The sequence below is a fragment of the Felis catus genome, chromosome A3 (genome assembly GCF_018350175.1).
Source record: "Felis catus isolate Fca126 chromosome A3, F.catus_Fca126_mat1.0, whole genome shotgun sequence".
NCBI lineage: Eukaryota > Metazoa > Chordata > Mammalia > Carnivora > Felidae > Felis > Felis catus.
Genome location: NC_058370.1, coordinates 115,815,010 through 115,887,098, shown reverse-complemented (window position 1 = coordinate 115,887,098; position 72,089 = coordinate 115,815,010). Strand labels below are relative to the sequence as shown.

Below are 72,089 nucleotides of genomic sequence, written 5' to 3'. Positions count from 1 at the left end.
GAATTTCAATAGTTTTTTTTATGTATTCTGGATAGAAGTCTACTGTCTGGTGTGTGATTTGAAAATATTTTCACCCAATCTGTGGGTTTTTTTCCCCATTCTCTTTAAAATGTCTTTCACAAGTGTAAAAGTATTTCATTTTGATCAACTCTAATTGACTTTTTTTGTCTCTATGGATCATACATTAGTTGTTGTATCTAAGAACTCTCTGCCTAGCCCAAGATCACAAAGATTTTCTCCCATGTTTTTGCCTAAGACTTCTATAGTTATACATTTTTACATTTAGGTCTGTGATCTATTTTTTAGTTCATTTTGGTATAAGGTATGAGGTGTAGGTCAGGATTTATTGTTTTTGTGTGCGTTGTCTAATTGTTCGGGCACTGTTTGTTCAAAGGACTCTCCTTTCTCCATTGAATTGTTTTCCATCTTTCTCGGAAATCAAGTGCCTATACCTGTTCTGGCGTATTTCTGGGTTCTTTATCCTGTGCATCCTCTTACCAAAACCACACTGTCTTTGATTACTGTTGCTTTACAATATGTCTTAATGCCAGGTGATGTGAGTCTCCAACTTTGTTCTTTTTCAAAATTGCTTTGGCTCACCTTTCCATGTAAATTTTAGAATCCACTTGCTCATACCTCCAAAGACTCGTGCTGTGGTTTTGATTGGGAAGGTATTAAGTCTATAAGTCAATGTGTAGGGAATTGACATACTGACTATGGTGAGTATTCCAATCCATAGACACGCTCCAGTGAGAAGACTGGAGGATGCTAAGGCCCCTGACCCAAGTCTGCCCATAACAGCTGGGTGATCTTGGGAAAGTCACTGCCCCTCACTGGCCCTAAATCTCCTCAACCATAAAAGGGAAAGGTTGGATTACATAAACTGAAAGTCCCCTTTTCAGCTCAGACATTCTGTGATTCCCAGTGTAACCTTGAACTGACCTGCCAGGAACATAAGCATTGTGTTAAGGAGTCTCCCCCCAGGGCTTTGTCTGATGAGACCATACAACAGCCACTGTGCCCAAAAGGGCACCTCCAAAGCCAAGAGTTCAATGTGGGAGACCTGCTGATTCAAGAGCCCAGAGCTGAGTACCCCATCTCATTCCTAGAACATCATAGGCCAGGTAAGAAGTCCCCCAATAACAGCCTGAAACCCTGGACTGTGTGAGACAGAGCAGCAGACATAAGGTGAAGAGTAGGCCTTTCCAGAAATGCACAAGAGAAGAGGTTCCCACCCCCATGCTACCCCCTCCTCACGTCCAGGCAATGGGGAGAAAAGCCAGGTGACTTACAGCACTATTTATAGTGTTCAGACATTGGAGGCAACCCAATTGCCCAGCCATCAGGGAATGCTTAAAGTATGGGACGTCAGGACCCTGGAATCCAGTGTAGCCATTAACAATGACAAGTATGTGGATTATGCACATTGAAGTGCACAATAGATAAAATAATGTCAAATGAAAAATGTTGAGAATCAAATAGCACTTGCATACCACTACAATAATGCTAACATGTTTAGAAATTACGTTGACAAGATTTGGAAAGAAATTATTGCTAATGCAAACAGTCTGTGATTGATACCATGAGTATAACTGAGCAGCTGTTCAGCTGAGGCACCGTGGTAAGTGTTTTGGGAGATTCAGAGAGTCCAGAGGCTCGAGGAGGCTTGCCCCAGGAGGACCTCACGGCATAGTTGGGAATTCATCACCAAACACAAGAGTATGTGAGTGAATTCTGACTGGAGGCGGCTTTCACAGTCACTCCACCTCGAGATTCCTTGATATAGGAGGGTTTTTTACCAAACAGCTCTCCCAGGCATCCAGTGAACTCTGGAGGCACATGGTGAAACAAAGCTGCGGGTTAGCTGGAACCCCACTGGGCTCAGGCCCCTGCCTAGGGTCAATGGCCTTGAACCTCTGAGGCTCCTGGGGCCACACCATAGGCCTCAAGACCAGGGAGGGACCCCTGGCTGAACCCCCTTCAGGGGTGCCTTCTGGAGTTCCTCCAGACTCCTGTGGGGGCTCTTGGACCTCTGGAGCTCTGGGCCCACCACCTTTGGAAGCCGGGGTAGACGGAGTGGAGACTCACACCCCTCAGGTGGGTCAGCTGCCCTGAGAGTTCCAGCAAGCCAGATGTTCCCTCCTCAGCGAGCTGCTGTGGGCAAGGCTGGCTGGCCACAGGACCCTGGATTCTGACCCAGGTGCCACTTGCCTCCTACTGGTCCCACACAAAAGACTTAATGCCCCGGGGCCTCAGTTTGCTCATCTGTACGAAGAGGGGTTGCATAGTGCACGTTTATATTCACTAAAATAAAAGCTTCTATTATGTCTGTTTACTCATGAGGGACAGAAGCTCAGGGAGCCTGGGGACAAACCCTGGGCCACAGTAATGGGCACTTCCTCAGAGCACACCGTGGTTGGTAACTAAGCGGTTTCTCCAGAGTCCAGTGTTCACTATCAGCCCCAGCCTGGCCTCTGGAACCGAGGAAGGGAGTAGCCTTGAACTCTGGGTGACCAGTGCTGGGGCCCGAGGACACGCTGTTTAACTCAGGCTTCCCCCTCATGATTCTCAAGGGCACAGGGGGTTCTCTGGGTGAGAAGTCGAGGAGCTCAGCTTTCTGTGTCATAACTGCATCACGCCTTGTTGATAGTTAATTAGTTAATTGCTATGCAGAGGCAGAGCCAGAGCAGAAATGCCAACTCTAGGTCGGAAACAGCACTTAAACCGTGAGTAACTCTCATTAAGTGATAACAAGCCTACTCAGCTGGGAACAGTGCAGGAAGGAGCTGGGCTTCTAGGAGGCCTTTCGTCAGGGCAACGGAGCACTGACAAGTTACCAGGGTGAGGGGGCAGGAGAACAAGCCTCAGTGTCCCCCTAGAGCCAGCCCCCACCTCCCAAGAGCTGGGAACCGGAGTTTGGGTGTGCCTAACTAGGTTAGGTGGTTTCAGACACCTATCCTTCCCCAACCTGAGCTGAAGAAAGACCCTGCCTGCTTCCCACTTTTGTCTCGAAGGAAGTGGTGCTCTGTTCTCCTTTCCTGGCACCGGGTGCCTTCTTACTGACCCACGAGAGGCCAGCTAGTCCATCCTCAAACTTCTTTGGGTGACCAATAGAACTGCTGGTGGCCACAAATGGTCTGTAAGATTGAGTGAGAACTCAATCATTTCTTTTGGTATTTGAGAAATAATTACCTTAAAGATGGAAATGTTCCCATTAGTGTTTTGAGTCACGTCAGTCTGTGTCCACATTCCCCCAGTTGATGGAAAGAAGCTGAATGTCTTTTCTCCCCACACCTTCCCAGTCACTGCCCTAAGGATAGGTCATTTATCATCCAACCCAGGCAGCTTTGAAGAGGGAAAGGAAATGGTGCCATTCATTACTCCCCTGAGGCAACAGGCAGGAGCCATGATTGCTCCTGGCGAAGCTGGTCAGTTTCCTAAGGACGGAGTCCAAAGTGCTCTCCACGGTACATGGGATCCTTCATGACAGGCCCCTGCCGGCACTGCAGCCTCACCTCTGGACACATCACCCCTGCCCTCTACCCTCCTGGCCCCACATTTCTTTTCTGCCCCCTCTCTCCCCTCTACAGTTTCATATACACTGTTCCCTCTGCCAGGAACCTCTCCAGCCCACCCCTTCACAGCTTATTCCGACTCATTCCCCAGCTGCCAGCTTTAACAGTACATCTCCCCCAAAGTGTCTCACAGCCACCACCCCCACCCCAAGTCTGGTTGAGAGGCACCTGCTCGGCGCATCCACGTTCCCCTGTCCACCTCTGTCACTGTGCTTCCTTCATTCCTAGTTCCACATCTCAGGTCTCCACTGGACAGTGCTCAGGGCACATGCATGTCTTGACCACCATTGACCTTTCAGATAAAGTATCTTCCCAACACAGAGCAGATGCTTGTTGAATGAATCACCTTATTAGAACTTGTGCCCAAGATTATAAACGCATTCTCACTGAGGTAGACAATTTTCATTCAACACATGGCGAAACCCCATCTAACTTAAGCTAAAGTAATAACACTCTGACTATAGATTTCAAATGGCAGTAGCCAGCTGGGAAATCAACCCCATGTGAGTGGTGGCAATTCTCACTTAAACGTGACCCTGCTTTGGTTCAGGTCATGATCTTGAGGTTCGTGAGTTCGAGGCCCACAGCAGGCTCTGTGCTGATGGCTCAGAACCTGGAACCTGCTTCAGATTCTGCATCTTGCTCTCTCTCTGCCCCTCCCCTCTCGCGCTCTGTCTCTGTCTCTCTCTCTCTCAAACATAAACATAAGAAAAATTTTAAAGTGACCCTGGTCTTGTTGAAGGTTCTGGCTAGAAAATCACCCCAATATTTTTGACATGGATGTGCTTGAGTGCACTTGTTACTATATGAAAACTCTAGGGGCACCTGGGTGGCTCAGTCAGTTAAGTGTCTGACTTCAGCTCAGGTCATGATTTCACGGTGCGTGGGTTTGAGCCCCACATCAGGCTCTGTGCTGATAGCTCAGAGCTGAAGCCTACTTTGGATTCTATGTCTCCTCTCTCTCTCTGCCCCTCTCCCACTCACACTCTGTCTCTCTCTCTCTCTCAAAAATAAACATTAAAAAAAATAGAGAAAGAAAAGAAGACTCTAGTCCTTGGGAATCCTAAGGGAACTAATATCACATTTGGAACATTTACTTTTTAAAATATTGACCTTTTATCTCAAAAATAATAACCATAAGAGACTCTTAAATACAGAGAACAAACTGACAGTTGCTTAAGGGAATTAGGTGGGGGGATGAGTTAAATGGGTGATGGGCATTAAGGAGGGCACTTTTAGGATGAGCATCATATGTAAAGGTTGTCATATGTAAAGGTTGAATCACTGGGTTCTACTCCTGAAGCCAAGACTACACTGTATGTTAACTAACTTGAATTAAAAAAAAAAAGTGGAGAGAAGGATGGCTTGAGGTGATGAAGTAAAGATAGCAGTGAAATAGAAATGTTAGAATCTAGCTGGTGAGTATATGGGTAGTTCAACTTTTCTGTAGGTTTGAAAATTTTTTTAAGTAAAATGTTGGGAAAGAAAAAAATAACAATATTTTGGTGCTATTTATAGTTTGCAAAATCTTTCATGTATAGTAACTTAGCAACTTAGCTATCTCAAAACAACTGGCAAGAAAGCAAGGCAAAAGCCCTTTTGTAGATGAAGAGCCCAAGACCCGGAAAGGTTAAGGCACGGGCCTGAGGCTTCGAAATCAGCACATGGCAGAGTCTGGAACTCATCTGGGTGGGCTGAGTCCAAACCCAGAGCCCTCTCCACCACACATGCTTGTCAGCACAGATGATGGACACAGAAGCCACTTTCTTCCCAACAGCAAAGGGTGGGCTGGCTGGATATTGACAATGGCTTTTAAAAAAATATTGCTGACTGATTACCATGTTTTATTTTCTGTACTTGATTATAACTCCTTAAGGATAGGGTACTCATTCTTTTCATGTTTCCATATTTCATATCCTGATAGTTTCACATGCTGCTAGAATGTAAGCCAGAAGAGGTCAAGGACTTGCCTCTTGTGCACAGCCACATTCTCTGCACATGGTAAGTGTATTATAAATATTTATTGAAGTAAACTATTTTTATGCTGCAAAGGGCCTGCTACAGAGCTTTGGGCATAGCAGGTGCTCAGTAAATGCTTAAGAATCATACAGAGGTAAACAGTGGCTCCTTCTTTAGAAGGGTGATTCAGTGAGGCAGATGTCCTGGGAAGAAGGTTGGCTACTGAGACCAATTAAGGAGCCTAGATATTTGGGAGACAGCTGTGTCCTTATCTATATGTCCTTTCTATTGCGAGTGAAGGTATTTATAACAGCAAATGGCAGGAACATGAAGGAAGCAAAGCTTAGGGCTCAGGCTCAGAAGCATTTAAGAAGTCATCTTCCAGAGCAGAACAATTCATTTCACACCAAAATCCCAGCTCAAAATCCTCCTGTTATGAAAGTCTGCTATGGAAGGGATGGAAGGTCTTTTTGTATTTGGAGTTGAGTATGAGAGAGCAAATCAAGACAGTGAATCAGAGATAAAAGGCATGTGTGTTGACTTGAGAGTCTGAAGGCAGGGGTGTGTGATCCGGGGCAGGCCCACTGCTAGCTAAATTATCTGAGATATGATACTTCCCCTCTGTAAGTCTCGGTATTCTACGGTTATGTCATCTTGGCTCCATCAGGAGAAGGTCCTGAGCTAGCGGATTAGTGTGGACACTAGTTTCCTACCCATGTCTGGCTTGGAGAAGGAGGGATGAAAAGAACAACCTGAGGTACAAACACACCTGAAATATTTTTCTATGGAGGAAGTGTTCACACACTATTCCTGGGGTGCTACTCTTAAATAACAGACTCTGGGCCTAGGACAGAGAGAAAGCATGTGTATGGTGGCAGCCAGCAAGCCTCCCTCCTGTGACCTGTGATCATCTATTGACAAGGAAGGAAGTCTTGGCCCTCATGACAGGGAAGCAGCCAGCTCACTCAAGTGGATCTGAGCCTGGGCCAGGCACTGGGAATCCTGGATTTCCTCTGCTTCCACAGGTGACTCATGGCTGGATCTGTCATCTGGGCCCCAGACGTGGGTGAATTAGACCTTGAAAGCCATTCAGGGTGAGAAGTCAGTGGATTATGACCCAGGGTGGAGCCAGGGGCCTGAGCACACCTAGTGAGGGGGGAGCCTGATGGAAAAGAGTGGCATGCCAGTGGAGTAAGGTGGGTCTATCAGGTGTGAGGCCTAAGAGCGAGGAAAAAAGAGAAGGTGAGCTTACTGGAAAGTTCAGGGCAATGCTGCCATTCACCCCTTCCCCTTTTATCCTGACACCATGCTGGGAAGTTGGGCTCAGTTAATACAGTACCTAAAGTTAAACGGACCTCTCAGAGGATCTAACCCTACCCTTTCTTCTACAGAAGATGGAAAATGAGGTCCCCCAGCATTAAGTGACTTGTCCAAGGACTTGCTTCCAGGCACTTGCAGAGAACTGGCTCCCCAGACTGGCCTCAGCCTCCTTCCTTTACCCACTCAGACCTGACAGGATGTTGGGTAGCCAGTGCTGAATGGAGCTGGAGGCCAGCCAAGTCTAGAAGGACAAGAAAGAGCATGTCAGAGGGTATCAGATGAAATCACAAACACAGACGTCAGCATCTTGGAGGATAACAAAAGATATGGAAAGAGACAGGGATTAGGCAAGGAAGGACAAACTCTCAGGAGTTTGTTACGTACCAGGGGCAAGATGAATAACTTGCTCAGGCTCTCATTGTAGTGCTCACAGAGATATAGTATGAATATTTGCTTATGCAGCTGTTTCACTAGCCGGTGAGGTCCTTGGGGACAAGAGTTATGTATTATTTATCTTTAGATGTCTGGTACAATCCCTGACTCCATAAATGTCTGGTAAAGGAATGAATGAATGAATGAATGAATGAATGAATGAATGAATGAATGTCAGCTGGGCATACTTTAGAGTTCCATGCTCAGCTCTGCCACTTACCAGCTATAAACCTCAAGCAAGGAACTAAAAAACAGGAGTACCGACAGTACTCATTTCATAGGATTGTGTGAGGATTAAATGAGACCAGGCATCTGAAGTGCTCAATAAATATTAGCTATTTTTATGATGACTATTTTCAGGAAGCAGAACCAAGGGGGGAGTTAAATTCAATAAGCCTGGAGAATGGCACACGGCTCAGTGAGAAGTTTAGGCTTCGACACATTGTGTGTCTCCCTTTCTCTCATCGTCCCCACTTTCCTCTCCCCTCACCGCTGTCATTTCTGGAATCCACCTGCTCTTTACTTGAGAATTTCTTGATTTGAGTTCATCTGATTATATTTAGAAAGATCTTTGTTTGAGGCTCAGGGCAACTTGGCCTCTCTCTAGCCTACGCAGTCATACAAATCCTTGCTTTAGAGGGCAACACAGACAAGACGCACCTCTGCTTTTATGATGGAGCAAATGGTGGTATTCCAGACTCCATGGCACCTGGAGGGAGAGGTCATTTGGAACCTTGGCCTTGTTGAATCAAATCACACAATGGTTGTGGGCAGCCATGCCACCTACCTGTTCCTAAGGCCATCTTGAACAGGGTAACAGGATAGGCCAGTGAAGGTCCCCCTCCTGACCACCTCTCCTCCCAAGCTCTGGAAAACCCCAGCTAATTCATAGGGAAAACACATATCCCCTTTTGGCCAGGCTGAGTGATATGAAAGCAAATCACCAGGCAGAAAAGAAGAAAGATACATTAGAGCTAAATCCTGGAGGGCCTTATATGCCAGGCTATAGGCTTTTAGGCTTTCACCAGCATCTGATGGGAAGTTATTAAACATTTCAGAGAAGGGATATAACCTGGTCAAAACTCTGCTTCTGAGAGGTAATCTGGCAGATGTGCTTGTCTGTAGGGATAGCAGCCTGTAGTGATAGCAGTGGGAGGGAGTTAAGAGCAGCAAGAAGAGCCACTGGTATCAGAGGACAACTGAGAAGAGGGAGGAAAATCATTCCAGAAAATATCCCTTGGTATCTTATTGGCCAAACCCAGGCCACATGACCATGCCTGGCTGCAAAGGAGGCTGAAAAAAGTAAGCAGCTAGATTTTCTGTCTCTATCATGGTAAGTGGGGTCTGCTGGCAGGGAGGGGGCACTGGGAAAGGGCCATAGACAAGGCAACCAGCAGTGAGTACTGCTTGGTTACAAAGAGGCCAAGTACAGGCCTCCAACGATGAAGGCCAGGGCTATAGAGGGGAGGAGGGAAAAGAGGAAGTGAATGAAAGAGGCGCTGTGGAGGTAGAATGGCAGGACTTGGTAACTAATGAGATATAAGGGCTTCAGGGGAAAGGGGAGGGGTCGCAGACCATCCTGGGGTTTGGAGCCAGGGCCACTAGGAGAGTGCGATGTGTGAGCAGAAACCGGGAAGTCAAGGGAGAAAGGGGTCATGGGACACAGAGGTGATGAACTCTGGGGTCATTGTGGAGTTTGAGGTGCCTGTTTCAGATGGAGACTTCCAGGTTGGAAACATGGAGCTTAGAGGGGCTCAGGAAAAAGTCCCTGTGTCACAATCCACATGCTTAAGTGCTAAGGGCTCCACAGACTGGGCAGGCCGTATGAAGGGGCTTCCTGAAAGGGGTGAGCTGGAAAGAGAGCTTTTAAAAAGGAAATGCCATGGAGAGAAACAAGGAAGGTCACGTGGAAGGGAAAAGTGCAAATCCCAGAAAGGGACAGAGGACAGACTTGTGGCTGCCTGGGAGAACTAACCTGTTACGGAGATGCAGACAAACACTGATGAGGCTTGCCCAAGGTCAGGGCAGAAATGATGCCGGTAAAGGGCTTTAGACATGGACTGAGGAGCTCGGATTGCATAACATAAGAAAGAGAGGACCAGTGACTTTTCTTGACCTGGAGAAGATGGCAAAGTGGTAGCTGAGAAAAACGAATCTCGTGAGTGCTTCCAGAGCCCATGGCCTAATATAAGAAGTTCCTCACTTTGGAGAAATAGAATCTTCTTACGTCATGTTAATCTTCAGAGTTAAAAATAAGTAAATAAATAAAACTTTCGCATCTCTGCTATGATCATCCTTATGAGGAAGGTGAGGAAGATTCCTCCCCATTGCAGACAAGGAAACTGAGATCCAAAGAGGTTAACAATAACCTCCTTGATGTATGAACAGCCAAATAAGCACAGGAAAGGACGCTGGACATCATTAGTCATTATGGAAATGCAACAGATGACCACAGTGAGCTACCAGGACATCCCACTAAAACAGCTAAAATTCCAAAAACTGACAACCCCAAGTACTGGTGAGGATGTCCAGCAATGGGAACACTCATAACGGTGAAGCGTTTCTTCTCGAATCACTTTCGAGAAGTTGGGCAGGCTTTTGTTGCTCGGGTTTTTTTGGTTTTTTTTTTTTTTTTTTTTTTTTTTTTTAGTAAAAAGTTAAACAGACTCTTACCGAGTGAGTCAGGAATGCTACTCCTAGATATTTACCTAGGAGAAATGAAAACACATGTCTATACAAAAACATACACACATATTCATCACAGCTGTATTTACAACAGCCTGAAAGTAGGAAAAGAAATATCCATCAAGGGACGAGTAGATAAAAATTCTGTGGCACATCCATACAATGAGACACTACTCAGCAGTGAAAAGGATTGAACTACTGATATATGCAATGATATAGATAAATCTCAAAAACATGCAGAGAGAAAGAAGCCAGACATTAAAAAGAACATGCTGTTTGGGGCGCCTGGGTGGTTCAGTCGGTTAAGCGTCTGACTTCGGCTCAGGTCATGATCTCACAGTTCGTGAGTTCGAGCCCTGTGTCAGGCTCTGTGCAGACAGCTCAAAGCCTGGAGCCTGCTTTGGATTCTCTGTCTCCCTCTCTCTCTGCCCCTCCCGCACTCATGCTCTGTCTCTGTCTCTCTCAAAAATAAGTAAACATTATAAAAAATTTTTTAAAAAAGAACTTGCTGTTTGACTCCTTTTATATGCAATTCTAAAACAGATAAATTAATTTATTGTGAGAGAAAGCAGATCAGCGGTTTCCTGGGAGTTGGTGGGGGAAGGGACTCAGCAGATAGAAATGCTCTGTTGAGGAGGTGGTATCCACATGGGTGCGTACATATTTGTGAAAACTCATTGAACTGAACATTTAAAATGGCTACATTTTTGGGGTATATAAATTCTATCACAATGAAATTGATTTAAAAAGAGAAGGAAATGTCTGGCCCCTGGCTGGTTCAGTCAGTTAAGCATCCGACTCTTGATTTTGACTCAGGTCATGATCTCACGGTTTGTGAGTTTGAGCCTGGCGTGGGGCTCTGTGCTGACAGTGCAGAGCCTGCTTGGGATTCTCTCTCCTTCTCTACCTCTGCCCCTCCCCTGTTCTCTCTGTCTCTCCACATAAATAAATAAGCATCTAAAATAAAAATAAAAAAACAAAATAAAAAGGGAAGGAAATGTGACTTGCTTGCAGTCACGAGTAGAGTGTGAGTAACGAATAGAGTCCCATCAGCACTGCTCTGGGCGGGCAGGGTGGGCTTTGAAGAGGGGCCTGTGAGGTGCATCAGTGCAGGTGGGCCGACTCAGGTGAGTAAGGGAAAAGATGAGTGAGCCCTAAGCAGGGATCTCAGGGGCCTATTCTCCACAGGAGAGCAGAAATAGGACTTGAGTGGAGAGTAACAACAGCCCAAACAAGTGGCTGCAAAAAAGGAGCATGGGAGAGAAGGAGGTGGAAGGTTGTGGGGCAAGTGGGTGGTGAGTGAGGCCTCTGCCAAAGAGCACCACAGAGGGTCAGCCTCGGTGGGGGGGCACTCCAACTGAGGCAGTGGCTTGTCTTTCCAGGGGCTGGATCCAAAATGCTGCCCAGTGTCTTCGGAGAGGGAAGACCAAGGTCCTTGTGCACTGAACTCTCCCTCAGCCCCTCGTGCTGATTTGCAGCATGATTTTCACCCTGGGGGGTGGGGTAAGCCTGAGGTATCCCCTTTCTGGTGCCCCATGCAGGCTTGCTTGGTGTCTTTGGATCCTGGAAGGGCAGCTGGTATTGTCTTCATACATCCCCCTTCCCTCCACCCCCCAAAAAAAGGGACCTATACTGGAGGGCATCATCCTAAAAGCTAAACCGATTCAGTTTTGTAAAAAAGTAAAACTAGGCAGCTTTACACTCCTTTGTGTTTCTCTGCGTCATAATCGTTACAGAGGAATCAATGTGCCTTTCCTTAGTTAAAACACGGACCTTCTTGCCACTGAAATGGACTTTAATAATCCCGACTTTGTTAACTTCTCTGCACGACTAGACATGGATTCTAGGACTGGAAGAATGCCAGACACCCTTGCGCCCCTGTATTTTTCACACTGCCAGGAGTTAGACAACTGTCCAAAGCAAATTGGTGCCTTTGATTTTTTTCACTGAGTTTTTTCACTGTGATTTTTCACAGAGAAGGAGAGAGAATCCCAAGCAGGTCTGTGTTCTTTGGAGAAGAATGCTAACAATCTAGAGCCACAGACTTTATGTTGTTGGAGCCATAACTGAGAGAAAAAACATATTTTGAATCATTTAACACAATCTCTCACCACATAGCCAAACTTCATAAAAAGCTCCTTTAAATGTGTCTGTTCTTTCCCCCACAGTCCTTGGCTTATTCTCATTATTGTCCCCAGAGATTCAGCTCTGGCCCTCAGCTGACAAACCCAGCTCAGCCATGGAGTTAGCCAGCCCTGCACCTCTTTGCAAGCAGGTGAGTGATGAGACACCATAGTCAGCGTGCCCTTGAAGTTTCACACCTACACACACCCACAAAGTATTCACCCCACAAAGCACGTTTCTTTCTAGGCAGGATGTGGCAAACGTTGTTGGTGCCTATTTGGCCATCATTCCCCAGACTTCCTGGCCAAAAGAAATATCCCCAGGGTCTGGCGATGAATTACAATTGGTCCAGGTCAGTGGTTCTTTTTTTTTTTTTAAACTATATTTTTAGAGCAGTTTAGATTCAAAGAAACGTGGAGGTGAAGATACAGAGATTTCCCCTATTCCCCCTGCCCCCACACATGTATGATTCCCCCCTCCCATATTCTCCACATCCCCCATCGGAATGGTAATGATTCTGCATTGTCACATCATTATCACCCATAGTGATAGTCTACATCAGGGTTCATTCTTGGTGTTTTACCTTCTCCTGGTTTGGATGAATGTGTAATGGCATGTTTCTGGCATTATAGTATCTTATATATCATATAATATCATATATAACTTCACTGCTCTAAAAATCTCTGTGCTCTATTCATCCCTCCCTCCTCCCTAACTGCTGGCAACCACTGATCTTTTTACTGTCTTATTATATAGTTTTACCTTTCCCAGAATGTCATACATTTGGAATCATATAGTGCGCAGCCTTTTCACATCGGCCTTCTTTCACTTCATAATATGCATTTAAGTTCCTCTAGGTCTTTTCATGGCTTTGGTAGCTCATTGCTTTTTAACGCCGAATAATATCCCATTGTCTGAATGCACCACGGTTTGTCTGTCCATTCACCTGCTAAAGGACATCACTACTGCTTCCAAGTTTTGGCAATTATGAATAAAAGTGCCATAAATATCCCTGTGTGGGCATTTGGGCTGATCAACCTTTTTTAAAATTATTATTTTTATCACCCTAAGGAAGCTTTTTAGACTTTTTCCCCCTAATTGCCTCCTGTGAAATTTTAACACCATAGATATATTGCATATGTTTATATACTGTATGTATATCTGTGCTTTATACATAAAAAGAATAAGATTTTTTTTTTGCCCTCAAAAATCAATTTTCACTCCTTTGAGGGTGATATCACTGCCTTTGAAAATGCATGGTCTTAGTCAATGAAGAATTACTTTTGCCAATGACTGGTCTGGGGTGGGCATGTGATCCAGTTCTGGCCAGTGAAACATGAAGGAATCCTGCTTGGGAAAGACTTTCCTCCTTGATTAAAGAGACACGTAAAGAGAAATGGCCTTCAGCCACCAATTATGGTCTCTCCTATGAGGATTTACCACTTGGAACTATGGCTGCCATCTTGTAACCATGGGAGTGGTAGAGAGAAAGGACAGAAAATGCCTAAGCCCTGCTGAAATCATTGGGCCATTAAACAGTCATAACCTCCGCCTGCTTCCAGACATGTCATTAAATGCAATAGTAAATGTTTGTAGGCTTTAAGCCACTATCAGCAGGATATTCTGGGGCTTGCAGCCTAAAACTTCCTAACTGATAAATAGGTTTTGTTGCTAAGAAAGAAGCTACCTCTCCCACTGGCACATTTTACGGATGCAGGCTTGAGCAAGAAGAGCAGAGGGAGGTTATTTGGTGAGGTTGTGAGCATTTGGACATGAATAAGGGATGTGGTCCTGGCATCTGAGGAGAAGGACGCCAGAGGAAGGTGTGCTGAAAAGTCAGCCGCTATAGCTACACGCGAGGTCTCCTTGAGGCCAATGGTCCACAGTAAAGTGCTAGAATTTGTCTGAACCCTTGTTTCATATAAAACAAATGAGGGACGATGAGGACTGTTTTCAATTTCAGAGTGTTCTTCTGAGAGTACTTTCCCCCAAATCAAAGTGCTTCCCTTCTCATTCTCTGCGTATCTTACTTACACAGTGAATCAAGCCCTGAGGCTGTGCGCTCCTGGGGCAGAAATCCCTTGGTGAGGGTCTCCTGCTCCTGCTTCTCCCTGGCCCATCAGCTGTCCCCTGTGGGGAGGGGGCCACACTTCCCAGGAATGAGGGTGAGGTGTGGTCACAGGCCATGATGTGTGTCTCTTACCAAGAGTCTGGTACAGCCCCAAACTTACGTAGCAGGTATTTCAAGACCCGTAGAACAGGAAGACAAAGCCAACCTAGAGAATGAACCCCAAGTCCCACCATATTTATAGAATGAGGACACTGGAGTCTGGAGGGGTAAACACAGGAAGTTAGGGGGTCCAGGCCAACCACTTACTTCCCAAGAGGTCAAAGATTACTCAGGTAATAGCAAGATGTTGGTAATCCTGAGAGCAGAGCTCTCATCTCTGTCTCCTCACCCCCACCCAGTGGCCTTTCCCAGCACCTTGGGGCTGTAGTTTATTGCTCCTCACCCAGAGCTGGGCTGGGCTGTCTTGAACTGTCATTTGTGTCTGCTTTCATCGAACTAGTCACCTGTTCATAGCTTATCTTCCCATCTAAATTACAAGCTTCTCAAAAGCTGGGATCCTGACATACTTGTGTTGGATCCCTCATGGCACATGTAACACCCTACGTTATGCCCATGAGACACCTAACAACCAGCCAACTTGATTTCTAAGCAGCTGATGTAGTGAAGAGACCAGAAAGAATGTCGAGGCTAGGGGAGGCATTTGGGGAACTTTTACATTCTGTTCTGTATTCTTTTATGTAATGGTCAGTCAGGTGCGGCCACAAGAGGAGACAAAGGATAGGCTCAGGAAAAAACAAAATTTATTATGCCAACAGGTGCTAAAGACAGAAGGCATGGCACTCCATGCAGTCACATGGGAAAGACAGCAGAGTGGTCAGGAGGCAAAAGGCAGGAGCAAGGAGAAGGTCTAGACCACAGTCTTTATTGGCTTTCCGAGGGAAAGGCAAGGCAGAACAGGGTCAACAGCTCAGCATTGACTAGTTTGAGTAATTCCAGTGCACTTTAGGCTGTAGGGATGGTCTCTAGTGCCTGGTACCTGACCCTGGGTGATGAAAGCAAAGGGATATTGCCTTCTGGAGTGGATAGGCCAGATAGAGAAGGTGCGGTTCTGGATTGGTTAGTTTGTACAGCAAAGGCATGCACTTGGCTTAGTCCTCTGCTATCCCTAATAATTGACTAGCCCTGGGAGGAGTATTCTCTCTCCAGCCAGAAAGGTTTTTTAAGATGTCAAAACATAATAATGTACATAAAAAACTATACGTGTGTGTGTATACACGTACACACACACACACACACATACGTCTGCTCTGGAAAGGCTACTCCTAAATCACCCAGATCAATAAATGGGAATGTTTATGGGATGCCTGGGTGGCTCATTTGGCTTAGTATCCAACTGTAGCTCAGCTCATGATCTCACGGCTCATGATTTCAAACCCCACATTGGGCTGTGCTGTCAGCATCGATCTCACTTTGGTTCCTCTGTCTCCCTCTCTCTCTGCCCCTCCCCAGCTCGTGCTTTCCCTCTGTCTCAGAAATAAGTTAAAACTTCAAAAAATTTAAAAAAAATAAAAAATAAATGGAAATGTCCACAGTGCCCCCAGAACCTGGATTCCCTACCTCTTTTTCACTGGTTGGAGATGATACTCTGTATTTATATATATGTAAGAATCAGAATCATTGATTCCAGAGCTAAAAAGTGCTTTATGTATTCAACTTATTCAAATCTCCTCTTGTAAATACCTCCTTTGAAGCAATTTTCCATTTAGCCAAAGGAGACATTGAGGAAGAGGGAGTGTCCCAAGGTGTTGCCTTGAATCTGGGTTGGGAGTGCAGTAACACTGCTCTGGGACTGCCCCATGCCACCCCACCCCTGGAGTCTCTCTTCCGAGCAGCTCCTCTGGGGGCTTCTGTCTGCATGGCTGCTGCGATGGGCACTGAGCCAAGTGAGTTATGCATATGGCCTCTGTTCTCCGGACATGAGCAAGACAAGACAGGCCCTGACAATGACACGGAACTAAGGGACACACTTGTAAATGATGATAATATGAAATGTTTTTGTACAGGCATTTGATGGGCTGAGGAGAGAGGAGGGGGTGGCCCAAGAAGTGGCAGCACAGAGAGGGCACTGGACCCAGGTTGTGGCTCTGCCCCTAACTGGGCAACTTCAGGAAAGTCTCTTCCACTTTCATTTTCTCACTTTCAAATTATGAGATAAGGAGACAACACAGTCTATTTTTTCAGTTCTCGTATTCTACAACTGTCTAAATTTGGGCAAAGGAATGGAGCACAATGAGGCAATAGCAATACTAGGAATGGTAACAATAATAATGGGCAACATATATTGAGTTCTGTGAACGTGGGCACTGTTCTCTATCCTTCACCTGTTGATGTAATCTCATAGCGACACTGAGACATAGATAATGTTATCTATCCCCATTTTACAGATGAGGAAGCTGAGACCCAAAAAAAATAAAGCACTTAAAGTTATACATCTGGTAAGTGGTGCAGCCAGAATTGGAGCCCAGACAGTCTGAGCGTGCCATTGGGAAAACCAGTGCTGGTGTCCCAGCCTCTATGGAGGAGCTGGGGTGCTGTCCCATCTAGCAGTGTCCCTGGAGAGTGGAGGCCCAGCTTCTGGGTTCCCAAGGCTGGGGAACAGTTCCAGTGCCAGCAACAGCAGAAAGAGGTGGGGAGAAAAAGGAGGGGGAGGAGGCTGGCTGGATACTCTTGTGTTTAGGGCACACACATACCTTGCTGATTAGCAACGATGGGAAAGGAAACACACTGAGGGCCCTTGACAGCTTAATGGGGTTTTAGAAAAATACACATCTATATTTTTAAACTTTTTTTTTTCCATTTGAACATTTTTAGCTTCAAGTTCTGGACAGAAATAGCAACTGTCTTAGATAACTCTTCATCCTTAGGCTCCCACGTTTGGAAAAGGTCTTGGCCCAGCCTGGGGAAAAGAGATAGAGATTAAAAAGGAGAGATTGAGAGAGGAGCAGGGGAAAGCAAGCTTAGCACAGCATCTGGCACATACATGGTAAATGCTTCATTGATGATGATGGATGGATGGATGGTTGGATGGATGGATGGGAGAAAGAAGGGATTTGATGGGAAAAAGAAAGCATGTTTATCCATAAGATTCTCCTGAGAATTAAGAGTAGATCCTTTTGAGGGGAGACTGGGTGGTTCAGTCAGTTAAGCATCCAACTCTTGATCTCAGCTCAGGTCTTGATCTCAGGGTTGTGAGTTCAAGCCCTACATTGGGCTCCACACTGGGCATGAAGTCTACAAAAAAAAAAAAAAAAAAAGTAGACCTTTTGGAAAGATATACTCACTTGCTTGCCAATGACCAAATCCAGGGTCACATCTAAAGGGCTGACCATCCACCGGGGTCTTGCCTCTTCTAAGTAGTTTAAACCAAGCCTGGAGAAAGAAGGACACTCACAATTCTGTTCCGTCCACCAACCCCCCCCCCCTTTCCAGCCACTTCTTCTGCCTAATCTGGACCACTCACAATTTTGCTAAATACACTGTGGCAGATTCCATAGTTTGGCCTGATCAACATCCATTCCAATACCCTTCTGCCTTGCCTTCCTATTGTACAAGGGGTGGAAAGAGAAATACCCAAATCCCACCCTGTTGTGGAGGTAAGGGACTAGGTTGGTTATACCATTCTAGATGTTCCAAGGTAGGCTGAAGTCCTGGAGAATGGCTTCTTACCAACATAAATGAGCAAAGCTTTGTCCATCATTTCCCCCTTCTTCCTTCTTGGAACTCTGACACAACATTTGAGGTGCAGCAACCATTTTGTGAGGAATAGGATAAAAGCTCTGAGTTGAGGATGTCAGAGCAGGAGGGCAGAAGAAGTTGGGTCCCCAAGGGCCTCACTAAACTGCCATACCAGCTCTGGGCTGTCTCCCTCTGGTCTCCCAGTTATATGAGAAAGATGAACTGAGAAAGATGCAACCACAAAAAGTGGCTTGTTTAAGCCACTAGGTTAAATTTTCTGCTCCTCTCTGATACCAAACCCAATCTTAACTGATATACACAGTTCATGCATTTTAGGTCTCCACATTTGTCCATTTGACTTCTCCTGTCTTAAATCCTCTTCTCTGTCTTTTCTTCTAGTGAACTCTTTTTTTTTTTTTTCTGTTTGTCTCCAATTTCTGCAGACATCCCTGAGCCCCTCCCTTCCCCTCTTTGTATGTCCACATTACCCATGGAGGTCATTTCTCTTCAATGCCACGTCCCACCCTACCATATCCCACCCAGAATCTTTAATTTCTTCCAATCTTGGTGTTCCATCCACTTTATCTAAAGAGATGCTCAGATCTCCCCACTCTTGAACAAACTTTGGTTTGCTCTTGCTTCCCCTTTGAGCTACCAATTCTCTCTACTCTTGAACTCTGACCAATGGTGCTTGGTTTTCCTCCTATAGGAAATATGGTGAAAGGTAAGGGGGGTCAAACAGGCTGGGATCATATATGATCTCTACTACATACTACCTGTGGGCCTTTGGGTTCCTGTCTCTGAACTGCTGGACCTTCATCTGTAAAATGAAAATAACTGAATAATTGAAGGTGATGATGCATTCAAAGTACACAACACAGAGAAGGTGCTGGATAAGTATTAGTTCCCTTGCCATTCTGATGGCCTGCCTCCCTCCCTCCTTCTTTCCTTCCTTAAACACATTCTAGGCATGAGAACGATTTAAGAAACACAAAGTTGGCTTAAGCATGATTTTCCCCTCTTTTCTTCACTCCCCAAGGTGACCTACCCCAGGCTTTTATCCTTACTCATATTTTCATTTCAATACTTTGTTTTTCAGAGAGCTCATCCATATTCACAAATTCAAACTTCAGCTAATAGTGAATCATTCACTCCCAAATCTGCAAATCTAGGATGGACTTTTCTCCTAAATGTCCATGCCCTTGCCCCAAGTTTCTGGAGACATGTCCCACTGGGGGTCCTACAGCCGGTTGTACTGCACTTTCTTCCAAAATATGTTGATAAACATAGTTATCTGTCCAATATCCCTGGAGGATAGTAAGGAACAGGTATGATATATAGCACCATGGCCATCAAATAATGACAACTTTTTTTTTTTTAATTTTTTTTTTCAACATTTATTCATTTTTGGGACAGAGAGAGACAGAGCATGAACGGGGGAGGGGCAGAGAGAGAGGGAGACACAGAGTCGGAAACAGGCTCCAGGCTCTGAGCCATCAGCCCAGAGCCTCACGCGGGGCTCGAACTCACGGACCGCGAGATCGTGACCTGGCTGAAGTCGGACGCTTAACCGACTGCGCCACCCAGGCGCCCCAAATAATGACAACTTTTATGCCACAAGATGCTCTCTCTTTCTCAACAAAGTTGACTTAAATTGGATAGATGTTGGGTTATGATGCTGAGCATGAATGCATGAACCAGTGCAATGGAGTCTGTTGTCAATATTGCAAACCTTGACTCCAGCAAGAAGGAAGGTAGAAACTAGGAGCTGAGCCTATATTTGTGGCCTTAGCATCTATTCAGGGAATTCTGGACTGGAACTTGTGCACAGAGGGAACACATTTATCCCTTCCCTTAGAGGTGAGCCTTAGGCCTTGGCAGTTCCAGAAGCACCTCCCCCACATCTTCACTTGAATTTGTTTACTAACTGCCTAGTTTGCTCCAATAAGTAGCAGTTCTCTGCAGCAGTAACCCTGGAGTCCCCACAAAGCACTTGGTGGAGGCTTTCTATGGAAGGCTCCACCCCACCCCCATAGCCTTTCTTCTTGGAGGACTGGACCTGGTGCCATGAGTCAGGCCCCTTGCTCAGCTCCTCCAGCTGACCCACCATAGAAGGGCAGAGGGCAGAGGGCAGAGGACAGAAAATAACTCATGAGAACCAAAAACAAAACCCCATTGGAACCACAAATGGAACTGGCTTAGGGAAAAAGGAGCCTGGGATGCTTGGGCTATTAATAAAGCCATGTGTGCCTCGGCCCTCTTATCCCAGGAAGCAGGCCAGGCCAGCTCATGGCCAAGCGTGTTCATTTTTGGGAAAGCCCCAATTTACCAGATAAAAAATGCCTCAGACCCTATTCATTTTGCAAGCTCCTCCTAACACACACACGGTCACACACAGTTGCACGTGCACAACTTTTTTGTCTATCAAATCTTAGAGACACTGCCTTATCTCTAACCCCTTGTTAGCCCCCAGAAGGGAAGAAGGCACAAGAACAAATGGTAATGTATGTGGCCTTGGAGACTCCTGAGGACTCGGTTGGAGTAACTATGTCTTTGAATTTATTCTCTGTGACCCTGCAGAGATTAAACCCCCAAGACATGTGTGTAATCCTATCAGGGACAAACAGACAGATACATACACTTGCTTACAGATTGGTGGGGGAAATCCCTAGAACCTTCAGTCTTTGAAGCCATATGCTGTCTTCATCCTGTATATTTTTGGTAGCTCATGGATTTATCATTTCTGCTCCTGTATTGAATTTTCTACACTTGGTTCCTCTTCACTGCCCCTCCCCCATGCCCTGCCCCAGGATCACGGAGAGTCCTAGGGAATACTCTGGAATGAGCTGCACCAAAAGAGCTAGCTCTTCCCAGATCACATCTTGGAAAACAGCATGTGAACCAATTAGCACCTCTCAGCCGTGAAGAAGCTCTGAGTCACAGCCTCATAATTGAGGCTCAGAGAATGAGATGGGACTGCAAAGGCCTTTCCACCCAGCCCCCTGCCTTCAGGCAAAAAAGGCGTCAAGCCCATTGCATCAATGAGCCTACTAATACAGCAGAAGCCTCCATCTGGGGCAAAGCTAAGTTGGTCTGTACATCTGCTAGATCCACTTGCTTCCTGAGAGTGTCATAGCCTTGGGCTTTGTCCTGGTTCCTCACCTTCTGATGTCCACTGAAACAGCCTAGTGAGGGGAAGAGAGGCACAGCGTCCTAACTATGCCAACAAAATTGAGTTTGGTCAGGCACCCCAGAACAGGCTTCTGTCAATTTGATTCAGGAATAGCATGATTTTATTAGCATAGGCAAGAGATATGTTCCATCCAAAGCACCCCATACAGTGTAGAGATGCAGTATGGGACAGCAGAAACAGTTGCTCTACTGATCTGGGTGGAAATTTCTGCTCTGCTCCTTGAAAGTGAGATGGTTGACCTTGGGCCACACATATAACCTCTTGGAGCCTCAGTTTCCTGATCTATATAATGGGAGTGATAATGGCTCCTCACAGGTTTGCTGTACCAATTTCTTGAAAACTCCTAAGTGCCATGCAGGTATTATTGTTAAGCCCTGTATGCTTCTGACAGCCAAATGCCTTCAACATAGTCCCTTTGCATTTTAAAGCTGATGATTTATGTTAGTGTTGGTTGGGTTTCTGTGGCCGGGAGCATAAGAAGGTTTTAGCTTTGGCTCAGTGCTGGCTATTTAAATCAGCAGCATCAGACCAGGCTGTTTGGTATAGAATGAGTTCAAGCCACCTGTGATGTGGCACCACCATGCATTAGTGTGGCACCTCTCACACCCCATCATAGCAGAACATCAGAAGACAACAGAAGCATCTTGGCCAGATAGGCTGTGAGTCCCTGGTAGTGGGCAGGGCCACGGTAGCAATGCATATTTACCAGGTGACAGGATCACTGAGTCCCTTGTCTTATTCAGTGTACACAGATTATTGGCTACACAGGGCCTACAAACCAGGCTCCTGTCTTTAGAATGTGCTCTTTCCACAGCTCTCCTAGCCCTTCTCCATTCCCGATGCTTGTAGCTAGGTTGCCACCATTCACCATTCCCTCCAGCCCAAGGTCCTTCACAAGGCAAGAAAAGTAACTTAGAAGGGACTGATATTCAACATGGTCCCGAGCAGACCATCATTTCTGCCAGAGACAGAACAGATGATTCACTCATACCACAGGGACTTCTTGCAACATTAATAATTTAATAAATGGCTTGCCATGGAGGATAGTAAAAACTCTTAATCTTGAGAGCTTTAAAATTTTGAGAGGTTCGCATCCATTGGGGACAACTGAGACCAAAACTGAGGGGGATGAACTAGCTCCAGGGTCCTTCTTAACCTCATCAGACTTCATGGCCCCCTTTTGTAACAATTACAACACCCCCTATATTATTCTGAAATGAAATTCATAAAAATGCAAACCACCCACTCAGTTTCAAAAACTCAATTTAATGACTTAATAAGAACACAAAAGGAGAAGTCAAAGGACAGACAGACACATACATACATACATTCAATTACCTATTCAATATGCAAAGGCCCAACCACCATTACACTGAAAGACTTAGTGAGAAATATTTGAGTCACCTGTGTAGGTTCACCATGATAGCCGCAGCTACCCATGCAAACTGATACCCATGTGTTGTTTTCTTGATGACTCTACTATCAAGAGCAGAGCCACCATTAGTGATGTGATTTTCTAAAGCAGTGAGCAACTCCTCCTGAAATGCTGACTGAAATCAAGTGCAATTTTCCCTCAATGTTCAGAGAAGTCATATGCCTGGAACATTCAATATATACTGAAACCACACAAAAATTCTTTGTGTTTGTACGTAAGATGGAGTTAGAGTTGCCAGGCTCAGAAAACTAGAACTAGAGTTTCCAGTACATAAGTGTCCAGAGAAGCATTGGAAAGGTAGGATAGAGAACGATTCATTATACAGGGCTGTCCCATAAACTGCAGAACATCTAGCATCTGCAACACCGCCACTCCCCCCCCCCCCCGTAAACAAAAGGGTTTACAAATTTTTGAAACACTTCTGGGAGGATGTGACTTTACCCCTTTGAGAATCAGTGGGTTAGATAACCTTTCAGGTCCCCTGCTTCCAGCCCCTGCATTGTCAAACACCAGCTTTGTGCTGGGCAATGGGACCGTTGTGAGCTGAGAGGAGGGGGTTCAGAGAAAGATAACACCCTGTCCCTGCCCTACAGTGTGGTGGCAGATAGGGAGGGGAGTCAAGTGGGAAAATGAAGCGTGGAGGTCCCACCTGACTTTGAGCATTCATGGGGACTGGACCTGTGAGTTTTGCTCACCTTTTTGTCCAGCACAGGCACTGGAAGTGGGGGGTGGGGGTGGGGGAGTGGCACATCCTTATTGTTTGTTGAATGAAGGAAAGCAGTAAAGTGGAGGATGCAAGGGCTACTGTCCTGTTTGTATCACGTCACAGAATTGACTGAAATGAGAAGAAAGATTCTTGGGGAAACATTCTTTCGGTGATAACAATTGACCAAGGACACACTACAGCCTAAGTGCCAGAAATCGCCTCAGTGACTGGAAGAGCCAGCGGATCAGGGAGACCAGGAAGGGCCTCTAAGATACTCCCACACACGTGCGAGCGCGTGCATGTGAGCGTGTACACACACACACACACACACACACACACACACACACACACCACCAACTCCCCTGCCTCCGTCAGCCTCCTTCACTCCCCCAAGGGACACACCCCTCCATTCATACAAGGTTGTCCTTCAGGGCAGCCATCCTTCCTGCCATTTATAGGCAGGTCCTACTGGATTGGCAACCATCCTCCTGCCATTTACAGACTAGGGCCAAAGTCAATCCCACTGCAGCCAAGAAGCACCTTCCATGACTCCCCAGGGGCAACAACAAATCCCAGGCTTGACCAACCTTGTACTTGTCAGGGAGAGGCCATTCTGGCTGGAGGGAGGAGAAAGCAACCCTTGGATTATCTGCGAGGCCGAAGAACCCATGCTTAGGGCACCAGCCAAGCCAGGGGAAAAATGTGTGTTTGGAAAGATTATTTTGTTAAGCCTTCAAGTGGTCATTAAGGAAAACAAGCAGAACTCTCCTGTACCTTCTCACATTCTTTTATGATTTAGTCCTAGTTTTATTTTGAACTACACGTGTGAGTGGGGGTTGGGAGGCACTGCAACAATCCTTTCAGTGCTTAGGGTGAAGTATCTTGGTGGTTGATGGTTCAGCCTTTGGGGACAGACTGGCTGCCTCTTATTAACTGTATGACCTTGGGCAAGGTGCCACTTCTTTGTGACTCAGTTTTCCCATCTGTAAAATGGAATAATGATTATAGTCCTTACCTCTTACTAAGATTATTAAAAGGATTAAAAAGAGCTACGATACAAAAAGCACATAGAACAGTACTAAGCATGTTGTAAGTACTATGTAAGTTTTCGTCAATAGCAGTGGTGGTAGTAGTCCTGTGGTCACTAAAGGTCTGACTCTGGCCCCAGGAAAGATGGGACAAGAGCATGGCTCTATACTCCCACCTGCACAAGAGTCAAGAGCTCTTGAGCTTCCGAATTCTGTGTTCAGAAAGTTGCAAACAAGAGGGTTTATGGGCAGGAGGAGTAGAAGAATACTGGGTTTTCTAGGCCTACTTTCTCTCTTCCAGGAAGGCCTGGGTCTTGAAGGCTGAGGGTATAGAAATGGGTTGTTGGCTAAGAAAAGCGACCGGAGGAATCCCTTGCCTGGGACACTAGGTCAAAGGTGGCAGGGAGTTACCAGAGATGGAAGGAAGGTGCCTGGAACCAGTGGCTGGGCTGCCTGAGGCCCATCCTGCGTGTCTGTGTGTGCATGCCTGTGCACATGTGGGTATACACACCACTGGCCTACCGAAGTGATCCTGAGGTGGCAGAATTCATCAATGGGAGCCACTGAACAATCTATCTCTTTGTTTTTTTCCTTTTTCCTTTTTTTTTTCTTTCTTTCTTTTTTTTTTTTTTAAGTAGGCCTCATGCCTAGCCTAGAGCCCTTGAACTCAAGGCCCTGAGATCAAGACCTGAGCTGAGGATCAAGGGTCAGACTCTTAACCGACTGAGCTACCCAGGCGTCCCTATGTCTTCGGTTTTAAGGAACAAACGTTAATCTGGGGCCCTTGCAGACTGATGATCTTGCTTTTTCTAACTTCCTGGTTCCATTCAGGAAATCTTTGGAGAATTGGATCATCTGTTCAACCTTGTGCCCGGTGCCACACAGAGGAACTAGGGTGTTGGTGCGTATTGAGATCCTACTCTCTGCCAGGCCCCATTGTGAGCACACAGTATTTATAACTCAATCTTCACAGTGGTCTTTTTTTTTTTTTTTAATTTTTTATAACATTTATTTTTGAGAGAAAGAGATGCAGGGTGAGCAGGGGAGGAGCAGGGAGCAATGGAGACACAGAATCTGAAGCAGACTCCAGGCTCTGAGCTGTCAGCACAGAGCCCGACACGGGGCTCAAACCCACAAACCGCAAGATCATGACCTGAGCCGAAGTCGGACGCTCAACCTACTGAGCCACTCAGGCGCCCCAGTCTTCACAATAATATTATGAGGTTAGCTGTCACTATTTTTTATCATTCTAGGGGAGGAAACTGAGGCACAGTCATTCTAAGAACTTGCCCAAATATACACAGCTTGTGACAGAGCTGGAATTTGGACCCAGGAAATGTGGCTGCAGAGTCCAGAGTTCATGGTCTTAACCCTCAGCCTCTGCCATATGGCTTTGACTCTCCAGGCACTTGAGAGGTGGGGGCAGAGCTGGAGGGGGAGAAGGGTGGGCAATTAACTAGGAAACTCCAAGAGCCACCCCTGAGGTCCAGGGAAGCAAAAGGCCTCAAAGGAAAGCGACCGGCTTTTCAGCCAGCTTTGCTCCCTGTGCATCTCCAAAAGAGGACGCTCCTCTTCTTCCCCCTGCAGGTTCTGCTAGATTCTTGCCCCGTCTATGTTTTTCACCTTTGCCATTTCCTGCTAGAGGAAAAGGGGGAGGGCACAGTAAACCTCTACTGCGAAGAGCGCTCTCCCTACCCACAGATTCCATGGCAACAACACTAGCCCCTCTTTTGCTGTGTCTCGGCTGATCCCGGAGGAGGGAAAGACCCAGGCATTGGTGTGGTTGCTTTTTTTTAAGTTCAAGCAAGCTCTTGTTGTTTTCTAGAACTGGCAGTGATAAGTATGGCTTCACCTGTCCGTTTAACCCTATGTGGCAAGGAAAGGGGAAGCACGGGTGGTGTTACAATATTGACTCGTCCCATCTGCCACTGTGTTTGCTCTCTGTGCCAGAGTTTAGAAAGAGGGAGATCATGAGAGAAGTGTGTCAGGAACTAGCCTCAAAAAGCCAAGTCTCGAATATAAGTGAGTCTGCCCCTGTGGGAAGGATTTCCCAGTGTTCAACAAGATCACTGGCATAGTCACTACCAAGGAAAATCGTCATGGTGGCCCCAGGGTCCTGTTGGCTTTTGATTCTAAACTGCCTCTCCCAAATGTCCTGAGACTTTGAATCATCCTACTTGCTTTCTAGTTTTCCATCCTGCCTAGATTCCCCACTCCAACTGTATTTTTTTTTTAATGTTTATTTACTTATTTTGAGAGAGAGAGAGAGAGAGCAAGCGAGCAGGAGAGGGACAAAGAGAGAATTCCAAGCAGGCTCCACACTGCCATCATGGAGCCTCACGCAGGGCTCAAACTCATGAACCACAAGATCATGACCTGAGGTAAAATCAAGAGTCGGACGCTTAACCATCCGAACCACTCAGGCACCCCCGCCACTTTAGCTATCTTAGTGAGGGTTTTGGTTGCAAGCAACAGAAACCAACTCTGGCTAACTTAATAGAGAAAATCATTTATTGGAAGGGTCCTGGGTCACTCATGGAATCAACAGGAAGGCTGAAGAACAGGGCAGAGGCAGGAACCAAGGATGGCAAAGGCTCAGCCAAGTCCATTTCAGGAACAGTGAGTCTAGGATGCTGCCAGCCACCACTGCCACTGGACCTGCTGCTGTCCTGCTGGAGGCCATCACCCCTGCACACCTACCAATCTCCGAGCTGTCAAGTCCATCACTACTGCCTCAAATGATCCCTGATGAGCCCTTGAACCTCTGTGTGGCCTCTCTAGGTTCCAAGTCCCAGGCAGGCACCTCCAATTGGCTCCACTGAAGTCCCGCTAATATTCTAGATGTCACAGGTGAGAAAAGGCTCTGTCTCCCCCATTCAACTTCCATAGTTGGAAGGGCCTTGCTGCTCATCTGTTTTGTTATTTCCCCCCACACAGAAAGGGGTTGGGGGAGGCAAACGTATGGAAGATCCTGCCCTCCTGCAGATTCCCCTGAAGGGGAGACATATCTTTGTTGGATGGAGAAAGGTAGCTCGAGCCTCTCTCGCAGTTTCTCGGTCATACAAACAAACAGATTTCCATTTTAGCTCAGCTACTTTGAGGATAGTCTTTGCCACTTGCAGCCACAAAAGACTGTTACTTCTACTTCCCTACCTGTGGTTCTTGACCAGGGGTGGCATAGCACCCCCACCCACCCCACCCAGGGGATGTTCGGAAATGTGTGGAGTGTTTGTTTGCCATTTAGTGACTGTTGACTAAGGACACGGAGCATCCTGAGAGACAAGCGCGGTTAAACACAGCGAGGACTGCCCCTACCTGAATGCCTACAGTGGCACCTGCATCAACCGTGAGCAACATCACCGATCGACTTCTGCCACTCAGGCTTCCCACTGCAGTTGGCTGTGCCTTCATTACCTTGACACAGTTGCAGAGCCGTGACTCGTTCATCACAGTTGGCATAACCACACATTTGCCGTTCCTGACTACGGAGCAACTCCTTTTTTTTTTTTTTTTTTTTTTTTATAGCTAAGGAAGCTGAGACATGGAGAGAAAGCATAGTTTAGCCCAGGTCACACAGCTCAATCTAGAATTGGTTCTCTTGCCCCAGCTAAGGGCTCTTTCCATGACGCTCTGCTGCCCTTGCTCTTTTCACTGAAGCGGGCTTGGAAAGTCTGGACTTGCTTTGAAGTGTTTCCAGGAACCTCCCTGAGAGCTTCCTGGTGATGGCTCACCGGCTCAAGGTGGGGCCCTGTGTGCCAGGGTGCCACCTGCAGACCCCGAGCTGAGACAGAGAGAAGGGCTGTGTGCGGAAGGGGCTGAACTTTGTGGGCAGAGCTGGCGCCTAGCAAAAGAAATGAACACAGAGCTGAAGTCTCACCCGGGGTGGGGGAGGGCTGAGGATGAGTCGCAGAGACTTGGAGCAGTTGCTTCAGCCAGATAATCGCACAGGAACTAATTAGCACCTTCCTTCCGAGCACAGCCCTCTCGGGGCAGGAGGGTGCACAGTGGAGAAGAGAAACCCATTAATTATTTTATCAGGATACACCGATAAGCACCCAAAAAAGGCATTGCTCTGAGGCTCCCAGTTAATTAAAGAGGGCTGCAGGGTGAAGGGATGTATGTCTCACTCTGGAGAACAGAGCACTAGCTTTGATCCTGAGCCTGGGCCTACAGGCCCAGACCAAGAGCAAGTAGGGGTTTCTGGCCCCTGAGGGACACCCCGCCCTTGCAGCTCAACAGCCCCAAACCTGAGGTCTTTGGGAATCAGAGAGTCTGCTGGCTACAATGCCAGCTCCACCACCTGGTGGGGTGTGTGTGTGTGTGTGTGTGTGTGTGTGTGTGTGTGTGTGTGTGAAAAGTCCCGAGGGAGGTGCTCTGGTCTATTTCCCAAGACCCCACACAGACAGCACCACTCAGATCTGATGTGCTGTATGCTTCTTCTCCCTGGGCTTATTATCATGCCCATTTTGTGGAGAAGGGAAATGAGGCACAGAAAACAAAAAGTGTCTAATCAGGGACCTCTTGGGTAAGGAGAAGCCGAAACCTGACTTGAACCCAGACCTCCAGCGGGAAATCCTGTGACATCCGTACACTCAATTATTCTGCAGGATGTGGAGATGCTGGCTCCCAGCCAGGAAGGCCTCGGTTCTGGACCTGGGATCCTTCCTTCTTTAGCTTTTGCTGAGCCTTGCTTGGTTTCCTTGCCAGTGAAATAGGGCTACCACCCATTTCTGTGATGGTCATAAAGAGGAACGTCAGTCACAAGATGACATGTGTCGATCACCTAGAACAGAGCCTGGTACCCATAATTTTGAGTCTCTAATGCACTGATTTTCAAATTGGTTTTTAGCTGAAAAAATTTTAGTTCAAATGCAATCTTACAAAGATGCCTAATGTGCAAATAGCTAAAAGCAAGACTTGTCTGGAGGGAGGTTGGTGGCTGGCTGGGCCTCTCTTCTACCAAGAGAGACTCTGCTGAAGGTCCAAAATTCCTTAGAGCACAGATGGACAACCTGGATCTTAGAGAAGTGAAACGCCATGGGATCTCAGCCACCTCTGAATAGATGTCCCACATTAGAATAAATGGCGTCCTTCTAGCCCACTGAGGGAGTTAATGACCCACCATCAATGGTCCATGCATTGAAGCTTTTCTCCCAGAAGGACTAACAAATTTACTACACAAGCCTCTCTTGCCTTGTTCTCGGATGGTTACCTGGCTTAGGGAAGGGGGACGTGGGGGAGTGTAACCTGCATAAAAGGGACCAAAGCCATGAAGTTGGCATCCATTGCTATAGTCTAACCCTCCAGGCTAGACAGCCAGGTATCCATTTACTGAATAGTAACATTTTGCATGGACACATTTGTTTTAGGCCTTCCAGGAAAGTAGAAAATCACGTTAATAATAACATTGTTCCACTGGAAACTCATAAAATGGCCTAGAGAGGGTGCAGAGCCTTTCTTAAGGACAGATCCAAAGACAAGAGCAAGATTGGAAACTGCTGAAGCCTGGATCCCAGAAAGTCAAATGTGATGAGAACACACCCTGATTCCTCAGAAGACAAGCAGAGGAGACATCATCATCCTCACAGCACCTGAACACAAAGGTTTCCTCCAGCAGGAGTTAAATGCTTATGCATTTTTTGTTTGTTTGTTTAGTAAAAGTGGCCCAGAATCACTAGCCATACTGGCCTTCTGGGGGATTCTGATTGAAGGGATGGGAAAGGGGCACTGGTCATGGATTCTTCCTTCTGCAAATGTATTTGTAGTTACTATAGAGGTTGTTATAAGCCATGGATAGTTGGATTCCTGCCCCGTCCTCTCCTCTGCCAAGCTGGGCTGCTCGAAATTCGACTAGCGTCGGTGGAACGCCCACAGGTCTACGGTGTGTCTACCACTTGTTAAACACACCTCGGGGGTTACTTTGTTTAATTCACAAAACTGCTCAGCAATTCGGGGACTCTTGTCCCAATTTATGGACGTCAAACTGTGGCTTAAAGAGTTTTGGGGCCCTTGCCGTGGCTTCAGCGAGCGGATGGCCAGGATTTAGGCCTGGGTCCGTCTGAGGTTAAGTCCAGGGCTCTTTCAAGCCTCCTCCATGAAAGCTTTCTAGACAAATCCTACCTGTGTCCAGCCATTCTAGATACTGCCCAGTAAAACAGCCTGGCAGTAGCAGATACCCTAGAAGATTCGGCCCAGAGGGACATATTCAGAGCATGGGGGGGAGGGGGAGGGGGAACCTGAATTCTAGCTGGTTCTAATTTTAGCTAGCTCCCTTCTCTAGATCTCAGTGTTCTGGTTTGTAAAGTAGAGGGAGTGGCCCTCTGAGCCACTTCCTGCCCTGCCCCCTCCACCCCATGACTGCCTGTGCGTATCTGCAGCCAGCTGTGCTTGGTTCTGGGTCTCAGTCTGATGTGTCGACATGTCCAGGCTCTTCCTGCCTGTGCTCGACCTGTCCCCAAAAAGGTACCACAGGCCTGCTTCCTCCATGCCCCTGAACTGTTTTTGCTTGCCTAGATTCCCAGCTCCCAGGAGCCCGTCCCACCTGCATGGGACAGTTAGGGCAGAATCAGGATGCTGGAAGGTAGCACAGCCCCCTGGTGGCTGCAGAGGTGGCAACCTCCGGGGCCTCAGCTGAGGACTTCCTCCAGCAGCCTTCCTGAGTAGGTGCCCCATAACAAAGCAACTCTCAGGCCGTCTTAATAAAAAGGTAAACACACACTGCCCTGTGCTCATTTTTTAATTTTCTGATGTGCGTGGAACAGTGTGGAAATTGTGGAGTTGTTAAAAAAGAAATCACACAGTGAGGTGGTATCACAACCCTTCAGATGGGTGAGAATTGTCATGAATTCCAACACCATTGCTCAGACTCAATACTCAACTGTTCTCTGGAAGCATCGTCCACCCCCAAGCTGTTCTCAGCAGTAGCAGAATCGCGGGATTGCTGCAGGCGAGGGTGGTGGTGAGAAGGGTGGGAACCACTCCAAAGGGGCCATCTGTTCCAGTGGTCACTTGGAGGTGCTAGGGGTACAAGACAGACAAAACAGCCATGACCCTTGACCTCATAGAGCCTAGCATCATAGGGGGAGGAAAAGGACAATAAACAAGTAAAGTAACAAATAAATATGTGATCTCAAATAGGGAAAGAGCTACAAAGGCAAAAAGCAAAGTGGAATAATGGAGAATAAAGGGGAGTGGAGTGGGGGTGGTGTTCAAAGAGAAGCTTCTAGGGGCGCCTGGGTGGCGCAGTCGGTTAAGCGTCCGACTTCAGCCAGGTCACGATCTCGCGGTCCGGGAGTTCGAGCCCCGCGTCAGGCTCTGGGCTGATGGCTCAGAGCCTGGAGCCTGTTTCCGATTCTGTGTCTCCCTCTCTCTCTGCCCCTCCCCCGTTCATGCTGTGTTTCTCTCTGTCTCAAAAATAAATAAACGTTAAAAAAAAATTAAAAAAAAAAAAAAACAAAGACAAGCTTCTATTAAGGCAAGGTTGACAAGGAAATTTTATTTGAGTTAAAAGCCAAGGAACCCGGTTGGGAAAGAGCCTGGGGCAAGGTCGAAGGCCTTAAACAGGGGTCAGCACACTTTTTCTGTAAAGCGTCAGATAGTAAACATGTAAGGCTTCGTTGTCCATAAATCTCTGTCTTGCTGATGTTGCAATGAAACTTTATTTACAAAATACAAGCAAGCCGTATTCTGCCAATTTGTGCCCTAAAACAAGAAAACACGGGGTGTGTGTCAGGAAAGAATGAGACTGGCTAACACAGAGCAAAGAGGGAAGTGTCTCGGGTGAGGAAATGACAGGAGTCAGGTTATGGAGGGCTTATAGATCAAGATAAGGAGTTTGGGTTGGATTCCAAGCACACTGGAAAGCCCGGCAAGGTGTTAAAGCAGCCAAGAGACATGATTTGATTTACATTTTTAAAAGATTACTCTAGCTGCTGTGTGGAGAAAGAACAGGAGAGAGGAAAGAGAGGAAAGAAGAAGACCCACCTGCCATCTACTGCAATCATCCAGGGAGAGATGCTGGTGGCCTGGTCATTGGGTAGAGTGAGGAAACATGGATGACTTTGAGATGTGATTTGGAGGTAGAACCAGAAGGACTTGCTGATGGAGGAATGTGGGGCTGGAGAACTGGGAGACCTCAAGTATGGGGCCCAGGTTTCAGTCTGGAGCAAGTGGGTAAATCTACTGAGCTGTTAAAGATGGAAATGGGGGATCTGGGGCTAGGAGATCAATCCTGGGATGGAGATCAAGAGTTTAACCCCAAACGTGCAAACTTGAGATGCTAGTGAGGTGTCCGAGGGGAGAAGACTGATAGCACGTACATCAGGATCTCAGAGGACGTGTTCCCTGGGTCAAGACAACATGCCTCCTTTTCTGGTTCCCCCTCGACCCTGGGCTTTGGTTCTCGCCTTGACTCCTAGATGGCCCACCCCCACTAACACTGCTGGATGACCCTCCAGGGATGAGGGTCAGGCTCCATAAAGACTTACTTCCATGACACCTGCCATGTCAGGAGCCTCAGTGGCTCCATAGCCTAGGTTCAGCCCACCTAACCCCCTGGAGTCTCTGACTTCCCCACTGCTACCTGGAGGGGCCCTGAGATATAACCAGAGAGTGCAAACGACTTCGTACCACAAGGGGCAAACTTTGATGGATGTGAAACAGGAGATGGGAAGGAAATGGCAGATACATTGTTTACCTTCCCCCTCCCACAACATTTCCGAGATGTGGCCAGGTGCACAATACAATATACCACCTGGCACTTCCTTCCTTCCTTCCCTGTCTCATTCCTTGTATTCCTCAGTCCACCTTCCCTGGGATTATATCCTCCAACAAAACACTAGACCCTGAGTTTTGCCTCAAATTCTGTTTTGTAGGGAACTAGGCTAATATAAGGGGTTTATATGCTAAATCTGGTAAGCATTATTTATTGATTTCATGGACATTTACAAAGCACTTGTTCTATGCCAGGTATTATTCCATGTATCTTACGGATGTGAACTCATTTTATCCTCATAACACTCCTGTAAGGAAGGTATGATTGCTATTCCCATTGTAGAGATGAAAATACTGTGGCAGAGTTTAAATGGCTATGTTGATTAGTGCTTTCCAGTAGAAACGTAATGCAAGTCACATATGTAGTTCTAAATATTCTAGTAACCGCATTAAAAAAGTAAGAATAAACAGGTGAAATTAGCTTTAATAATATGTTTTATTAATTCATATAGCTTAATATAGCCAAATATTATCAATTTTAACTTGTAATCAATATTAAAAATCTTCATGGGATACTTTACATTCTTGTTTTCATATTAAGTCCAGTGTGTAGTTTATATTCACGGCACATCTCAGTCTGCTCTAGCCACAATTCAAGTGCTTAACAGCCGCTTGTGGCCAGTGACTCCCCTCTTGGGCAGTGCAGAAATAGATGATACGTTCTCTTGGGAGCAAATGAAAGCATAAAGAAGAAAAGAGTGCCCTCCAGACTTGGCTGGCATTCCTCAAGCTGAACAAAACATGAATAAAGGTTATCTTTTCTCAGTAAGAGGACAGAACAAAGTAAGTGGTGGTTATTTTCCTCATTTTTCTTAATTCTTTGAGAATTACTGCGATACATCTGTCAATAAGAGCTGACATAAAATACAGTGAATACATAGCAAGCAAGGGTTTATACTTGGCTGGTATTTTGCACGTACTCGCTAACGCTTGAGGGTTTTATACTGCGCACAAATAAAATTTGGGTATTTATTACTATTAAAATCATTCCCCTCATTTGTGTGGTTGAAAGAAACTTTCAGTTGAATTCAGTTTCAGTTTGGGTGATTACTTGCCGAATGCATGCCGTGTGCCAGGCTCATGCTGAGTGCTGGGACTATAGCAGTAGATGAGATGGATGAGTTTTCCGCTCTTCAGGGAGCCTACAGTCTGGTTGGAGAGCAGTCGTTAGGAGGCAATGACAAAGCAATATGATGGTTGTTATGGAAGAGAAGGGCGGGGCGCTGGGAGAGCAGGTAGAGGGACACCTGACCTGGAATGGAAGTTTAGGGAAGGCAGCAGGGAAAAAATGATGCCAAACTAGAACCCAAACCATGAATAAGAGTTAATTAAACATCAAGCGGGTGAGGGCAGACGATGGAGACTTGGTGTGACGCAGGCGGAACTAAAGCCTATGTAAAGACCAGATAAAGAGGGTACAGCATGTTTCACTTACGCGTGATACTGAAATAACAAAATGAACAAACAAAGCAGAAATGGACCCCAAAATACAGAGAACAAACTGGTGGTTAGGGGGTGGGGTGATGGGCAAAATGGGTGAAGGAGAGGGGAAGTATAGGCTTCCAGATATGGAATGAATAAGTCACAGGGTCAAAAGGCACAGCATAGGGACTACAGTTAATGGTACTGTAATAACGTTGTATGGTGACAGATGGTAGCTACACTTGGGGTGAGCACGGCCTAAGTTACAGAGCTGTCAAATCACTGTTGTGCACCCGAAACTAATCTAACATTGTGTGTCAACTAAACTTCACTGAAAAAGAAAAATAGTAGTGCATAATCTAAAGAGAGAGAGAGGTTGAGAGACAGCAGGACATATTCAAGGATCCAAAATAAATTCAGAGCAACTGGATCAGAATACAAGGTGGGCACAGCAAGAGGTGAGGTCAAGGAGGTAAAGAAGAGACGGAAGAAGACAGAAGCTTTGACTGATTTAGACGGCATTTCTCAAAGTGTGGTTCCACTGAGCACATCAAATGCACTGGAAATGCTTCTTCAAAATGAGAATTTCTGGGCTCTTTCTAGGGCTGGGTGGGGTTTGGGAAGCACTGTGCTATTTACTTCTGTGTTTGGAAGCCTCCATTATAAAATGTTTTTGTTTAAATGAATTTTCATGGCATTAATTCATTCATTCACTCATTCATTCATCCGACAACATTTGCCAAACACCTAGTATGTGAGTGGAGAGGATGTTTCATGCTCTACTCCCTAGTAGGTAGGGATCTACTCAAAGTGGAGCCACAAAGTCAAGGACAAAACCTTCTCTGGAGGTAACTTACAGTCATCTGTCACGGAGGTCAGTGTTAAGATCTCTTTTTAATGGACTTTCTTTTATTTTTTTTAGGATTTTTTTTTAAGTTTATTTATTTTGAGAGAGTGAGAGCCTGAGCGGGGTAGGGACAGAGTGAGAGGGAAAGAGAATCCCAAGCTGGTTCCGAGTCATCAGTGCAGAGCCCGTGAACCGTTGAGATCATGACCTGAGCTGAAATCAAGAGTCCGATGCTTAATCGACTGAGACACCCAAGTGCTCCAAGGATTTTTTATTTTTAAGTCATCTCTATACCCAACATGGTGCTCAAACTTACAACCCAGAGATCAAGAGTCACATGCTTCACTGACTGAGCCACCGAGGGGCCCTACCTTTGTTTCTTTTAAATGATAAGGAATGCACAGTGATGTTTCCAAATCTGATGAGGCCAACAGCTCCTCTGGACAATGATCTGTCAAACTGATCAAGGAAAATTGCACGAAATATTCACAAAGCTGTGGAGGGAAAAACAAACATCATATGAAGTTTAGTGTCCCACAGTTAGGACGGGTGGTTCTAGAGAAAATACATCCACAAAACCTACAGACTGTTGATCTCTGGGTCATAGTGACAACCTAGGCAAAGTCTCCAGGAAGGATCACACACTGTTGCTGTAGAATTGGCTCTTAGGGCCCATAAGGCCCCTTGGAATGTTACCAGGTAAAACAACCCAAAAGAAGCCAGGCTGAGAACAAGATGGAAAGATGTAAGGTGCCCCATATCTTTAATTCCAAGTGATAACTAATTGCAAGACATACCATTAATTTAATAACAGATTTTGGGGGCAACCCTACCCCACCCCGTCAAATGTACACCAAGATTATAATATACATCCTAATTTCATCTCTTCTAAATGTAAAAGAGAAAAGAAAAAAAAAGTGGCCCCTGAGAACTGATGTTATTTATTGAGACCCTACTTTGTCGCCTCATTTCTTTTAGCCTCATTTTAGTCTAACAATCCTCTGGGGAAGCACAGACTTGATAACTAGCTTAGGGTTCCCTGACCCCCATAAGTGGCAAAGCTGAGTTTCAAATTCGAACTTAGCTGTCCCCTAACTGGGATACACAGGACATTCCAGAGGGTCATCAGGCAAAAATAGTAATCAGGACACCACTTTCCAGACCCTTGACTTCCATAGGCCCTCTTCCCTAAAATGGAGCTTCCTGGGAATAAGAGAACTCACACACTGAGACTGTCCCAACTTTACAAAAGAAGGGGGACCCAACATGAGGAACAATTCCCTGGAGTGGTCCATGCCCACAGGGTCTGTTGCACTCCTGCACAGGTGGTGGGAGTGATAACAATCTTCCTTTAACAGTTTTGTTCTTTTTTCCCCCTGCTTTCATCAAAGAATGTATACTCTTAAGGGAGAGTCATATAGGAGCAACGAGAAAAATTGAGCACTAAGATGGCTTTCTCCACTTTCAATGCAGTCAATAAAATACTTTGAAGCATTAAAAATAAATCAGGGGCGCCTGGGTGGCTCAGTCAGTTAAGTGTCTGACTTCAGCTCAGGTCATGATTTCATGGTTCATGGGTTCGAGCCCCGTATCGGGCTCTGTGCTGACAGCTCAGAGCTTGAAGCTGCTTCAGATTCTGTGTCTCCTTCTCTCTCTGCCCCTCCTCTGCTCATGCTCTGTCTCACTCTGTCTCTCAAAAATAGATAAATATAAAAAATAAATAAATCAGGACAGAAGTCTGTAGAGGAAGTAGGAATAGTAACACACGTTCAAGGAGATAAAAGTATGTAGATATTTTGCATGTTAAATTAGATTTTTCATACATTTTAAACTGGATTGTAGTGGGTATGAAATCACAGATGCTATAGTCACTGGATGTCATATTTCATCAGATAAATTTAAAAGTGTGATGTAACAGTTAGTTTTAAATGTCAATATTTACAATATGCCAGAAATCACACCCTTTGCAGCTATTTAAACTTAGATAAACAATTTTTAGATTTCATTTTTAGGATGTGCTGGAGGCAGGGAGTGGATACCCGTAGGAAATTATATTAGGGCTGCATAAATGAGTGAGCAAAGTTGCAGGCCACTGCCCCTGCCTGTCTGATGAAATTCTGCGCTGTTTTTCACTTCTCAAAACTGGTCTCTAGGACCTTCTCAATACTTAGGTAATAATTACATCAAAAGGCAATGAAGACTGGGGCTGGGGGTGGGGGGTGGGGGAAGGGATGAAGTGGGAGTGGTTGGTAAATTTTTTAGTTATGGGTAAATTGGGGGGGATCTAATGTGCAGCATGGTTAATAATATGGTATTGTATACTTGAAATTTGCTAAAAGAGACCTTAAATGTTCCTGAGCTCTAGGAAGTAGGTAAGAACTAATCTATATTGACTGAATTACCTACCAAAGGCCTGGACCTATTGAGGCTTTGCACCTATCAGTCTTTACTGCTCATGGTGGGCACGATTATGGGGATAATTAGAGACTCAGGGTGGTAAAGGAGTTGCTAATGCAACTTACAGCTGCTCTATGCCTAACGGCTACCGGTAAACCCTAGAACCAGGATTCAACTCTGTCTTAATCCAAACCCAGTGTTCTTCCATTGGACCATGCTGCCTCCAGGAATCAGAGAAAAACCTGGCTCCACATTGGTTGTTTCCTTCCTCTGTGTAAAACGATGTAGACCACACAACCTTGCCCAATTCTTTCCTCCATTCCTCCTCACATTTTCTGAGGCCGGAGCATGGCCTCCCTCTAGCGTTGGGGCAGAAGGCTGGAGCAGCCGCTGGCCCTCTTCCAAGAGAACTCAACCACGTCCTCCCCTCCCCCCACTTCCTTCTCTGTCCAGGCTCCACAGTGAGCCCCAGACTTACTCCTCCAGAGCCACAGTGATCAAAGGAAGGGAAGAAAACAGTGGCAAGCCAGATCCCCTCTGACTTGCTGCTGAATGGGGATTTTGGTCGGATGTTGAGTTTACCTGGAATGCCCCGGTGCTATTTTGGGAAGGCAGACATCCTATGAAAACAATGAAGTGGAAAAGAAAACAGCAAAAGCAAAATCCAGAAGCCCAGTTGTTGCCAAAACAGCCCCACGCAGCCCTGGAATCACAAGCCAGTCACGCAAAGAGCTGAGACACCAGGTGTCCAACTTACCAGCAGGAAATGTCTGGTATAGGGAAGGGTCCCTTTGAAGTTCCCGACAAGTCGGTGACAAGATGGAGAGATCCTGGGAACAGCCTGCAGGTTAAGAGACGAGCACGACCTAGCTTGAGTTGGAGGTTCTGCTCCACCATTCCTTAGGCAAGTAGCCTCATCCAGAAGATGGACAGACTCATAATGGTTGCCCCTGGGTTTCTGTAAGAAGGCAAATGAAATGACAGAACCATAATATGTTGTGTAATACTATTTTTGTGCAATCTCTGAGAGGACTAGTTAGTACTGTATAACCAGCGATTGTCCTTAAAATTTCTTAAAGGAACAGAGAACACACCCATCTTCTACATGTAGCTTCTCTAGGATCCCAGAAAAGAAGCATGTTCTGTATCATTCTCTTTTCCACCAGGGTTGGGGGAAACTCCGTTCTGAAGTAGTCTGAGTCTGTGCATGGCTGGAGCAAACAGGAATCACAGTCATATAAATGAAAGTTTAGATATGTTGACATTGATTTCAGGTGAAAAATGTTCAACTACTGGCTTGTGTACAATCCTTTGGTCAAAAGGCAAAAAAAAAAAAAGGAGGAGTAAACAAGAGGAAAGGAACTTTTAAAGGAGATTGGGAGCTCAGATGGAAAAGCCAGACAATAACAAGTGTTGATAAAGATGTGGAGATAATCAGAACTGTCCTACACTGCTCTTAGGAATGTAAAATGGTGCAGCCACTTTGGAAAACAGTGTGGCAGTTTCTTGAAATGTGCAACATCGAGTTACCATGTGACCCAGCAATTCCACTCCTAGGCATCTACCCGCAAGAAAAAAAAGAAGTACGACCACATAAGAACTTTTCTGTGCATGGGGATACCTGGGTGGCTCAGTCGGTTAAGCATCTGACTTCAGCTCAGGTTATGATCTTGTGGTTCATGGGTTCAAGCCCCGTGTGGGGCTTTGTGCTGACAGCTTAGAGCCTGGAGCCTGCTTTGGATTCTGTGTCTCCCTCTCTCTCTGCCTCTATCCCACTCATGCTCTGACTCTCTCTCTCTCTCAAAAATAAAATAAACATTAAAAAAGTTTTTTTAAACTTTTCCATGCATGTCCATAGCAGCATTATTCCTAGTAGTTAATGAGTGAGAACAACTCAAATGTCCATCAGCTAATGAATGGGTAAACAAAAGTGGTATATCCACACAATGGATTATTATTCATTCAACAACAACAAAAAAAGGAAGCACCATTACATATTACAATGTGGATGAATTAACTTATGTCAAATGTCCCAAATAAGCAAATCCATAGCGACAGAAAATGGGTTAGTGGTTTCTGGGGGCTTAGGGAATGGGAGATGGGGAGTGACCGTTAATGAGTATGGGCTTTCCTTTTAGGCCAATGAAAATGTTTTGGATTTATATAGTGGTGATGGTTGCACAATTCTAAATAGCCTGAAAACCACTGAAATGTACACTTTAAAAAGCTGAATTTTGTGGTAGGCAAATCATATCTCAATAAAGCTGTTGAGAGAGGAAGAGGGTAAGCAAGAAATCTCAAGTCCAGGATGTGGAAAGTAATAGAAGTTGCCTTAAAGGAACAGAAGAAATAAAACGTGACTTGTTTGATGAGAATTCTAGATTGTAGGGAATGATCATCTGGGGGAAAAACCAAAGTTTACAAACTGAATAACTAGATTGTAGGGAACGATCATCTCAGTGGGGCGGGGGGGGGGACCAAAGTTTACAAACTGAATAACTACTGAGAATTTGTTTAGAGGAAGAGAAAGAGAAAGAAATTCCACAGAGCCAGGTGGGACTGAACAGAAGGCCACATCCCTGTAAGATCCCCAATGCATAGTCTGACTTTGCTTTGTAGCCTGGGAGCTCCCTGTGCATATTATATAGTATTTTGGTTCTCAATGGACCCAAATACTATATGGACATAGTCACTGGGGATTTATTGAGAACTGATTGTGTGCTACACGCCTTGCTAGCTCTGTAGGGAGAGAGGAACTGAGTGGAACCTGTGTCCCCAAGAGCTGCCTCCTGGCTAGTCCCGAGTCCTCCAACTCACCTTTCCCTCCAAAGTCCAGAGCACCTGCCAATCTCTCCCATCCCACTGGTGGTCAGAGTTCTAGGCCCTCCTTCATCCCCCTTGCCCAATCCCTGGGAATTCTGCAGTTACGTCTCTCTCAATCCAGCTTGTTTCCAGTGAATGCTTGATCAACAGCCTCATACGTCTGTCCCCTGTAGCTGCCATCTGCTGTCCATGTGGCTTCACCCCACACATGGCGCATCTCTCTCCCTGCATTCCGCAAAGAAGCAAGGACACAAGACAGCTGGCGCAACTGACTTTTACAGTTTGGCAGAAATCAGGGACGGGGTGATGGCAGAGCAGAAGAGAAGGAAAAGCTGAAAATGGAGGAGAAGCCACCGCTGTGCTGTTCCCTTGGCCAATCCTGCTCCAGGGACCTCTCATCAGCCAGCCATTCCGGTCCTCACGGCTCCACCCACTGCTGCTGTTTTGTCAAAGAACTATCTCCTCCTCCTTCTCTTTTCTTCTCTCCTCTTCCAGACTCTGTCAGCTCTTCAGAGGAAAGGCCCAAACCTCTTTCCTTTAGAGCTTCCAAGGATCCTTTACACATATCTGTTACTGTATTATACAGAGCCATTTAACCCACCTTTTTCCCAATCCTCTCCCACCCAGCCAGGGTACAGACTGTGCCTAGTTTGGGGGCGGGGGGAGGTGAGGGAAAGTGGGAAAGACATCTGCCTTCCGAACAGCCCAACGTTTCCCAGGGCAGCTCTGACTGTGGTCAGCTTTTTCAGGCACCACTTTCCAGCCATTAACCCCAGTACCTGTCCTCGAAGTTGCAGCAACCAGACAACTGACTGTGGGCTGAGCCTGGCACCATGGTCAGACTCAAAGTCCCGGCTGGCACATCTCTGTCCCGGAGGGTGGGCACTGCTCTACAGGTGCTCCCCACAGGGACCCAGATGATGACAGAAAGTCTGGCCCTGGTGTGTTAGTTTCCTAGGGCAGCCATAACAAATTGCCATGAACAGCCTGGCTTAAAAACAACAAAAATGTATTCTCTCACAGCTCTAGAGGCTAGACGTTCAAAATCAAGGTGTCATCACCAGGCCACGTATCCTCCAAAGGCTCTAGAGGAGAATCCGTCCTCGCCTCTTCTGGCTCCTGCTGACTCCTGGCATCTCTTGGCATGTGGTGGCGCATCTCCAATTTCTCTCTCTCTACCTTCATAGGTGTTGACACACTCTCTCTCTTCCTCTCTGCGTGTCTCTGTGTCTCAAATCTTCCTCTCCTCACTTTCATAAGGATACCATCATTGGATTTAGGGCCCACTCCTGAAATCTGGAACTTAATTAATCCTGCAAAGACCCTATTTTCAAATAAGGTTGTATTCGTAGGTACCAGGACTTAGGATGTGCACACATCCTTTGTGGGGAGGCGGGGGGGGGGGTACTCAATTCAACCTACCACACTTGGCTTGTCAGCTTTGTGGCTTCAAACACGCCAGAGAGGAAGGTCAAAGAAAAAGTAAGGGGGAAGGGTTGCAGACCCTGGGATCAGGGCAGTGGAAAAACAATAAACAGCAGAAGGCAGGAAGGTCTTCTGTCTAGAGTTCCTTGTTCCCATCCCGCCCCGTGTCTCACCCCTTCCCTCTCTGCAGCATCCCAGATTCTTAACTTCAGATGAAGACAGAATGAACCATCTCTTTCCTAAAACATCCAGTGGAACTGGCTACAGAACATGCAGGAACCTGTAATCCCAGGAGCTTAGCCACCCCCTCCCGGAAACAGACATTCGTCTCTGTCTACTGAGTCCCTGGACCTCACCCTCACTGCGGTGGGGAGAATATGGCACTTTGACCCCACACAGCCCTTCCATTATTCAGCAGCATTCAGCAGGTGCATACAGGCTGCTGGGATAGAGTAGGTCAAAGTTATAAACCAGATGCTTGGTGTTTGAGGTGTTTTCCTCATACCGGTTTCCAGGTCCACAGAACTGAGCATACGCTCAATTCCAAGGATGGAGGAAGAGGCCATTGCAAAAGGGTAGGCTCAGGAGCCTGGCGGCCTGGGTTTGAATCTCAGCACTCTCTTCTTGCCACTATGCAATCTCAGGCAGGAGAGGGGGGCTTACCCTCTCTGAGCCTCAGTTCCCTCTCCTGTAAAATGGGGGTAACAAATGTAGCTGCCTCGCACGGTTGCAAGGCTTGACTGAGGCAATGCATTAAAGAAAAAACAAACAGGTGTTGATTTAAGAAAACAATAGAAGATTTCAGCTGCCTCGTTCAGTGAGGCAGTCCTACCCAGATGCAAAGTTTTAAGAGTTTAAAAAGAGGTCGGTTTCTTGAATCATGCCAGCTCTGCAGCCTACAGAAGTGCCGACAAGGCACCAGACTCTCTCTCCTTCTTGGTTTGCAGGAGCACAGTCCTGTCCCGTCTGAGGGCTGGCATGCCAGCTGAGAGATAAACAGAATGGACTCGGAGGAGGACATTGTTCTCCAACAGGCCTGGCCCCAGCCCAGCTGGGGTGAGCACTTCCTTTCCAGAGCTCCAAAAGGCGACAGTCCGAAAGATAATTAAAAATCAGCTGGCAGTGGTTACCGAGAAAAAGGCTCTGAGCTCCTTGAGTGTGGAGCAGACAGGGCATCCCAGGTTATTAATTAAGCATACCACATTTGCACGGTGTAGAGGACAATTGTCAGGTTGGGAGCTGTCAGCTTTGAATAGTGTTTGTGCCTCTCGAGGACCTATTGGCAGTGGAGGTCAGAGAGGCTCTCCAAGTCAATTTTCAGGAGTCTGGAGGAAGGGTTGACAAACAACCTGCACTTTATCTAGTTTACCCTGCAACTCCAGGGACATTCCAGAAAGTCTTGGTTTCAACGGTTTTTCACCTGGGCCTGTGACACAGGTCATATGCTCACTCACCCTTCCATCACTGGAAAAATGAAAGGGCATAGAAATAAAGTATGTGACGCAGTGCAGGGATCCGGAAGTCCAGAAGCTCCCAGATGTGTGCAACTGTGTGTGGGCAACTCAACACACCTCTGCATGCACCAGTCTCCGTGACCAGACAGAGGGATGACATAGGTCTAAACCAGAGGTAGAGAATGAAGATGTGATTTATCCCACTCCTGGGACCCTCCAAGGAGATAGACTGCCAGAGAAGACCAAGGCCACTGCAGGCAGAGTAGCTGGCTGTCCTGACCTGTGCCAGGTTCAGAAGATGACCCACACAGTGTCTGGATCTGCTCAAGTTGAAGTTTCCCTTCTCATCTGCCTTTGAAATGCCATCCTTTCCAGTTACTGTCCCTAACACAGGGTATTTCATAAGCTGGCCCGCTAGAGTGGATCTTGCCTGTCACCCTGTCCTAGGCACGGACTCACCTTCTCTCCTCTGTCCCTACTTCTGCCCACATGCTCAGAACAGCAGCTTCCATGGTTGTATAGTACAGCACTGTCACTATGGTTACATTGGTCCAGATATATAACTTAACTTGAGAGAGGATTTATTTTCTTTCCAGGTGTTCCAATAACAGGTAAACTTGGAAGCTATAGGCTATCATCCTCTGCCATCAAGACTGGGAGCAGAAAAAGCATAGCGGAAATAAAATCAAATGATCCTGAACTCTAATCTCAGCTCCCCTACTTACTAGGCTCCCCTACTTACTAGCTGTGTGTCTCTGGGCAAATTACTTAGCCTTTCTGAGACTGATAAAAACAGAACCATTCAGAGTTGCTGCAAAGCTTAAATGAGGATATACATCAAGAGCTGAACACTGAAAGGCGATCAAAAATGGTGATCCTCCTTGCCTCTTCCTTCCTTAGCTTCCAAGATGGGGCAAGATCTGGGCAGCCAGGGTGATGTAGTCTTAATCCACTGTCTACACACAAGAAGAGAGCTTAATAGAGCCCAAACACAGGCCTTGCTGACACACGTGAACATTTTATAGGAAGGTTTGAATATGATTCAGTTGTAAAAGCACTTATAAGGGACATCGTGGTGAGTATGATAGGGTTATACTCTCGAAGTCTCCACGTGTGACATACAAACTCCAGACAGTCAGCAGGGCCCATGGATAATGTGGTGAGATTACGCTTCACCCATCAATGAGGACCCCTTGCAACAGGGTCAGGAAAAATGTGGGTTGTGCCAACCCTAGGGCTGCTGGCACAATCTGCCTAGGATCACCAGAGGAGAACCATTGTCTCTCAGCTCCTCTGATGCCCTGGAAGCAGGAGAAGTTACTAGAATGTGCAAGAGAAGAATGGTCATGTAAAGCTCCATAAAAAGAGATGGCAGTTCCATCATGCTGGGAGGAAAGAGGTCTGGGGGCAGCAAGCAGTCTTGCAAGTGAACGTGGTAGCAGCCTACGAGTGGGAGCAGGACAGACGCATAGACTCTATTTAATGAACGACGGCCAGTGTATAGTGAGCTCCTATCATGGGTTAGGTCTGGCACTACATGTTTTATTTGAGAAGACTTATTTAATCATCAAACAATCCTATGAGGATGATACTATTTGAAACTTCACAGATGAGAAAACGAATGCTCTGTTTGGTAGAGAGATTTGTTCAAGGTCACCTTGCCACGAAGTGGTGGGGCCAGGACCCTAACCTAGGTCTCTATGAGTCCTGGGTCCCTGAGTCTCCATTTCTGCACTGTTTCCAATATTGAAGCTGAAAAATCCTTGGGAACCTGCCCTCTGGGACTCACTCGGTGGTATGTATCACCTGGGAGCTTGCTGGCTTCTAGCCCCACCAGAACTGCTGAGTTAGAATCAGCAGATCAACAAGGTGTTTTGAATGAACTTTCAAGTTTGAGAAGCCCAGCTCTGGATTAAACCATCATTTCTCATGTGGTTTTCTCCCATCACCAGTGCTCTAGGATGTTAATAGGATTGAAAAATTTTATGGTCAAAAGAGTTTAGGAAAAAGTGAGTTGAATAAAACCAAACTGGCCTCTGTGTTACTGGTTCTCTCGGCACCTTTAACAGATTGATGTATATATATTACGATGTGCTAATTGGGGAGTGGAGTTTACAGTATACCTCAAACTTATTTGACCTTTGAGACTTTTTTTTTTTTTGAGAAATAGCTTGCAAAATTGGTATACCAACTAGCTCACTTTGGGAATGACTGATTTAGACTAACTGCGTTATAGCACAGCTGTGTAAATGAGGTGGAGAGAAGCTGTTGATTTGCCCAAGGTGGCAGTCAGCTGGTGACTGGGCCGGGCCTGCAGTCAGGCTTGCAGACTCTGTGTGCCCTGCTATTTCCAAGGTCCCGGGCTGGGAGGCCCAGAAATTAAACTCCAGTCCTGACCCCTTTGCCTCCTCAGCTCTTTTTCCCAGTCATGAGAAAGTCACCGTGCGCCATGATCAAACACAACAGGAGGAGAACGGAGTCAAACAAGCTAACCCGTGTTCAAACTCCTCTCGAGAGGCAAAACCACAAGCCTGAGATCACAGAGCTGACAAGTGGTAAAGCGAAAGGAGGGAGAGCAGGTGTGTCTGGTTCCAGTGCCCGGGGCTCCCTCCCTCTCTCGAGGCAGAGATCCTTCTGCAACAGGCAGAGCTGAGTCCAGAGATATTTTACAGGGTGAGTCCTGAAGAAAGAACCAGGCCTCCCCCCAGACAAACCTTGGAAAGCTCAACCACAGAGTCACAACAAACAGTGAGTCACATCTCAACCCTTGGGAGAAAAAAAGGGCAGGGTGTGGGGGAAGGGGGTGGCCAGGAGAGCTTTGCTGGGGGGCAGACATCAAGGAGGTGCCCACTGCCATGATGAGGAGCTCAGATGCTAAGGGACTTCTTTGGATCTTGAAGATGCAACTCTTCCAGCTTCTGCCAAAGGTTGGGTGGCTGGGTAGCCCATATCCTGGTTACACAGCCGGCCCTGTGTCTGGGCATCTCAGGGACAAGTTAGGTCACAGAAGCAACTCCCTGAGCAGCTAAAGAATGGGTTCATCTCCCCCAGGTGTTCCTGCCTTCCCTCGGGACCTTTTCCTGCTTTCCGTCTATTTGGACACTCAAGACTTAGGGTGATCATTTGACCTCAGACCTTAAGAGTTACGGAGAGAATGGAAGTAAGTCATTCCACTGAGCCACAGTGCCAGGCCTGCCGAGAGGCACTTTGCACACATTATCTCATCCTCCCTACGGTCCTGTGAGGCACGCACTATTTTCTTCCTCATTTTGCAGGCTAGAAGGCGAGGCACAGAGAGGTTAACTAGTCTGCCTGTGGTAGCCAAGTGAGAGAACTGAGATGTGAGCCCATAGCCTTTGGAGTCTAACACCCTTTTAGGAGTACTTTGAGTCTGGGGAGCCAGGGAGAGAGAATAAAATGTGGGTTAGCAACACCCATACACCCGTGAAGGGCAGTCTAGCCCCGAGGACCCATGGTGCTGCAGGGGAGCCACAGAAGGCAACACACTCAGACCCCAGCCCACACGGATTCAGTTGGAATCCCCAGGCGGAGCCCACACATCAGACTGTTAAAGCCTCTGAGGTGCTTCCGAAGCACGGTCACAGCTGAGCACCGGCCTCCTTGCTTTACAGATGGGGACACTTGGTCCAGGGAGGTGAAGCAGCTTCCCCATGGCTGTGCACCCCATAACACCAGGGAGGACCCCATGCGAAGTCTCCTGATTCTCCAACAGCTAGGACTGGCTTTCAGCGCCACCTCTCCAGCCAATGAGCCACGTAACCGTGAGTCATTTACCTTCATGGTGAAAAACTTATACACATTTAAGTGCTCTAGATGGCATGAGGGTTCAAGGAACTCCAGTGTTCTCCCAACCCAGCCCTCACCTCCAATCCAGCCCACTTTCTACTAGAGAACAGCAGACAGAGCAAGCATTTATGAGCAAGAGTGGGGTTGAGAATCTGACCATCCTTGAGCCTTGAGGACAGGGCAGGACTTGGGGTGCCGTGGAGGGGTTGCCTGCCCCCAAGGAGTCCTGGGAAAGGACCCAGATGCCGTACCAGTCAGCAGGGAGAGGTGCCTGGGGGAGTAGGCGGGGCTGAGATGACTCCTACTGAACTAGAATGCAGCCCGGAGCTGGGTCCCTCCTCCCAGGAAATGCAGGTGGTGCCACCAGGTGGACAGAGGTGCTTTGCCTTTGAGAACACTGGCAAGGTGCTCTCCAGGTAGGGACAGCTGAGAGGCAGCTTAAAACACGTGCTTCCCCTCCTGCACATGCCTTTGCTATACAAGTAATTGGTTGACTAAAACCTGGTACAAATACCCTAACTGTTAACAGTGTTATAAGCACAGTGGGCTTATGGGGGACTTTCACTTTCTTGGTCATCTGTTTCTTGGGCTGTTGGCTTTCTCATAACAATCACTGCACTGCCTTTGTTATAATAAATAATGAATTTTTTTTTTAAGTTTTTCTTTATTTATTTTGAGAGATAGAGAGCAAGCAGGCGAGGGACAGAGAGAGGGGAATAGAGGATCCAAAGCAGGCTCTGTGCTGACAGCAGAGGGCCCAATGTGGGGCTCGAACTCACAAACCCTGAGATCAGGCCACAGCCTAAGTTGGGTGCTTGACTGACTGAGCCACCCAGGCTTCCCAGTAAATAATGAATTTGTAAATGCTGGTATAAGGATCCCTGCTTTTCAAAAGTTCACGTTGTGCCACCTCACTTTTACGAAAGTCCTGTAAAAATTTTTCCTAACCTGAAGAAATTCGAAGAGGGTTTTTGCTTTTACGAACCTGTCATCTCTTCTTTGCTTTCCGCCAGACTTAGAAAGGTTTTGTGGGAAGGCCCTACTTTCAGAGAGTGGGGGGAAACCTGGATCGGTATTTGCAAAACATCAGTTACCTGCGTCGTCCTGTGGACTTTCAGGGAACATCAGTCATTTGAAGAAAGACTTTTTTAATTATTGCAGCCTGGGCACGATTTGGTGCCCTCTCTCTGATCCTCGCTGTTTTAAAGGCGAGACCTGGGGTGCCCTTGACTCTTTCAGAGGAAGCCTTTCTGGCCTCATCAGCTTCTGGCCCTACTTTGTACCACCATCGAAAGCACCCCCTTCCCCCACCGCCTTTCTCTCCACCTCACACCCAGGTGTGTGCCTGTAGCTCTGTCAGCTACAATCACACTGGAGACTCACACCTTTCACTCCTCGCACCTCAACAGCAAAAAGACACCAGCCTCTGGTGTATAAGGATTTATTACCCCCTTTACCAAGTGACACCTCTCAGTGCAGGAGGGGTGGGGAGGGAAGAGGCCCTAAAACTATGGCTGTGCTGGAGAATCCTGATTGTTCTGTACCAGAAAGTGGCCCCAAGCCTGGCTGTCTCCAGAGGTGATGTCGGGAGGAGACAGCAACAGGGAACACCTCAAAATGAGCAACTTCCCGAAAAGCGATGTGAAGGTAGCCTAGGTGCACAGGGGTCAAGCCTCTGGAGTGGGCTCCCAGCTTCTCAGTGTTGTTCACCCTGGGGCCTGCTGCTCTGCCCAACGAGACACAGCCAGGCGTGGAAATGCTTAGCAGAGCACCGTGGAATCACATCATGTTGGTTTAGGGGCAGTCACCTGGGTGCATGCTTAGCCAAAGTCCCATCTGCTGGCAACACTAATGAGAGTCTGACAGATCTCCAATGTGGTGGTAGCTTCAGAAGGAGGCATCAAGGGGATCGTGACTGTGCACGGTCTTCCCTTGTGCACTGATTTGAGAGAGTAACCCTGTCTAAAATGAGACGCCCCCATAAGTGTAGGATCCCCAGCTCCTTCATTTGTGCCAACGTTCCTTTGTTCTCTTTCTGTCCAGCTCCAGACTCTTGTCCCCAAGTTTTTGACCCTACCCCAGGGATGGAAAGCCAAGTGCTCCATCACAGATGACTCCTGGAGTATCTGGGTTGGATCAGAGGCCACCAGAATTTGGTGTGTGGGGAGGATCCTTCTAATCCTGTAAGGCCCAAAGGGAGTAGAGAGCCTGGTATTCATGGAAAAGGCATCACCTGTCTCATAGAACTCAGCTGGAAAGAGTCCTGCTCATGGGTGCCAGCCTCTTCGTAGTTACAGGAATCTGAATTATGAAGACACTGGACAGGGGACAGGCCCCAGGCTGGAAGACAGATGAAGTATTTCTCTGGAAGGGAATCTTGGCCCCGTGCAGTCCTGGGAAGTGCCAGGGCTTAGCTCCTAAGTGAGGATTGCTGGTGCTGACAGCTGGGAGTCAGGGTTCTGGGGCCATTCACTGAGGGGGAGCCAGTGGTCCTGGGGCAGAAGGAGCCCTTCCGGAGGTGGGGGGTCATGTGGAGGCTCTGGATTCCCTAGACACCCACAGGCTGGCCCCTCTGAGGGCTCCTGGGGTGTCAGAGCCATTTCATAAGCACCTGCCACACTCAGCAGCTCAGGCTGAATGCTTCTGGAGTGTGGAGAGTGGACAGAGGGGGAGAAGCAGGCTTCCTCCCAGGCAGCTCTGTGGCCCAGAGGAAATGTAGACACTGCATTTGCCCCGGAGTTGTCTGCTGGTTGAGAGAGAATGCTGGTTGAGAGCACACACTTGGGTGGGTCGGAAGACAGAGGTTCTCATCCCACTCCTACTGGGTGCTGGCTGAGTGCTGCAGACAACCCGCTGGACTTCTCTGAGCCTTAGTCTTCTCACCCACAAAGTAGGATAATAATACCATGATCAGAAGGTTGTTGCAAGGCTACAAGAAAAAAGAAGCAAAAGGTACAAAGGTGTGTCAGAGAGTGTGGCCTGCTGTGGTAGCTGAGCCACACGCTGGCAGGGCAGGGAAGGACAGGTGGGGGGTGGGGGGGTGTCCCAGACAATGAAAAAAATCTCTGTGTCATCAACAATGTCTTCTGCTTATTTTGTTTCTTTTTTTTTTTGGTGGCGGTGGGGGTGGGGCAGTCCTTCATATTATAAATAATTTGCTATAATGCATATAATTTTATCTTTCAAAATAGTCTCCTAGATTTTTTTTTAGAATATATTGTCAAATTGGTCTCCATACAACACCCGGTGCTCATCCCAACAGGTGCCCTCCTCAATGCCCATCACCCACTTTCTCCTCTCCCCCACCTCCCATCAACCCTCAGTTTGTTCTCAGTATCTAAGAGTCTCTTATGGTTTGCCTCCCTCCCTAACTTTTTTTTTCTTTCCCCTCCCCCATGGTCTTCTGTTAAGTTTCTCAAGATCCACATGAGTGAAAACATAGAGTATCTGTCTTTCTCTGACTTATTTCACTCAGCATAATACCCTCCAGTTCCATCCACGTTGCTGCAAATGGCCAGATTTCATTCTTTCTCATTGCCAAGTAGTATTCCATTGTATATAAAAACCACATCTTCTTTATCCATTTGTCAGCTGATGGACATTTAGGCTCTTTCCATAATTTGGCTATTGTTGAGAGTGCTGCTATAAACATTGGGGTACAAGTGCCCCTATGCATCAGCACTCCTATATCCCTTGGGTAAATTCCTAGCAGTGCTATTGCTGGGTCATAGGGTAGGTCTATTTTTAATTTTTTGAGGAACCTCCACACCGTTTTCCAGAGTGGCTGCACCAATTTGCATTCCCACCAACAGTGCAAGAGGGTTCCCATTTCTCCACATCCTTCCAGCATCTATAGTCTTCTGATTTGTTCATTTTAGCCACTCTGACTGGCGTGAGGTGGTATCTGAGTGTGGTTTTGATTTGTATTTCCCTGATGATGAATGACATTGAGCATCTTATGCTTGTTTTGTTTCTAATAAAGCATGTGAGGAAAGGAGAGGAGCTGTCTATAGGGAGAAGGTTCTAGAACACAGGGTGGTGGTGGAGGGGAGGAGGTCCTGATGAGCAGATGTTTCTCCTCCTGTGTGGTCATGAAGTCTGCCCACATATTTCTGATGTCCCACTTTTCAGATAAAGACTCCTATTAACCAAAATAAACTATACAGTGAAGGGATCGGATGGACTGAATTTCAAACTCCAAGAACAACCTGGTATCTACTAGATATCCCGAGGCTGAGAAACCACCCTGGACACGCACACGTGTGCCCACCCACATTTGTGCACCATTGCTCATGCACATTTTATTCCTGGGGTTCAAGTTAGAATAAACTGGTGTTTGTGGGAAGCCATGGGTTTGTGCTCCAGGCTTGGGAGCCTCTCTGCTGCTGCCATTAGGTTGAGAGGACTGAGGCCCAGGGCCACTCTCTGGTCTGGTCTCTGCATGATCCCAGTGGCAAGGTGGAGAGTGGGACCACAAGCGATGCAGCAAAGAAGAGGAGGATGGGAGACAGGGGTGTGGGGCCTTGGCTTTATCACATCCCCAGAGGCACCCAAGAGATAGCAAAATGCCAGGCTCAGGCCTGGGAAGAACCCAGAAGACCAGCCAGTGCCCAGCCAGTACACCTGCATGGTTGGGGTAAAACCAGGGGGACTCAGGAGTGGTATTTACAGTCATCTTCCCCCAGCCCCCTTGACCCAGGACCAAGCTGTGTGGCTCCTGAGAGTAGCAACATTGAATCATTAAGTGATTCATTCATTCATCTAACAACCATTTCTGAAACAGATCTATATTCTGCCTTGGGAAGGAGCTCAGAACTTATAGCTCAATTCTCCCCTGAATGTTTCTTGCATTCCCCCTTTCTCGGCAAGATGGAGAAGGCCTTCTGAAATCTGAATGTGATGTGAGTACCACCACCACCACCCCCAGTACAGCAAACTCCAGTGGAGGGCAGGGTCTGTTGCCTTGGAGTAGAGAAAATTCTCCTTTGCCTCATGTGCCCCACACCTTGTCTCCTCCCTGTGTCTTCTCAAGCTGATGCCAGGCTGGATCAGAATGCCCTGGCCTCATTAAGCATCACCCTCATGCCCCAGCAGCCATACCATCAGGCAGACACAGACAGATGCTCCAGCATGGGACTTACTCAACAGACCCACCACAACAGAGAAGGTGATTAACTCTAGCTTGGGAGAGTGAGGGAAGCTTTGAGAGGGAGGGAAGAGATGAACTCAGCCTGAGAGATGGCTGGAGGGTTGATGGAAGGCTGAGGGAACATTGTTGGCAAAAGCTGACAGGCGAGAACAAGTGAAGGCTGAATACATTTTGATGGATATTCAGATGGCTCCCTGACTCTGTGCCAATCACTTCCTTGTACCTGGTGGAAGGAACGTGGATTTTGGAATCCGAAAGATGTGGCCACATACTAAACGTTGTGACCTTAGGTAAATCACTTAACCCCTCTGAGCTTCAGTGTTCTCGACTGTAAAGTGGGAGTGGTCCTACCTACAATACCCATCTCACAGGGTTGTCTGAGCTTCAAATACATTATCCTGTAAAGCAACATACCAGTGATGACTTTGCACACAGCAGGCAGTGAGAACTATGTCTCCGCCTTTTCCTTCCTTCCTTCCTTCCTTCCTTCCTTCCTTCCTTCCTTCCTTCCTTCCTTCCTTCCTTTCTTCCTTCCTTCCTCTGGCCTCCACCTCACCTTCCCTCAAATGCCAAGAAGCTACTCTGCTCTCCCCCTGTGGTGCCATTCTTCTCAGGAGACTGGTAGATAACTGAGATCTCCCAGTTCCACAGAAGCAGGCAGTGCAGAGAGGAAAATGGGCTCCAGGCCAGGGCAATATCAAAAGCACTGGTGATTTGGGGGGAGCACCTGGGTGGCTTTCAACTGGTTAAGCATCTGGCTCTTGGTTTCAGCTCACGTCATGATCTCATGGTTCATGAGATGGAGCCCCATGTTGGGCTCTGCACTGAGAGCTCAGAGCCCAGTTGGGATTCTCTCTCTCCCTCTCTCTGCCCCTCCTTCACTCATGCGCACGCTCTCTCAAAATCAAAAAAATAATTTAAAAAGAAACACTGGTGGGGCTTCAGTGGGGGAGCTAAGGACAGCTGGAAACCAACAGGGAAAGGGAGGAGAGGGAGACAAGAGTGGGGCCAAGTTGTTTTTCATTCGCAGAATTTCCAGCTCCAGCCAAATAACATCTTTAAATACTATTGACATGACAAAGCCAAACTTCTTGGCTTAGGCTTGAATTTTTTCTGTTCTTTTTTTAAATCCAGAGTTGAAAAATGTATCTCCTTAGAACTCTGTCTCTAAGCCCGGTCCTTTCTGCCCGTAAGGGTCCAACTTGGAGCTGGTCTGGTCTGTCAAGGTCAAGGAGTGGTTACCTGGGCTCCAGCAGTGCACAGGTGAGGGAGGAAACAGAATTCTGCAGAAGGCCAGGCATAGAGAGTTTCTCCTGCCGGAAAGCGAGCCTCTTAGATACCCTTTCCTGTCTCTCTGTCTCTCTCTCAAACTCCTGTTCCCCTTCACGCCCCTGTGTGTGAGTGCTGCCTGTGTGCTGTGTGTCTGCTGTAGTGCTTGCTTTTCTTTCTTTCTTTCTTTCTTTCTTTCTTTCTTTCTTTCTTTCTTTCTTTCTTTCTTTCTTTCTTTCTTTCCTTTTCTTTTTCTTTCTTTCTCTTTCTTTCCTTCCTTCCTTTTCTTTCTCTTTCTTTCTTTCAATTTACATCCAAGTTAGTTAGCATATAGTGCAATAATGATTTCAGAAGTAGATTCTAGTAATCTATCCTGTATGTATAACACCCAGTGCTCATCCCAACAAGTGTCTTCCTTAATGCCCCTTACCCATTTAGCTCATCCCCCTACCCGCAGCCCCTCCAGCAACCCTCAGTGTGTTCTCTGTATTTAAGAGTCTCTTGGGGGGCGCCTGGGTGGCTCAGTCAGTTAAGCGTCCAACTTCAGCTCAGGTCATGAACTCATGAACCATGAATTCGAGCCCCACATTGGGCTCTGTGCTGACAGCTCCAAGCCTGGAGCCTGCTTGGGATTCTGTGTATGTGTGTCTCTCTCTCTAACCCATTGCCTGCTCACACTGTGTCTCTCTGTCTCTCAAAAATAAATAAACATTGGGGCGCCTGGGTGGCTTGGTCGGTTAAGCGTCCAACTTCGGCTCAGGTCATGATCTCACAGTCCGTGAGTTCGAGCCCCGCGTCGGGTCTGTGCTGACGGCTGAGCCTGGGGCCTGTTTCGGATTGTGTCTCCCTCTCTCTCTCTCTGACCCTCCCCCGTTCATGCTCTGTCTCTCTCTGTCTCAAAAATAAATAAACGTTAAAAAAAATTAAAAAAAAATAAGTAAACATTAAAAAAAAGAGTCTCTTATGTTTAGGGCCACACTCTTAATGAGGAAGCCTTTCCACATCTGTCTGCAGCTAGGACTGCAAGAATCTATTGAAATGGAGAAATTAGGCAACTATGTCAGTTCTTTGGGTTTTAAACTACTTCTGTCTAAAATAACCAGGTAATCAAGGTTAAAGTGGGTGGTTCATTGTTCTCTGAATTACCCACACAATTATTTTAATTTCCCCACTCCCTTGGTGTGTATAAGACATAATATTAATATCACCCAGGTCAAAGAGCACAGATATCAAATAAGCCATGTAAATATAGAGATTCCCTGCTCAGTCTCTCCACAGGTGGCCTGTTTAGTCATTTACTCAACAAATATTTTTCAGGCAATAAATATTTATTTTGCCAGACACCGTGCTAGGTATTGGGGATACAATAATGACCAAGCAAACACGGTCCTTATGCAGGTGGATTGTATAGTTTGGAAAGGGAAACAGGTGAAAATAATTAAATGAACAAATATGATGATTGGAAATTATAGTAAAGGTCAACACGAGTCAAAACTTTTTCTATCCTTATCATAAGCGATTTTGGGTAACTGTCCATAAAAATAACTAACACCCGTGTGTGAAGTCAGACACCTGTGATCCTATCTGGTTACCTGTATAATCACTACTCTGGCCCTTTCTAGGCCAAGGGCTCTCCCCAAGGCTATATTAAATTAGCAGGTTTGCAGGACAAACCACTGATCAGGCATGAGAAGCCCTGAGCCTACAGCCTCTAATCTCTGAGCGACCTCGAGCAAATCATTTTAGTAGCCTTCTTCCAATCAATAAAATGGGCGACATACCTACCCAGCCTACCTACTCCACGGCATGCCTGCGAGGACCAAGGGGACAGTGGGGGACAGAGCTCTACAACCTGCAGAGCTCTAACTAAAGGAAGTGGTGTGGATGAAGTATCTCCATAAGGAAGTTTAGTAAATGTGAGCAGAAAGGGAAGGGAAGGGAAGGGGAGGAAATGAAAAGGAAGGGGAGGGGAGGAGGAGAAATAAATTTCTGTTGTTGTCATATTTAACCCCAAACAGCCCTATGAGACAGTAACATCCTTGTCTGCAGATGAAGAAATTGAGGCACACAGAGGTTCAGGCAGCCATACTGCTGACACATGAGGAGCTGGGGTTTGGTCTGTCCACCTCCAAAGCTTGACTCTTCACCACAAAGCCACAGCTGAACCAGCGGAGGAAAGATGCCAAACTCCCTTTGCTTTGAACTTGACACTTTTAATCCCAAACTGGGCCAACCGGGAAATGCCACAGGTGATTCCCTTTCAAGAAAGAATGCAACAAATTCACACAGCTTCAGGGAATCCATAGGATTGACTCACCCTCTCCTCCTGGATGAAAAAAACACCAAGGTTCTGTAAAGTTCAGGTGATCTTCCCAAAGCCCCATAACTGACTAGCGATAGCATCAGAGAAAAGAAAAAAGGAAGGATAGCTTGTTTAAATGTTTTTCAAACTGTGGATGCTACTCACTAGTCATGAAATTAATCTGCGGGTCATAACCAGGAGTTTTTAAAAATGAAATAGGATAGGCTAGAAAATAGAGGACATCATATCTAGTAAAGGGAGATAATGCTTCATGTACTTTTCAATTCTCTGTGCATGCTTCCATGTGTGTACAGAGCTTGGGGTAAAATGACCATGGGTCATAGTCCAAACCCTTGGAATGCCACCAGCCTGGGGAGTGAGCATGGAGGAGGAAGAAACTGGTGGGATTGACAGGAAGTCTGAGCAGAATCCAAAATTTGCTCCTCCGATGGAAGCAAAACAGGTCGAAAATAACTGCAAGGCCTATTTTTAGCACTTGCCAAAATTACCTTTCCTCTGCTCTCTGGCGTTGACCAGGAGGGCTTCTCCAAGCTCATGGGGTTCCTGGAGCCTTGGAGCCACCACACAAGGAAAAGGCCAGGAGCCAGGCTTTTCTATAAACCCCATGGGCATCTCCCTTCCTTGCTTCCTCTGCCTGCCTGGGTATGAGAGCCTATCCTTGGAGACAGGGAACAGCATCCTCCACAACAGGATGTAGCAGAGGACCACCACTGCCCTCTGAGTCAGGCCCCCAGTGCTGGGTGTGAGCCAGGCTCTGGCTCCACTTAGTCACTAAGGGACACTTTAACCCTTCAGGGAATAGGCATAGATGCAGCTGAAAGCCTGGAGAGTTCAGGAGAACTTTCCAACCTTCCACAGACTCAGGGCCCAAGTTCCTGCACCTGGAGCCCACCCAGCACCCAAAGCTTGAGGTGGGGAACAGACAGTGTTTCAAGGATTCCTCCTTCTGGGTATGCTTAGGCACGTGTTAGTGTGCATGAGTGTGTACGTGTGCATGCAAGGGCACGTGCCGCTGGGCGAAGATGTGGGTGCAGGAGAAACTAGAATCATCTGGAAACTTATGAGGGAACACCAGAAGCCCTGTATCTGGATCATGGGAGGGGTTGGCAAGGGCCCTGCTGTCAGCAGAGGCACCAGCCTCTCTACTTTCAACATGTGTGGAGATCGGGGTGCATGTGGCACAAGGAAAGTGAGGGTTAAGCTAGTCCTGACACCAAGGAAAACTGTCATGCCTGATGGCAGATTATAACTAAAGAGCCAACCGAGTGGTGGTAGAAAAAGTAAACATTTGGCCGAGGTGTGTAAAAGAGCACTACAGTCAATATCAGGAACTGTTCAACATTTTGAGACGAATTTCCATAATTTCTAAGGTTGAGCCTTGGTGAGAAGGGGCCCTGGGCCCTAGTTTCAATAATGATCGTGCTTGGTGTTTTATCCCAGGGAAGTCTGACTTTGTTGCAGGTGTGTTTGATTCCAGTAAGCCCTGCTCATGGGTGATCAACCTTCTTGGAGTGTCACTCCTGACACAGAGCTGCTGTGCCCACAACTTACAATATCCCTAAGGGAGTGTGGGAGATCCTGAGAAGCAGTGCTGATCACTGCACTTCCCCGGGAGAGAAGTGCATGGTCAGGGACCGTGGCTGGTGAGAGGTGAAGCCACGTGCGTGAGGGCCCTGACTCCCAAACCCTAATCTGCAAGGCTGGGCTGTTCTCCCTCTCTACACAAGGATCTAGTTTTTTTTTTTTTTTTTTTGAGAGAGAGAGAGAGAGAGAGAGAGAGAGAGAGAGAGAGAAAGAGAGAGAAAGAGAGAATCCCAAGCAATTTCCATGCCCAGCACAGAGGCCAACGTGGGGCTCAAATTCACAACTTTGATATCATGACCCGAGCTGAAATCAAGAGTTTGCTTAACTGACTGAGCCACCCAGGCCCCCCCCCACACAAGGATCTAGCTTAAAAGGCCACAGTATCCAATGAGTGGACACACTAGGCTTCTAATCCTACAGCCTCTCCTTAAAAACTTTGTGACCTCAACCAAGCCACTTAACCTTTACAAATTTCATTTTTCTCATCTCTGAAAAGGAGATAATAATGCCTGTCTCCTGGTCTGTGAGGATTAAATGAGCATAGTGAGCAAGAGGTCCTAGCCCAGGGTGGTCAGAGTCAGGTCCACACTGGGGCTTTCCCTCCGTAGAAGGTTGGCATTGATTTAGAGTCGACCCTCAGGACAGGGAGGCCCAAATGCTTGTCCGCCTGGGTTCTCGGTGTTCGGGGTGGTCTCCTGGCAGCCAGCACTCCTAACTCAGTGAAGTCTAAGACTTCCCCACTCTCCCCACAGCCTGGAGGGAGCTCGCAGGCCCCAGCAGGCAGACTTGCTGCCACAGCTCCAGAGCAATTGTGGCTTGGAAAGAATCTCTGGCATGTGTCATGTTGTCCCCCAGAAGGCATGATCCATGATGTGTTGGAGAACTGCTTTGTTCCGGGGCCAAGAGGTCAGTCTGTAGGAGGGTGACCCATAAGGCTACATGGTAGACAGTTCCCCTCATCCCTCACACCCCCGCCCCTGTCAGGGTGATATCTGCCCTAAATCACCCACCCAGCTAGGGGGATCCAGCTAGGAAGCCCATCCAGCTGGGGGATAGGCAGCTTGCACCTAAGGAGCTATGGCTGTGGGGTAAGGCTGGGCTTGGCGAGGAGGGGCCAGGGTGTGGTTTCCTCACCTGGGTGACCAGCAGCAACAGGAGCTGGATGGGAAAAAGTGGTGGGAAAAGTTCAGGGACCAAGTTTTCTCAGCTGTGTTCAGACCCTATGCAAAGCACGTCTTTTCCTGGTGAACTGAAGGCGTTGGACAACACCATTTCTTTCTTTTTTTTTTTTTAAGTTTATTTATTTATTTTGAGAGAGACAGAGACTGCACAAGTAGGGGAGGGGCAGAGAGAGGGAGAGAGAGAATCCTAAGCAGGCTCCACGCTGTCAGCAAGGAGCCCAATGTGGGGCATGAAGCCATGAAATCAAGACCTGAGCCGAAACAAGAATTAGATGCTTAACCAACTCAGCCACCCAGGCACCCATGGGCAACACCATTTCAAAGGTCCCCTCTAGCTTCATTATTTTCAGGCTATAAATTCCTGGGGTTTTGTTGTTGTTGTTTGTTTGTTTGTTTGTTTGTTTACCAGGCTCACTGTGCTGTAAAACAGGAGGCCCAGTTCAGCATGTTGAAGTGGATGGGATGGGGGTGCAGGATGGGGAAGGGGTAAAGAAGGGAAGGGGTAAAGAAGGCAAGAAGTAAACACAGAGGCTTTGGTTCTCCCGGTCAGAAGACTGGTCTATAAAATGTCATTTTCTTTATTTTTGTGTAATTGGATTTATTTTCTATCTCAAACCCCATTCTGGCTGATGCAGAGAAACCAGCATCGTTGCTTCTAGGTTAATCGGTCACTGAAGTCACTCATTTCAGGACCCGGCGCTATTAAATTTGGGACTTTTGTTCTCATTCCTCCCTGAAGTTGATGCTAAGTTCGGGATCTGCCACATCTGTGCAGAGGGGGAGGCAACGTCTCCTGCTCAGTCTGTCCCAAGTTCAAATGAGATGTAATGTGTCTCTGTCTGGTCATCAAAGATACTCCCCACTCTAGGCCTGTATACTCACTTTATCTGGCCCCTGGCCAGCTGCTCCAAGCTGTTACATCCTCTCTGCACCATGCTTGCCTGCCACAGGCCCCTTTCAGGACTGCGGTTCCCCTGTAGTCATGCTCTCTAAGCTCATTCTCACTCCCCCTGCAAGGGCCATGGGAAACGAGTGTGTGCAGGGGGTGGGAAGTGTGTGTGTGTATGGGGGGTGGATGGGGTTAGGGGTGTTGCCTGCCTAGACCTGCTACTCTGCCTCTTCTACTCTGTGTCTTTGGAGCACACCATGGTGGCCAAGAGGACCCCCCAAGGCTCAGCATCTTCCCTGGACTTCCCAGGCAAGTGAGACACAGGTATTCGCGATGCCTGAACTTAAAGCACAGGTCGGCCATTTCTGCCATCCCAGGCTCCAGGCGAAGACAAGGCCTCCTGTCTTGTAAAGCCTTGGGGTCACATCTAGCTCTTTAAAATCTCTTCTTATCTGGGTCGATTGGGGAGGGAGGGTGGGGGGGTAGAAGGTAGAGAGGAACATCAAAAACAAGGGGGTACATGTTTTATATCACATCTTCTTTTCACCTTTCCTCATACTTGGACTGAGACCTTGGGCTTCCAAGCACTTGGTATCTTTGCCATCTAGTTCCTGTAAGACAACTACCCTCTTACTGTTTAAGTGGGAAAGAATCACACAGCATTAACACTTCACATATCAAAGCCTCTGGAAAAGGCTGGGCAGCAGGTCAGAGATGGTCCTAGGCTCCGAAGTGCCTTTGACAACCATACGGAATTGCTGATGTCCCAAAAAAAAAAAAAAAGTCAAATCATCAAAAGCCTTCCCCTGGACTTTCAGGTCTTGCTGTTCGAGACCCACCCCCTTCTTCTCCTCACCCTCTCCTGACTGTAACCTCACAGGCCTTGGGGCAAATTTCTCTCCTCTCTGAGCCTCAGTTGCTTTATCTCTAAAATAGGGTTAATCATTCCTATCTCCCTGTGCTATGCTGAGAATTCTAAGCTATAAGCTAATCAATTTTAATAATAACTAGAGGGGCTCCTGGGTGGCTCAGTAGGTTAAGTGTCTGACTTTGGTTCAGGTCATGATCTCATAGTTTGTGAGTTTGAGCCCCATGTCGGGCTCTGTGCTGACAGCTCAGAGCCTGGAGCCTGCTTCATATTCAGTGTCTCCCTCTCTCTCACCCCACCCCCCACTCATACTGCCTCTCTCTCAAGAATAAATAAACATTAAAAAATTTTTAAAAAGGGGCGCCTGGGTGGCTCAGTCGGTTGGGCGTCCGACTTCGGCTCAGGTCATGATCTCGCGGTCCGTGAGTTCGAGCCCCGCGTCGGGCTCTGTGCTGACAGTTCAGAGCCTGGAGCCTGTTTCCGATTCTGTGGCTCCCTCTCTCTGACCCTCCCCCGTTCATGCTCTGTCTCTCTCTGTCTCAAAAATAAATAAACATAAAAAAAAATTAAAAAAAAAAACTTAACTAGAAATAAATTCTAGTACAGAGTCTGGCATATAGAGGGTTTAATAGGGCCTTAGTCTCTTCCAACCAAATTTCCAGCCAACTGGAATGTAGCCTTGTATTCACAGCTTAGCTCTACTAAAGTGCCCCTCTGTCTCCTCACCCACACGAGATAAACTTTATCTAACCTCCACCGCCAAGGCTCCTCTAAAATGCTACCACCCCCAGGAAGCACCCTCAGAACCAGGATGAGGCTCCTTTGGCCCCTCTCATCTGAGAACTATTTATGCCCACGACACCTCTTCGATTATGATGTATTAAGCTTGTTGAGGGCATGAACATTATCCTGTTTTATACACCTTGCCCATAACCATTGCAGCCAGCCCGACCCACCCCTGAACCACAACCCTTCGAGCTCGCCAACCACCACTCAGTGTTCCAGGCAGCTGTCCAGGGCCACCCCCTCACTCTCAACCTGCTTGTACATTGATCCCATTCCACCAGACTCCCACTCTCGGATCTACAATTCTGATATCAAGTGCTACCTCTGGCCTTCCAAGTGGGCGTTATTTGTACTCTCCAGCTTGGCTCAAAATTTGGCTCTTAGCTGTCCCCACTCTTAGCCTTGACTCCAATCCCTGCCCTAGTGTCACATGCCCCTACTGTCCAGGCCTTTGTAACCAATACTATAAAGAATATGTGTGTGTGTGTGTGTGTGTGTGTGTGTGTGTGTGTGTGTGTGTATGAATATAAATTCCAAAGATTGCTGAAATGTCCCAAATGACTATGGCAGAAAAATGAGAGTCAACCAGAGCCAACTTCTCCTGGGTCATAGTCACCATTTCCTGCCAGCTAAACAGCCATTGTCTACTTGCTGGGAGAAAGGAAGACAAGACTTGTATATCTGCCCTAACAGGCCTAAAATAAGATACTGCTGAACAAGGATGAGGGGCTTGCCTGTATTTTCATGAATATCTCCGTGAAAACTCTGATAGAGTTGGTCACTAGGTACCTGAGCCAATGGCTGGCGTGTCAGATCCCCATTGCCTTAACCCATTCAGGCTTAGGGAAGACCTGTCTTGGGCTCCCAAAGTCATAGGGTATGAAGGGGGAAGTGTGTTGTCACCATCCTGAATTCAAAGTCAGTAAGATAAAAATGGAATGTTCCGGGGTGCCTACATGGCTCAATTGGTTAAACATCTGACTCTTTTTTTTTTTAAAAAGCATGAACGGGGGAGGGGCAGAGAGAGAGGGAGACACAGAATCGGAAACAGGCTCCAGGCTCCGAGCCATCAGCCCAGAGCCTGACGCGGGGCTGGAACTCACGGACCGCGAGATCGTGACCTGGCTGAAGTCGGACGCTTAACCGACTGCGCCACCCAGGCGCCCCAACATCTGACTCTTGATCTTAGCTCAGGTCTTGATGTCAGGTCATGAGTTCAAGCTCTGCATTGGGCTCCACCCTAGGCATGGAGCCTACTTAAAAAAAAAAAAAAAGGATACGACGTGAAGTGAGCTTCTACAAGGCTTCCATCTACATTGAGAGGGAAGGCCTTTCTTCCTTCTTTTAGTACATCCTTACTGGGTCCCTTCTACAAGGGCCAGGTACTGTGCTGGGCACTAGAGGTACAGATACATGAGACAAACACAGGCCCTGCCCTCACCGAGGTTGCAGGAGTTACAGATGATGAAACAAGGAACAATGATGGAGTATGATAGATGCTGTGGCCTGGAGAGTACTTGGCAGGGGAGAAGGGTGGTGAGGGCTACAGTTAGTCAGGAAGGTTTCCTGGGCAAGTGACAGTTATGGGGAGACTGGTGTTTTAAGTCAAGGAAACAGCAGGTGTGAATGACCACTGGCCAGTGAGAGAGAGGACATGACCTTCTGCGCACTGAGAGAAGTTGATGATTGGAGCACAGAGGGCAATGTGGGAGGGGAAAATGAGGGGCCCTCAGAGGTAGGAGGGCACCAGAAATGGGTGGGTGAGAGTGTCTTCATGGAGCTGATCACTTAGTACTCATTTCTTCACTCCTTTTCAGCCTCAGATCCTGAGGGGAGACTGCAACTCTTTTTTTTTTTTTTCATGCCATCTATAGTATCTAGGATGGGGCTCTGCACACAGTAAGTGCTCAATTTATACCTGTGGAGTATTACCAAGGATGGGGTAAATGAAAGATTAGGAACTTAGCTCTACATAGACACCCTTGGAAAAAGAAAGAATGCACTTCCAATCACATGATCTGTAAATTTATGGCCCTGCAGTTGTGATTTTATAGCTAAAACAAAATACTCGTTAAAAACTAATAGGAATGTGTAAAATCAGCACTGGCAAATCTCAGTTGGCAGGCAGGAAAGCCTGGCTCCTTGAAGCCTCCCTGGTTCCACGGTCAAAACATGCCTTGGGTAGAGATCCAGAGGTGAAAAGTCATTTGGTTCTGGGAGCAAGAAACCGACTCAAACCCAAAGGAGCAGGTTTGAGTTCTCTAGGGCAAAATGACATTGTGTGCCTCAAATTATTACAGACAGCCAGCTTAAATTATTTCACAAGCACATTCTTTGCAATGGGACTTCAGAAGAGGCAGCCAGCACCAGCCAGAGTCACTAGGCGCAGGTGGTAGGACATGAGACCTGCACTATGATTGGACCTCAGCCAGGCTGGAGGACAGCAAGACTCCCCAGAACCCACCCTGTTTGTCCTTCAGAATCCCAGGGACCACCTGACTCTTCTTCCTTCTAGCCAACCTCTTCTGTCTGGGCCCTACCACTTAGCTGGCTGTGCCTTCTCAGTACATTTTCTGTCACCTCTATGCATACATGGCCCACCTCCAAGCCAAGCACCTTTGTCAATCGATTTCCCAGCAATTTAGAAATCCTGAATGCAGACAATCTTGTTTTCTGGTTAAATAACATCTTCAGATATTTTCTCCTCTTACCCCAGATCGCCTCTCTAGATCCTTCTCCCCCAACACTCATTTCCTTCCATTGTTTGATTTAGGAGTTGAATGAGTTTTCTAGAAACACACCATAGAAATAAATCCTCACAGGCAATGCAATAAATTATCTAAGCTATGCATGACTGATAGAGCCTTTTGGTAGGAGACATTGAAGAATGCTGATCATGGAAAAACAAAATTCAAGAGGCCAAATTTTACAGGGAGCAATTAGTTTTAAATAAGAACATGTCAGAGGCGCTGGGGCATTGGAAACTGGCTGTCCCTGCCTCCTTTGTAAGTTGGGTTTACTAAATGGAACATAATGATATGTAACCAAAATACTGGAAGACCATTTCTTTGCTAAGGAGACCCAGCCAACAAACACAATGGAAAAATAGGAGTGATACCTTTCACTCTGGGTTGTTTTTTTTTTTTAACTTCTAAATCTTCTCTGGGTGCTAGAGGAAGATCATAGAGCCTTGGAAAGCCCTGGTTGTCTAAATATTTACTTGAAAAAGTTCCTTGATTCTCCTGAGCTGGGTACAGATAAAAATGTCACTTTTCCAGAAAGAGAAGCAGTCATTGGTTAAATATCTGTATTTGCCAACCTTCTGTCCCATGTTAAGAAAGGGATTTTTTATTTTTAATAAAAATGTGCATTGTCATCTAAATGATTGGCTGGTTTTTGCCCTCACTAGGAGCCTAAAGAGAAAACTATTTGGGGTTACAAAATGGGAAAAATTAGTCACCAGTGATTCACAGAGACTATAAATATGTGGCTATATTGTTCTCTTATTTACGATCCAGCTGGGATGAGCTGTTTGGGAGGAAGCAGGAAGATACACAACAGCACCAGTGTTGAGCAGAGGCCCCACTCAGTTTTCATGGAGAGAGCATGACCCCCAAAACCTCCCTGTCAGAGCCTCTTTGGTCTCAGTGCTCAGTATGGGCTATGCAGCACCAGCCCCTGGAGGGCTGTCCTAGAACATCTGCTGGGCTAGAAAAAGGAACAGGAGAGTGACAACCCTCTTTCTCTCACAGGGCTGTCTGTGCTGCCCTGGGGGGTGTTGCTGACATTGCCATTTCCTGAACTGGGGAGAAAAGCAAAAGCAGGGACAGGGGGAAACTGGCAGCTGGCAGAGTTCAGTAGCCTATTCCTCAGGATTCCAGAAATTCATGCCTTAAGTACCCCCCCACACACACACACATACACCTACATACATACATAAGTCATTCGCTCATTCATTCATCTACCAAAGTATGTTGAGCCTGCAGGCTATGAGGGAAATGATGGGGAGAAAGATGAGCCCAGCCCTGTCCTGACAAGAGCTTTCTGCCAGGTAGGGAAGAAGGGTATCTGCCCAGCAATGACAGTAGAGACTGATGAGTTTGAGGACCAGAAGATTCCGCCAATGTGAAAGCAAAGCAAAGGTGCATCCAATCTCGTTACAGGCCAGGAAAGGCTTCTGGGAGGATGGGAAGTTTCAGGTGACACATGTGAGGGAAGGCTAAGATTCAGCAGGGCAAACCTCAGAGGTGCAGAGGAAAGTAGGTTTGAACAGGAGGTAAAGTTGATGCAGAAAGAGCTGCCTTATAGTTTGAAGCATAAGGGTATAAATTGGAGGGACGATGGCCCCCCATGTGAAGAAAACAAGGGATCAATGGTAACCTTCCCAGGGTCTCATTATGGCACTCTCTGAAACACTGGGTAGCAAGTGTTTAATCTCTGGGCTCATATACCACTGCCTGGATCTGCTTTTTCTCAACATTTTCACTCTGGGACACTCTTACTGGCCTCAGGGTCCCCAATGCAGCACCTAGGTGATACCAAAATGGGAGAGAAGGCATGATTTATTGACCTAACAGTAAATGCAGTTTTTGTTATGAACTTTGTAAACACCGTTTTTAATGGCTGTATACTATCCAATCATATGAATATACTCTATCTCCTTGTTATTAAATAGGCCGCTTGCTTCCAAATTGTATTTAGATAGTATTGTGGTGAGCAATGCTGTGCAGCTAGCTTTTTCTATATTTGAGATTTTCTTTATAAGAAAATAGGAGTGCTTTACATATGAGAGTACTTATTATTCCATACCCCAGCTAGCTTTGATTACATTCCTTTTTAAAAGTCTCCAATAAGTAATGATTGAAAAATTTATTTTCTCCTTTTCAACAGCTGAGAAAATGGTAGATCAGAGGCTTCTAACCTTGCTCAGCATGTGCAAGTTAAGAAGTGGTGATGCTGGGCTTTTAAGCCTGGTCGGTCTGACTGCCAAGTCCTCATCCACACCACATCTGTCCTCTCAGTAGAAAGGCTTGGTGGAAGGAACTAGTTGTCAGGACAGCTGGATCCTATTCCAATCTTTTCCATTAACTAACTAGTTCTCTTTTAGTCTCAGTTTCCTTGTCTGTAAAACCTGTGTGCTCCATCTACCCATCTGCCTTCACAGAGCTGTCAGGATGAAATAAGGTCATGAATAGGAAGACTCTTTGGAAATTCTAGAAAGTTCCACTTGATTATAGACTTTAAAAAGGCATAATCCCGGCATTCTATTTCCTCTCAAACATATATCTAGTTCTCATGTTTATTTAGCTTTCACATATGGCAGTTACTATGGGTTAAGTGCTTCATAAGGATTATCTCATTTAATTCTTCTAAGTGCCAAAAGCGTTAGATGTTGTTTCTATTTTAGATATAAGAAATGGAGAAATGAGATATAAGAAATGGAGAAATGGAGATATAAGAAATGAGAAATATGTCTCACAGCCAGTAAATGGTGGAGATGAGTTTGAATCCAGGCGATCTGACACCAATGCTTAAGCTCTTACTGTTGTAAAATGTAGGTTTTAGTGGAGCACCTGGCTCAGAGAAGCATACGATTCTTGATCTCGAGATTCCAAGTTTGAGCCCCATGTGGGGTGTAGAGATTATTTAAGTAAATAAAACTTTTTTAAAATGTAGGTTTTATTATTATTCAGGTAGAATGAGGCCAACAGATCAGGAGATGATGGCCGTTGAAAATATACTTTGTTACAGTTCTCAAGAGAAGGGGGCACTCCACACACAGGGCCACACAGGGAAGGACCAGGGTTGGTAAGGAGGCAGAGAAATGAAGGGAAAACATGGGCAAAAGTCTTTACAGTGGTTTTCCTAGGACAGAATGGGTGAGTCAGGGTAAGCAGGTAATACAGGTTTAGGATTGGCTAGCTTGAATAATTTCAGCAGGCTCCCTGGGATATAGGGACTTCCCCTAGTTACCTGGTACTTGTCCCTGGGGTGATTGTGGCTAATGGATAGTGGTTCAACCTGTGAGAGCTCCATAAAGGAGGTAGTTGGCAAGTATAGGCTCTGGGTTTGTTGGTTTGTATATGAAACACAGATTCACAGGGGAGTCATGTGCTATCTCTAAGAATTAGCTAGCCCTGGAAGAGGTAGTCTCTCCAGGATTAGCAAGACCCCCTCTGCTGGAGCACCAAGAATAGAGAAAACAAAATACAGAGTTGATCCTTGAACAAGATAGGGTACTTTGGTAGGGGTACCAATCCACCTTGTAGTCAAAATCCACATACAACTTTGACTCTCCAAAAACTTAGCCTACTGTTAACCCAAAGCCTTAGCAAGAACATAAACAGTGAATTAACACATATTTTGTATGTTATACTGTACTCTTACAATAAAGTAAGCTGGAGAAGAGAAAATGTTAAGAAAATCATAAAGAAGGGAAGATACATTTACAGTACTATACTGAATTCATTGAAAAAAATCCATGTATAAGTGGACCCATGCAGTTCAAATTTGTGTTGTTCAAAGGTCAACTGTAGCTAATGCACTGTGTGGTAAACTGGGCTGCTTTGTGCAGTGGGATGACTATCATAGCTGAGAGGATTACCGTCACCATCAGGGACCATCATAACAACAGCAACAATATCCCATTCTTGTCCAAATATAAGGTTTGCGAGGACAGGGACCATGCAGCATGCCACACACAATAGCACTCAGGAAGGATTTGTTGAATGAATTAATGAATGAATGGTCCTATGCCTGCTGAATGAAGAACACATAGGCATAGGTGCTCGATAAATATATTATTTTCCTCATTAGGTAAGCAAAAGGGCATTGAGAATACCAGAGAAAAGTGTCTCTCAGCAATCTTTTTAGCCAGGATTTAGAACTATGTGCTTGCAAAGAGCTCTTCCTAGAGGAATATAGTTTTCAGATCTTGTCCAGTGCAAATCTCATGAAAGCCACAAGGACTCTTAACTGTGTCTTCAGAAAATATATGCTGACTCTTCACCTGTCTAGTAATCTGATTTTGATCCTGTCTCTCCACAGGTCAAATGTCTGCCTTATTCAGGCTGTCAGTCACCTAGAGAACACACTCAAGAGATTCTGGCTTTTTTCCATCTTTACATTTCTGCCCTTATCACCAAAGTCACCCTAAGCATCTTTAGTCACTTATGTTTATTCATGTACTTAAGAGTGTTTATTGTGCACAATTATTTGGAGTGGTCTCATTCATAATTTATGACTATCTTCAAGGAGGATCTGTACAGCAGAGTCCTGCTCAACACATTCAAACATTTGTCATAACTGGGGTTTCTGGGAGTTGACAGGCGGAGGGCAAAACACAACTTTTGTGTAGGCTTTCTGATCCCTAAGAGAACGTCATGCTGCTGTATCATGCAAGCAACACTGACAGTTTGAAGGAGTGTTCTAGTGCTAGGTGGGGAGCTAAAAAGAGGACTCCCTACCCTCAAGGCATTTACAAAGCATAAAGAGCAATAAAAAGAAAAAAATCCATGGCATTTAATATTGTCAATATAAAGGGATAAATACATTTAAGACAACCATTGACAGAGGAAATATGTGACTAACAAAAGAACATAATGCACATTAGATTCTGTGCTACTCCCTTCTCTAGGAGTTCCCAAAGCTCACCCAAGCAGTTTAGCCTCCCATCCCACCTCTTCATTGTCATTACATGTCCCACCCTTGTCCCCATCTTCTCTCCTGTCTAGTCAATTGGAAGGGCACTAACTCTAGATGCTGCTTTAAAAAAAACAAAAACAAAAACAAACAAACAAACAAAAAACAAGAACCAATGGCTGTGCAAAATAAGAAGGGCTAGGAAGTAGGAAAGAAAGATTGAGGCTTCAACTCAAGGGAGGACCAGAAAATATCACCCCTTACCCAGAGGCTGTTATGTCCACTTCCTTTTCCAGCTCCATTCCAAAAACATCTCTCTACATCTATTCAGGGATGCCTGTTGCCATGGCTACTGGGTGACAGATGCTTTTTGAATATGGTATGTGAAGAGCTTTTCCAATCTGCAATCCAACCTGGAACAGGTGGCTATTTTTAGCTACATGCTGCTAATACATACTTTAGAAAAGTCAGCTTTTTGCCTTGTACTTAAACATCACCTTTTCCCACACTCCCCATTTCTCTGCTCAAGTGGCTTGACACATTTATAGGAGTTTTATTTACCATGACTACAATGTGGAAGACACTACAAAGACCCTAATGATCAGGCTGCATTTCAGACTTGGGACACTCATTAGGAAGTCAACACAAGCTCTGAGCAGCATGTGCCAGCTCCCTCTTTGAGATGGAGGGCTGCCTTCTCCAGGGAAACTCGTTGAGTTTGATCCCCAATTTGATGTTCAGAAATGCTGTCACTGTCTTGCTCAGGGTCTCTGTGCTTGTCTCATCTTCTGTTTTTGCTAAGTTTTCCATTTTATGTGCCCAAATCTGTGCTATCATTTGTTAAATAATATTTAGGATTCTGTGTTTTTCCTATTCATGTGTGAAGGAAGCCTGGTTTAATGAACCCCACCTCCAATTTACTTTGACATTGAAATCAAGGACATTGATGTAGCCTCGAGTTACCATCCTAAAGTTACCTACTTCTCAAACTTCTCAAACCCCAAACCTGAAGTCCCCCGGGCATTCTCTCCAAACATGTAATATACTCCACTAGAAATTTTACATGGTTTTCAATGCCCATATCAAACTCCACACACCCAAGAATTCCTGTGCCATCACTCCTTACCTCCTAGTTAAAAGTATTCAAGCATTCCCTTATTTCTCTAGGTCCTATTTCATGATTAAATGTATTGAAGATTGGAGCACTGCACACAGCTGCTGGTGCTATATTATTTGGGCATTTCTTAACTTCTTCATGGCCACTGGCAGCTTCCTGAAACCAGAGAGGGAAGTTTTTCTCCATTCATGTATATCTGATGCCTGATTCTGGGCTTTGACCATAGTAGAAACTCAGGAAGAATTTGTGGAATTGAATTGCTATATAAAATTCTTCAGACAACATTTCTAGTTTCACCTCTTGTCACTCACCTTGAACCTAAAGTTTTCTAGATCTCCTTTTCCTCATCTGGAAAGGAGGAATAATACATATTTAAACTTCACTTACAACTTTATCATTAGAATCAAACAAATTTGACTTTATAGGTGACAGCTTCTGAGATGAAAACACACACCCCTCAGAAATGATAAAACAGAGCAGAGTGAGGAAGTACTATAGAAATACTAGAGCTCCAGGAGGTCCAGAGAAATTCTAGCAGGCTACCCATGAAGGACAACAAATTAAAGTAGGGTTAAGATAGAGGATGAGAAGGAGGGAGGAGGAGCTGTAGAGAATAGATATGAGAGCACAGTGTAGTCACAAACTCTACACAGTCCAGTGGGGACAAAGGGCAGCAGAGCAGAAATATCCACTGGAAGGAATGACAGCATGGGCTCTTGAAAAGGCAGAGCTCAGATCGACTTACACATGTGCTGGCCAGGGCTTTGCTGGGAACAGGGATATCTCAGTTCATAATAAGGAAAACCAGAAGAAGAAGGGCCCCAGACCAAAGTGGAAGAATCAGTCAGAGATGGAGCCCAGAAATCTAAATGTCAGCGATAGCCAGAGTATTTTGACTCACACAGACTCTGGACCATTTTTTGAGAGACACTAAGTGAGGTAAGACAAATTACAACTAAGAAGCATATTGGTTAACTATTGCTGGACCAAAAACCCAGAAGCAGGAAAGTGGCAATAGAAACAAATCATTGCATAAAACCTGGGAAGCAAGGAAGAGACAAAAAAGGCAAATTTAAGAGAAAAACAAATATAAGAAAATATGTTAACATGTTAACACAAGTATAGGTAAAGGAAGACTGGAGGCAGATACACATGAAACAAATGGCATAAATATGCAGAAGGCTAAAAAGAAAAATTGGATGTAGATTGATATTCATTTTTCAAGGCTAAAGATGAGTAGAGAAATTCTCTATGTATCAAAGATCTAGGTTTACTCCTGGATTCACTATTTATCAAAAAGCTGGTTTTATCCTGGTTGAAGGATAACAACCATGTAGGGAAAAGTTTTTATGGAGCATATATGGAACTCTGGACTAGTAGGCACTACTGATTCTGAGACCTGCTGATATGAATAACCAAGAAGAGAAATAGAGGCCACATGAGACAGAATAGTCAGTGAAATTCGAAAGAATGAGTGGTGTGTAATGACCAAATAGTGAACAAGTCAGATGGGCAAGAGCGGGGAGGGTCAGTGAGGGCTCAAGGCAAGTGATCTCAGGACCATGGATAGCTCTGTGTCTGCTGTGTCTGGGACAATGGTGGCCTTTAGCCCAAAGTTACCTTGACTGGAAGCACTGTCTGGGTCCCATTTTGGATGTTAAAGGATCTGTTTGCCCAATCAAGGTATAAGTCTTTAGATCTGGGGAATAGTTATCCATCTGGTGGTCTTTAATAACTCTCTTCAGCAGTAGTATGGGGTGGTAGAAAGAAAAAGCACTGGGCTTAGAATCAGGAAGTTAGGCTTGGCTCCCTGCACTGTGATTTGCTAGATGTGGAGGTTTAGTGAGGTCAAACTTGCTGAAGCTCAGTTTTCTCTTCTGTAAAATGGGATTTATGAGACTTTTCCTGTTTCCTATAAAGACCTACTGGGAAAAATCAAATAAGAGTATTCATGCAAAAGCACTTTAAACTATAAAACTTGGGGCACCTGAGTAGCTCAGTCAGTTGAATGTCTGACTCTAGATACTAGCTCAAGTCATGATCTTGCAGTCATGAGATTGTGCCCCATATCA

The 72,089-nt window shown here is 46.4% G+C and overlaps 1 long non-coding RNA gene across 1 annotated transcript; it reads left to right on the top strand.

Moving 5' to 3' along the window:
- Positions 1–45,873: 45,873 nt before the first annotated feature.
- LOC123384226 lies at positions 45,874–47,189 on the top strand. Its single transcript, XR_006594955.1, has 3 exons — positions 45,874–46,151; positions 46,455–46,563; positions 47,036–47,189. It is a non-coding gene; the product is annotated as an uncharacterized LOC123384226 (long non-coding RNA).
- The last annotated feature ends 24,900 nt before the right edge of the window (positions 47,190–72,089 follow it).